The 72089-nt window shown below is 39.2% G+C and overlaps 1 protein-coding gene across 2 annotated transcripts; it reads left to right on the top strand.

Moving 5' to 3' along the window:
- Positions 1-39923: 39923 nt before the first annotated feature.
- PCK1 (phosphoenolpyruvate carboxykinase 1) lies at positions 39924-46400 on the top strand. 2 transcript variants are annotated; one of them, XM_043984547.1, is made up of 10 exons: positions 39924-39995; positions 40157-40427; positions 40854-41035; positions 41816-42019; positions 42115-42302; positions 43444-43606; positions 44061-44285; positions 44374-44505; positions 45105-45200; positions 45343-46400. In XM_043984547.1, the coding sequence occupies exons 2-10, from the start codon at positions 40204-40206 to the stop codon at positions 45795-45797; spliced, it is 1869 nt and encodes a 622-aa protein (XP_043840482.1). In that variant the 5' UTR covers positions 39924-39995; positions 40157-40203; the 3' UTR covers positions 45798-46400. The 2 variants fall into 2 exon arrangements, with proteins under 2 accessions (XP_043840482.1, XP_043840483.1); XM_043984548.1 differs by lacking the exon at positions 41816-42019.
- Positions 46401-72089: the final 25689 nt, after the last annotated feature.

Raw genomic sequence — 72089 nt, 5'->3', positions numbered from 1 at the left:
CAAAATGTGTTTTTTTCACCCTAAACCTAAATGAAAGGAGAGTGTAAAGTGAAGTTCAAAGGTAGAGTAGAGGAAATGAATAAAACCTATACTGTGAGTTTAAGGAAAACATTTTCTCAGAAAAAGTTACCTTAGAGGTCAAGGAAACAAAGCTATGAGTTGTATAAATAGAGAACTTAAGGTTGGCAAGAAGAAGAAGATGAGCCTTACTGTTTTCGATTTTGAAGGAAGCCTCTATTATTTGGAGATTTCTTGTCCCATTTGGATATCTGATACGAATAACTATGGAGAAAATATCCCACTGGAATAAACTTCATCTTTGGCAACTCCTGAGACACCAAGGTTAAAATATTCTAGCCTCAAGGTTAACATGTTTTTCCCCAAATCACCTGGCATCTTGTCCCTAGTACTCAGTCTTCCAAATAAGGAAGGTGGCTAAGCAGCCTCACCTGATAGACTCCTTTTGTTACCTATAATGTAACCTTAAGATTATGTGAAATACTTTATACACATTTATCTCTGTCCTGTATATTGCAATCCACCTGGCAACTTCCCATCAGCTGATGCTAATTAAAAATTTTTTTTTTTAATTTTCTAGTATTGCCTCTTGATTGTCAAATTGGGAAGAATTACTCTTGGAAGGATCTGAAGAACTCTGGTTTGAGGAACTCCCCAACACTACCAATGAACTTTTGTGTCTCATGTCTTCCATCAGAATAGCCAAGCTGAAGCAACTCCATCATCAGGGCAGCAATAAATCTTTCATCCTTCATTGCACAGTAAAGGAGGTCCCTAAGACTGCCACTAACTGAAGGGCTCAGATATTGGCTTGCTCTCTCTCATTACTACTTCTTCCAGTAGTGACTTTGGTAGCACTGACTTTTGGATTGAATAACCTGGGTTCCAGTCCCCACCTGCTATGGACCCATTGTATAATATTGGATAGGTTGGTTTGCATACCTGGGCTTCAGTTTCCCTAGCTACAAAAAAAAAAGTTGAAGTAGATGGTACCTTTTAAGGTTCCATCCTTCTCTGGTGTTTTAAAGAATGCTTCTTCAATCAATCTCCTCAATGTATAACATAATAGTTATGGAAAATTCACAAGACCACCATAGATTAGACAACAGCTTTGTTTTTACATAGCATTTATTTGGGTTCTTGAGTCAGAAAAGGATAGCACTATTTTTTTTTCATCTTTATCTTTGTGGGGAAACTAGGTAGTTCAGTGGCTACAGCACTGGACCTGGAGTCAGGAAGTTTGATTTCTATTATGGCCTCAGATACTAGCTATGTGACCCTGGGCAAGTGACTTAACCTCTGCCTCATTTTTCTTATCTATAAAATGGGAATAATAACAGCACCCATCTCCCAGGGTTATTGTGAGGAAGAAATGAGGTAATATTTGTAAAGCACTTAGCATAGTGCCTGGCACACAGTAAATGCTACATAAATGCTAAGTAATTGTTGTCGTCATCATCATCTTTTTGTCAATTAAGTAGAGGATAGAAGCAATGAACTAGATGGATAATTCATGTTCCCCTAACCATTTTAAATGGAAATAGCCAGACACTTAAAGCAAGCTTGGTTATTCTATTTGAATTGTTTAGATCCTATCGACTTCTTCTCTTGGCATGTATGCACAGAGCATATTTTGCTTTTTGACTATCATGGAAAATGTGAGATTTGGGCATTTGTTTTTAACATCTGCTTACCTCTCTGGTCTATTTTCAATGTTGGACATATTAGTTATGCGGTACTGTTTTGTTTGGTACTCTGAAATGCAGCTGTTGTCTGCATGAGACTTAATAAAATGACTCAAGCATTGGCAGACGGCAATCAATGGTATTGAAATACCTGTTGCCAACCAGCTCTGACTCAATACCTGTAATTCCTTGGAAACTGAGAGACAGAGTTTCAAAGCTCAAATGCCACCTTCTACAGGAGGCCTTTCACAGCCCCTTTAGCTGTCATTGCCTTCCCTTCTAGGGTTCTCTTTTATTTACTCTGCATGTGTGTTGTGTATATCGGTTTATGTACATTACAGAGCCATGTGTCTACAGAGCATAGAGAAGAGGCAAATGGTAAGGCTACCACCCCACCTTCCAGTTAGAATGTGAGCTCCTTGAGGGCAGGGACTATTTTTGCTTTTTCTTTGTATCTCCAGCATTTAGCATAGTATCTGTCACATAGTTTCTTATCATAGACAACCTTATCATTTGCTTTTCCTCAATGCATTGTAGACACATGGCACTGTAATCTGACCTATTGGTATAACCTCAGGTCTCCTGGGTCTGGCCAACCACCCTGTTGTTGACCCTTACAGTTTCCCAGGCTTTCTATCCACCTTGAAGCTGCTTTCTTTTATGTATTATCTTCCCCAATTGCAGTATAACCTTGTTGATTTTGAGATTAGGGACTTCTTTAATTTTTTTCTGTAGATATCCCCAGTACTTAGTACTTGGCGTATAGTAAGCACTTGATAAATGCTTTTTTCATTCATCATTCATTCATTCTTTTATCTACTCATAGAACTTAATAAGCAATCAATAAATGCTTGTAGATTAAGGAGAATCAAACCATATATAGTAAAGATTTGTAATTTTATGTCGGTCTTTTATTGATTTATTTTATATGATAAGCTAATTTTTTGGCATATGTAAGATTCAATTTTTTCATTTAAATTTTTTTTAAATGATTGTTGATTGATTGGTGTATGAATAGCCCAGTTCATCAACATGGATAAATAAGAATAATACTTAGTATCTACTAGTATAGAGACCTCCTACCATCTTAGAGAAAGGAGAGCCTTATTCAGTTGAAGAAAGTGAAAGATTAGAGAAGTTAAATAGTTATGTAATGTAACAAAGGCAATATGTCCTTCTATAAAATGCATTTTGAGGTGGGGGAGAATAGTCTCATGTTATAAACTATTCTTCCTTTTGTCCAGTTAAGATTGATTGCAACAAAATTTTTCTTTAGTTAATAATAATGGATTTCTTGGATTTATATTTGAACAAACACCCACCTTAAAGTCTGTTAATGTTAAGGCATTTAATAAAAACAAATTTTTTAAAAAGTGAAAATTAAAATTCCATCAGCTAAGAGAAGAATGATGGTAGAAAATATATCTAGCTATTTATCAAAATACTTAAGAATCAAAGGGCTATACATGTTCACGATGTGATCCAAATTTCTATTAATGAATATGTCACAGGGGATAAAGGAGTCTGAGGGTATCTGAGCAATCATCTAATCCAAGTACCTTATTTTACAAATGAGGAAGTGACTTGCCCAAGATCACACAGCCAATAAGTGATTTGTTCTACCTTGATTCAAAGTGCAGGGAAAAGAACTTTGGCATACTTTTCCTTTTTATTTTCTTTGTAGATCTTCCTTCATCATTACTTACTGATTACAATTATGAGTCCCCTAAAAAAGATAAAAGCTGTACTGGGAAGTTCTCTCTTAGGGTTGATGCAGATAAGAATGGCATTGTATGATCAGAAGTACAAAGAGGATACAGGCAAATAATGGACAGTTGACTCCAAATATGTTAATAGCTGTCAGAGGGCAGGGACAGGGCCCAATTTGGGCTGATCCCCTGGTAGTTTAGATCCAAAATTAGAAGAGAATGGAGACCATTATAGTCTAACAGTTAACAAAAGGAGTTAGCCATAGCAAGGGAAAGACTTTCAGAATAGGGAAGAGATGAGCATCCAGAAGATAGCCTTAATTAAGTTGAGTGCAGTGCTCATGTGGATTGGTCATCCTGCTAGCCTCCTGGTAAAAGGCCTGAAGGAGGAGCTTGCAGTCCCTTGTGTCCTGGCTATTTGGTACCCCAGTGACCAGAAAGCTAAGTCAGTGTCTTGAACTATAGTCCCTTGGATCAATTACATCTTAAAGAAAGTTTCAATACCTTTTAAGGAAAAGCTTGTCTAACTTTAGTAGGGAGGAAGGGGACATGGGGTTTGGCTCCTACTGTAGTAACTATAGCCTAGTAACAGAAAATGGGGAAGGAAGATGGAAAAGAACTTTGGAAAATTATTTTTAAAAGGAAGGTATATTTAAAAAAACTATTGCTTTGTCATCATCTGATTTATTTGGCAATGGGATGTAAATACTTCATATTTCTTCAATTAGACTATAAACTTGAAAGCAGAGATTGCCTTTTAAAATCTTTGTCTCCTTCACATTATGGAGCAGAGGCACAGTGTAGGGCTGGGCCTGTTGTAAACAGTCTGTAGCTGATAATTAAATGAATATTTTTTTTGTCTCAAGATTTGTGTTTAAATTCTGCCAGGGCACCTATTTATAGGTTGTAAAAGAAATCACAGCATCTCAGGGTTGAAATTGGCTTGAGAAATCACCCAGTCCAACTTGTAGCTGCATAGTAATTTTTTCTTTTAAAAAAATTAAATTTTTATTTAGTATTTTATTTTTTTGCAATTACATGTAAAGACCTTTTTTTAACATTCATTTTTAAAATTTTGAGTTCCAAATTCTCTCCCTCCCTCCCCACCCCCCTCATTGAGAAGGGAAGCAGTTAGATATAGGTTATACATGTGAGGTCATGTAAGACATATTTCCATTAGTCATGTTATAAAAGAAAATATAGCCCCCCCTTAAAAAGACCAACCCAAGGGGGCGGCTAGGTGGTGCAGTGGATAAAGCACCGGCTCTGGATTCAGGAGTATCTGAGTTCAAATCCGGCCTCAGACACTTGACACTTACTAGCTGTGTGACCCTGGGCAAGTCACTTAACCCCCATTGCCCTGCAAAAAAAACAAAAAAACAAAACAAAACAAAAAAAGACCAACCCAAGAAAAATAACTTTTCTTTTCTTTTCTTTCTTTCTTTCTTTCTTTCTTTCTCTTTCTTTCTTTCTCTTTCTTTCTTTCTTTCTTTCTTTCTTTCTTTCTTTCTTTCTTTCTTTCTTTCTTTCTTTCTTTCTTTCTTTCTTTCTTTCTTTCTTTCTTTCTTTCTTTCTTTCTTTCTTTCTTCCTTCCTTCCTTCCTTTCTTTCTTTCTTTCTTTCTTTCTTTCTTTCTTTCTTTCTTTCTTTCTTTCTTTCTTTCTTCTTTCTTTCTTTCTTTCTTTCTTTCTTTTTTATGCAGGGCAATGAGAATCAAGTGACTTACCCAGAGTCACACAGCTAGTAAATGTCAAGTGTCTGAGACCATATTTGAACTCAGGTCCTCCTGAATATAGGACTGGTGCTTTATTCACTGTGCCACCTAGCTGCCCCCAACCCAAGAAAAATAAAGTAAAAAAGAATGCTTTGGTCTGTATTCAGACTCCATCAGTTCTTCCTCTGGGGATGGATAACATTTTTCATCTTAAGTCCTTCAGAGTTATTGGATCATTGAATTGCTGAGAATAGCTAAGTAATTCACTTATGATCATTTTATGATATTGCTATTACTGTGCACAATGTTCTTCTGGTTCTACTCATTTCACTTTGTATCAGTTCATGTGAGTCTAGGTTTTTTGAGAGCATCCTGCCAATCTAATAGGTATGAGTTAGTACCTCAGAATTGTTTTAGTTTGCGTTTCTCCAATTAGTAGTGACTTAGAGCATTTTTAAAATTTGGCTTTAGATACCTTTGATTACTTCATCTGAAAACTTTTTATAAATTTTGATGATTTACCAGTTGGGGTATAGCTCTGTAAAGAATTAATTGTTATTTGAGGCTTTTATTACCCCATCTTTTGGCTAGAATTTTTTTTTTAATCAACCCCAACATTTTATTTAATTTAAAGTTTTAAAAGGCAGTGATTAAGCACATTATCTATATATGTATAAAAAGGAAACCAAACTCCTTTTGACTTGATCTAGTAGGTCCCTCATCCTATGACATGATTCATTTTTCTACCCTTCGGTCCTAAAATCCTGACACACTCTAAAAATAAAAATGAACATCCCTAATAAAATCAGCAGTAACCAACAACTGTGTGGTCTTACTCGTTTTTTTTTTTAATATATAAAGTTACCATTAACAACCTGATTATGTACGGTAATGAATGGTAGAATTTTTTTTAAAAAAACCTCGGCACACGGCACTGGCCTCTGGGGCTCCGCAAACGGCATGGTGCTCCACCCACTGGTTATAGGCATCACCATGGCACTGACACCCCATGTCATCACCACTCGCCGATGCCTACATGAGCCTGGCAAAATTATAATGATTGGAAACCTAGTGAGGGCAGTCATGTGACTGTCAGAGTGGCCAGCCAATTGGTTGGGGGCTGCTGGGGTTTGCTGGGAAGGGGGAGGAGAATTTGCCATTCTAGCTGGAAGCTGGAAGGCAACAGGAGTGCTACTGTGTATTCTCAGCTGATTCCTGGGTGGTGGTATTTTTTCAGGTTGTATAATTTCCCTTTCCCCATTTTATTTCCTTTCCCTTGATCCTACTGATCCTATTTGTGTGTTTTTAAATTCGTTCTTGTTAAAATAAATCCTGCTCTGTTGTGAGGGAGGCTGCCAGTTTCCTTCCTTGCCCCAATATTGCGGCAAGCTGCTTAGCTAACACTCCCCGATTAAAAATTGGTCCCCACAGCTCTTATTTTTTTAAAAAATTTGACCCAGTTTTCTATATATTTGAGAAATGAGGCCTTTATCAGAGAAAATTCAAAAAATTTTCAGTTGTGGTTGCTAACTATATTTCCCTCCACCCTATTTCCCTGCTGTTGATTCTATTTTCTCTCTCCTTTCACCCTATTCCTCCTCAAAACTGTTTTTCTTCTAACTACTACCTCTTCCAATGTGCTCTCCTTTCTATTACTACCACTCCTTTTTTATCCCCTTCCTTTCCAACTTTCCTGTAGGTAAGATAGATTTCTGTACCCAGTTGAGCATTTATGTTATTCCCCCTTTGAGGAAATTCTGATGAGAGTTCAAGCATTCCCCACCACCTCCCCCATCTTTCCCTCCACTATAAAAGCTTTTTATTGCCTTTTTATTTATTAACTTATTTATTTTCTTGCAGAGTGATGAGGGTTAAATGACTTGCCCAGGGTCACACAGCTACTAAATGTCAAGTATCTGAGGCCAGATTTGAACTCAGGTCCTCCTGAATCCAGCACCAGTGCTTTATTCACTGTACCACTTCCCCCTTCCTTGATATTCTTGAAAGACAATATCTATGCTCTTTTTTTGATCATGGTTTTCAAGTAAAATGATCTCCACTGGATCTATTTTCCAGGTTAGTTCTTTTTTCAATGAGATATTTCATATTGTATTCTATTTGTTCATTCTTTTGGCCTTATTGTTTCCAGATGTCTCATTAAATCGTTAGTTTCTACTTGCTCACTTATAATTTTTAAGGAATTGGTTCCTGCAGTGAGCTTTTGTACCTTTTTTCCATTTGGCCAATTCTACTTTTCAAGGACTTATTTTCTTCAGTGAATTTTTGTGCCTCTTTTTCCATTTGGCCAATTCTGCTTTTTAAGGAGCTCTTCTCTTCAGTAAACTTTTGTATATCTTTTTCCCTTTGGCTAAATATGCTTTTCATAAAGTCATTCTTTTCCTCATTCCATTTTTGTACTTTCCCCCACCATTCGACTTATTCTGTTCTTCAAGGTGTTATTTTCTTCAGTAATTTTAAAAATTATTTTCTTGCATCACTCTCATTTCTGTTCTCAATTGTATCTCCACCTGTCTTACTTGGTTTTTGAAACCCTTTTTGAGTTCTTTCATGACCTGGGATCAATTCATATTTTTCTTCAAGGGATTGGATGTAGAATTTTTTACTTTGTTGTCTTCTTCTGAGTGTATGTTTTGATCTTCCTTGTCACCATAGTAACTTTCTGTAGTCAGAATTTTTCCTCTTGTTTGTTCATTTTCCTAGCCTAATTCTTGACTTGTAACTCTTTGCTAAAGTGGGGCTCTGCTTCCAGGGTGGAGGGATGCACTGTCCCAAGCTTCAGGGGGTTTGTGTAGCTTTTTTCAGAAATAATTCTAGGGCCATGTAAGTTTTTAGTTCTTCCAAGGTGGTATGATCTAAGGAGAGGTGTGTTTATTACTCTCCTGACCTGTGCTGTGGTCTGGGAGAGACCAAAAGTACTTTTTTCTGCCCTGGAACTAAAATGGAGGTCCCTGCTCCCATTGTGACTGCAAGATCTGGTGTGCTAGTGCTCTTCCTCCCTCTGGGACTGCCACCCAGGACTGTGATCTGGATCTAAGTATGGGCAAAGCAATAGAGTCCTGTGCCTAGTGCCAGCAAAGAGACCCCTGTAATCTCCTTCTGACCAGTTGTTTAGCCCCCTTACTGTTTGTTAGCTGAGAGCTCTGGAAACAGCCCCTGTAGCTGCTCATTCAGTCTCTCCTAAGGCCTGCTTCTGGTTTGCTGGAACTGAGTCTGCACTGGCATGGCCTGAACTGAACTATGCTTCACTCTGACCTTGGTGGTGACAGACCTTTCCTGCCAACCTTCTAAGTTATGTTTGGCTGGAAAATTGTTTCAGCCATTCCTTTTGAGAGTTCTGCTGCTCCAGAATTTGTGCTGTGACATAATTTAAAATTATTCAGAGGGATTTTGTGGAGAGCTTGGGTGAGTCCCTGTCTTTTCTTTTCTTTTTTCTTTTTTTTTTCAGGCCCTGTCTTTTCTATGCCATCTTGGCTCTACCCTCATAGTAATTCTACAATGTTCTTCTCAAGTAGTCATTCTGCCTTTACTTAATCAGTATTGTTTGTCCTTCATTCTAGAAGAAGACCAATGACATCAGGAAAGATGTCATGACATGCAAGCAAATTGAATTTAAGTGAGGGAGGGCTGTGCAAAGTCACCGGCCTTACTCTGTTTTCCAAAGACATTTGGGTCCAATGGCAAGATATGGATCAGGATGACTGGAGATAGCCCCAGATGTAGTGGGAGAGCTTGGCCTTTTTTTTTTCACCTCAACTTAAAGACCAAAATGAAGGCAAATCCACTACTTTTCAGGGCAACCCATTGCATTTTGGGGTAGCTCTAAAACTTGTCAATTTCAACCGAAGATCTCCCTCCCCTACAATTTTAATCTATTGTCCCTGGTTCTTCCTTCCTAGTCCAAACAGAATCAGTCAAATCCCTTTTTTTCACAAGATAAACCATCAAATTTCTAAGGTCAGCTATCATAACATTTCCCCAAATATTCTCTTTTTTATGCTGAGGACCCTCAATTCTTTCAATTCGACCTAATAAAGCATGGACTTAGGGTCATAGATTTAGATCTAGAAAGAATTTCAGAGGCCCTTTATTCTTAACCTCTTCATTTTGCAGATGAGGAAACTGAGGCCCAGAGAGGTTGAGATTTGTTCGAGATCACAAAACTAGTAAATTGTAGAATCAAGATTTGAACCCAGGTCCTCCAACTTCACTTCAGTCCTCTCACCAAAAAAAATGATTATCAGAACATTCACTTGTAATAGATGTACTCATGTAGGTGGGAACTAGGTTACATGTGTCTAGGATCAAGCCCATGATTGCACCTGTCTTGACTGAATAGGACTGATTGTTCAAATCCAATACATTGTACAGAAATGCATTATTTAAACCCACCAACAATGCTCAGCAGGAAAATAAAGGCTTCTGAACACCATGAGTGCCTCAGGAAAAGTATGTTGGCCACAAATCACTAAAAGCAACAGAGTCTGTGTCAGTTCAGGACAGGGTAGACCCAGATTTTCACAGAAAGGCTTGCATCACACAGATCATTTTGGTAAAGGCCAGTGGGGTATCTTGCACAATGACTGTTTGATTATCTGTAGGCAGGACCATACGTCCTTGTCTTTCACAGAATTCAAATTTATTTAAAATCAAAGTGCTACAGATGCTTAAAAAATACTCACGAGTGTGTGAACACAGAGACTCTTAAAGTTGAAAGGAACTTAGAGGTCATCTAGACTTTTCTGGGAATACTTCCAACTTTTAATTCTATGCTAAAATATCATCTCATGAAAAAAGAAATTCTTTCCATCTATGTTTGATTTATTGTCTAGATAGCCTTTTATAAAAGGAAACATAGATAGGGATAGGGCCCAGGCTTGGTATAGAGAACTACCAGAAAAGAAAAACCCCTTTCCTCATGTAGGGCAGTGCCACCTATAACTTAAAGTCTTTAAATTTTTTTGAAAAGGGATCAATTTGTTTTTCCATTTATTTATAATCTGTCCCTCCTCCTGCATCCACCAATTGAACAATACCAACACTTACAAAACCCTGAAAAATAAAACTTTTATCATAAACATGCATAGTCCAGCAAAAAAAAAATCCCATAATGGCCATAACAAGAAATATATGTTAGAGAATCTTTTTTAAATGCCCAAATGAAATCTTTTTTTCCCTTTACTGTTCATTTTAGTAGTTAGCTTTTTTGTTTCTTTTTAAATTCAGAGATGATGTTACTCCCAATTTTAGGAGACTGGATTATTAGTTGACTGACACTTTTTTCCCACTTACTGGCTCTGTAGAAATAGAACCCAAATACGTTTCGCAATGGAAGATTTTGGTTTCATATACTTGACCAAAGAGGAAAGGTTTGGAAATCCTCAAGCTCCAGTTCCTATCCTCTTTCAGTGCTGAGCTATTTTGGGTGCCTTCCAATGCGGCCCTTCTCTGCTCTGATAGGCATTCTGGATCACTTATTCAACATGACCAACCTCATGGCATGCTTTGTTTCCCTTTTGCCACTTTTGCAATAACTATTGATGGGAGTTTTTTTTGTGAGGAATGCAAACTGAAAATGTGTATTGGCTTTACCAGGTCTAGGAAGCATTATTAGTATGGATTAGAAAAGAGAATTTTGTTCTGAGCCTCCACATTACAGTGGCAACCGAAGTGATTTGCATAGTTACCAGGAGAGAGCAGGGGAAGGTTAATGTTCAGTTACTATGCAATTATCATTATTTCCAATAGAGTTAACAGTACCACATAGTGGATACATTTTCTCACCGCAAAATAATCATGTTAAATTGTTTTTGTGGTAACTATGCAATTAGCTTCTTTTCCCCATGTTTGTCTGATGCTAGCCATTCTTTTATTGAGCATAGAACAGCATTTAGTGTTAGCTATTTAGTTATAGATTTCTTCTGATTTTCCCATTTGCTGCAGACACACAGGAAAATGCAGTTTTTTACTTGGTCTTGGGCTATTTGGAATGGAAGAATTTTATCAGGGTCTTAATTAATCAATTAGCAAGCATTTATTAAGCTCCTCTTATGTGTCAAGCACTGTGCTACAGACCGAAGATACAAGTGCAAAGCAAAGCTCTTTTCTCAGGGATCACATTCTATCCCCTCATTTTATAGTGAGTAAACTGATGTCAAAAGAGTTGAACTCCATACCCTGGCATTTAAAGTTTCCTACAATTAGGCTTCCATTTATCTTCCCAGCCTTATTTCACAATACTCCGTCATGAATTCTGTTGTATCACCTAAGGTATCCCCTTCTCACACATGGTCCCCCCAAAATCTATTCCTGGCTCCAATTATTTTGTGGGTCTGCATCGACTCAATTATAATGGGTGAGCCCTACTAGTGTTTACTTTTATTTTTATCAACTAGAGGACATAAAAGTTCAAAGCAAAAGTATTTTCCTCTTCATAGACCCTAGGCACCCTTCTCCATAAATACATATTCTAGCTGTGAGAAAAGGAGACGCTCAAAGAGGTCACTTGTGGAGATGTACATGGGGAACGTGTGTGAGTAGAATTTCTTAATGGAAGGACATACAACCAGAAAACATGATTGGCCTGGACGCCTCTTTGATGCCAAAGTGGGAGTTGATATTTCCTTCTGATCCCATTGCCCTGCTTCTTTTAGGCTTGGTCTGCCTGCTCTCTCCTGGGCTCACTTCCTATTGGCATTGCTCTTGTCTGGGCTTACTACAACCTGGACACTGTATTGCTGCTGCTCTCTGCTAGGAATGGTATGCAATTCTCCATTGACCTTCAGTTGAGAACCTCAACTGAAGTACTACCTCTTCCCCATAAGAAGAGGAATGTGTCTTACCATTTTTTTTTTTCAGCTTAGAGCCTTTTAGAAAGGTGGGGCCTTCACACACCCAGTGGCTGATTAGGGATAAGTGGCTTTTTCCAAATGAGGAGAGATTGTTGTCAGCTCCTAGTCTCAGTCCTAGAGGCTACGCTTTCTTAGAGCAAGCAAGCAAGTTAAATAGAACCTGCAGGTATTAGGGTGTCTTCTTCTTCTCCTTCTCCCTTCTCCCTTCTCCCTTCTCCCTTAATTCTAATTCTAATTATTCTTCTTTTTTTTTTTGGTGAGGCAGTTGGGGTAAAGTGACTTGCCCAGGGTCACACAGCTAGTAAGTGTCAAGTGTCTGAGGCCAAATTTGAACTCAGGTCCCCCTGAATCCAGGGTTGGTACTCTATGCACTGTACCGCGTAGCTGCCCCTAGGTTGTCTTCTGAACTCTTAACAAGCCTTTGTTTTATTTAGGATTAATACCCTTTAATTCCTGGACAATTCCTAATAATTATCTTGCAGTCTACTAAAACAAAGAACCTGGTGTCATATCTCAGCTCTTCTACCTGCATGCACATGGGTAAGTCATTTAACTTCTCTGGATCTCAGTTGTTATGTCTGGGCAGTTGTGGGCAGTTTAATCTCTTGTGGTGCCACAATTCCACAATAGTTTATTGGATTGAGGTCTCAATATATTGTTGCTTCAAGTTTTATGTATGTTTCCCACGGAGGACCATTTGGTTCTTAGCTATTTCATAGGCTCCATCTAGAGGTGATGAAATACCAGTTTGTTGTTTGTTGTTGTTCACTCATTTCAGTTGTGTCTAACTCTTCATGACCCCATTTGGGGTTTTCTTGGCAAAAATACTGGAGTGGTTTGCCATTTCCTTCTCCACCTCATTTTATAGATGAGGAACTAAGGCAAAGAGTGATAAGTGACTGCCCACAATTACACAGCTATTAAGTGTCTGAGGCCAGATTTGAATTTAGGAAATTGAGTCTTCCAGATTTCAGGCCCAGCACTTTATCCACTGCACCAACTAGGTGTCCCAAAATATCAGTTACATTTGATAATTCCAATGGCATATACTTAGTGGTGGTTATTTGTCTGTTCCAGAAATATTTATGTAACCATCTTAACCTTTTTTTGAGTGATCTAAAATATGTGACTTACCTATACCCTTTTTTGAGGAAGAATTAATCTATACTTTGGATGATGTGCCCTGTATTTCATTAATATAGTATGGATTGTATTTAGATGTTTTCTAAATATGTTCTCTTCCATTTTATTATTCCAAAAGTATACATTAAGACTGGTGATTTAATTGCTCTAAAAATAATCTTCTCATTGACTTCAGGATGCCTGTAAACCTTTTGACATATGTAGACATAGATTTCTCTTTGATAACTTTATACTTGATGTGTCTTGTCTAGAGAAAACCAAGGTATTTTAAAACATCACCTTCATCTATTTGGTTCTATGTAACCTGGGTTCAAGCTCATGTGGTGAATAAAATTGTAACAAAGACAGTTTCTCCAGGGCAAGATATCATTTAAATAATAGCAATGTGTAAACTGTTAGTAAAATAGATCACCCTGGCACCTCAGCAAAAGCCAGAGATCTGAGCATGATTGATTTATTGGTTAGGCTAGTAGTAACCAAGAAACTGGGTCTATGGCTTCTCTTTCTCTCCATGACCAAAGACCCCAAGTGAGGGCTGATAGGATCTTTTAAACCTAGATATATCTCCCTTCTGATTGGCCTAATTTGGCAAAATTTGGATCTTCCCTGGCAAAGGCAAGACAATCCCAATTATAGATATTTTAATAAAGAGGTGGATTAAGAGTTTTCTTTCCTTCCCTATTACTTCATTGAGAGGGAGGGAGAAGGAAGGGGAAGGCAGAACTAATCTTCAGGTGATAGGATTAGTCTGCAGCAAGGAAAGTGGGCTGAGCTTCAGATGTGACTGATTATACTCTTCTCTGACCCTTAAAATGATAGCTGCTTTATGAGACCCAGCTGACCCTAACAATCTTGGCTAGAAAAACAAAAACCATCTCAATCAGAGTTCCCCCCCTCCAAGTTGTCCTCCCTCTTGGAGACCAAGTCACCCCTAACTTTTTTTTTTGAGGGGCAATGAGAGTTAAGTGACTTGTCCAGGGTCACACAGCTAGTAAATGTCAAGTGTCTGAGGCTGAATTTGAACTCAGGTCCTCCTGAATCCAGGGCCAGTGCTTTATTCACTGTACCACCTACCCCTAACTTTGAGGAGGAAAAGCAAGGACAAGAGACTTGTCCCCTGAAGAGGGCCCAGCCCAACCTGCTTAAGGAGCAGATACCTTGGGGACTGGGAGTGATCACATTTCTGCATCATATCTTTCAGAAATTGCCTGGTGAGCTAGACTGAAAAAGGTAGGGTCTGACCAAATAGGGAAAAGGACAGATTTCATTTTAAGATGATATAGCTTGGGGCAGCTAGGTGGTATAGTGGATAAAGCACTGGCCTTGGATTCAGGAGGACCTGAGTTCAAATTCAGTCTCAGACACTTGACACTACCTGTGTGACCCTGGGCAAGTCACTTAACCCTTATTGCCCAACAAAACAAAACAAAAAAACAAAAGATGATACAGCTTAATATTAATTTTCCCAATCCCTTTGATTCACTGAAAGACACAGTCTCCTCAATGAATCACTGATATGACAATTATAAAATGGCATCCAATATATCCACTTTTCAGGATTCATTCACCAGGATACAAAAAGATCTGAAGGTATTCAATACTTCATGAAGAATTTTTAACTGGGGGCAGCTAGGTGACACAGTAGATAAAGCACTAGCCCTGGATTCAAAAGGACCTGAGTTAAAATCTGGCCTCAGGCACTTGACACCTCCTAGCTGTGTGACCCTGGGCAAGTCACTTAACCCTCATTGCCCTGCCTCCCCCCCCCCAAAAAAAAAGAGTTTTTAACCATTAGACTTAAATGTTTTACCATTATGGGACTAATGTGAGGGGAAGAGGGAAAGAGAGAGATAGACAGGAATCATTGCAGGCAGTGCCCTTCAGGTAAGTAGGCCTTTAAAAAAATCTACATGGGGAGGAAAGGGAAAGGTAAACATTCAATCTCTTTCTTAGTAACCCATTCCTACTGTCCATGTCATCAGTTTATCCTATCCTAGGGTTTAAAAGTCTAATGCAGCTGTCTAGTTTCTGAAGACATCTCCTTATATAGTCAGTCATCTGATCTTCTGGAAACTTCTATTAGTCATTCTGGAAAGGGCCTATTCACAGCTTCTCCTAGTAGATCTGCTTTTCTGGTTCAGGTCACTTGTAGATCCCCGGATGTTAAAATCTTTTGCAAAACAGATCTCAATACAATTTATTACAGCCACTTTAATTTGCCAACAAAGCCACTTGCTTTGCCAACAAACTAGGTCAAGTAGTGAAAACTAGCTCAAACCTTATGGCTCTAATCCAATTAACAATAGAGTTATATGAAGAATATAAATTAGGAACCTCTAGACCAGAGTTTTTTGTGTTTTTCCATACCCCTTTTGGCTCCTATCCTTAGCTAAGCCAGATACTTGATTTAGACATTGTCAGTAATAAGCTGAAGGGAGAATAAGAATCTATGATGATGTGACCTATAGACTTGTAACCTAAGGTTAAGAGAGATTTTTTAAATCAGCATTAACTTCACAATCATTTAGCTTTTTTAGACCAACATTCATTTATTTCATTCTTCACCTTAGATTCAAGTCCCTCAAAGAGCAAAACTTCACTTTTATTACCCATAACTGTCCTGTGGTATCAGTTAGCAAATTGTTATGTTGATATATTTGGGAAATCCAAACAACTGAGAAATCAGAACCCAACTAATGCTCTCAAAACTGCCTGATTTGTGCAGAGGATGAAAATTGCATATATAAAATTCTGAACCTAATCTTTAGAACTTCTTATTAAAAATATGCTCAAGGCCCTTGTATCTGATTAGAATCATTTACATTTGACATATATAATTATCTGATTTTGTTGCTTTCTCAAAAAGAGTTCCACTCCAATTATTTAGAACTCTAATTAATTCCAATTCCTCCCTTAGGAGGAGTAGAGAATGATAATGATCTAGTGCTAACATGAAAACATAGGTAACAACACTCTTTGTAGGTAGATGACCCCCTAATTCACAAAGCAATATACTTCAAAGATTCTAACCATACTCCAGACCTGGGGATGGGATATGTATATATACTAAGTAACTTAAATTCTAAATTGTATTAAATAAATTGTCTAGAGTAAAAAATGTACAGTTATTAACTATGTTCAAATGAAATAGATATTATACCCACATAAACTACTGTTCTCAAATCCTCTCTAAACATGAGGACATATTTAAGGTAACTCATTTGATGAGGACATATTTAAAGTAACATTCATTTCAGAGAATACTCTATATGGTTTATTTTAAAGAACTACTCTTACCCATGAATATATAACTGTTAGGAAGATGACAAACTCAAGTACTTTTTAACTTAATTGCTTACATACTTGCATGTTATTATAGTAATTTAGATGTATTCTAGCATTAGTCTATTAGACTACTGACCACCTGTCATGAGTGTTGAAATTTATTATAAAAGGAAAAGAGGGACATAGGGGAAATGTTCTCCCTAGCTTGATGTCAATTCCCAGCAAAAGTCATATAGGCAGCCAATTGTGTTGACAGAAAATCACAGACAGACTCAGAATTAGCCATGTGGAAAATTTTTTTGTTCAAGAGGAAAATTAAGCCAGGAGATTCCTATCCATTGCTCATTTATTTCAGTCATGTTATACTCTTTGTAATTCCATTTGGGGTTTTCTTGGCTAGGATACTGGAGTGGTTTGCCATTTCCTTCTCCAGCTCATTTTACAGATGAGGAAACTGAGGCAAACAGGATGAGATGTTGCTCAGGGGTCAGTTCCTTAAGGGGACCTATAGGGGAACTCTGTCTCAGGTATTATTGCTGGATATTTGTTTGCTTGCAAGCTGAAAAAGGTTGGGAGGGGGCCAGTACAGCAAGAATGTAGGGGGAGAAAATGCTGACACATTTTAATCAGGGCCTTGGTGACTGGGCACATAACAAAAGAGAAGAGGAAAACAAAACAAAACAAAAAAACTAGGACTGTATAGTCAGCCCTCCTCTGGAATCTTGGGACAGCTATCTCATCTGGGTGTTGGCTGCTTCTGGGTCTGTCCTAAAGGAACCTTGAGGTCCCTGGAGAACTTTGTCATTCACTCAGGAGCAGGGGCTTTCTCCAGATGATCCAGGAGTACACATCCAAAGTTTGGCACCTGTGGGAGTAGTCAGAAGGACCTGGTAGGGGCCCTTAGAAACAATGATTGATTGCACGTGGAGATGGTCCAGCTTCCTAGCCACACAGGGCTCGGTTTAAACAATTTGATAAAGTTTTTCATAAATTAAATTAATGTCAGATTATAGATCAAAACTACTTAGAGGGCTCATGATGATGAGAAAGGAGATTTACATGTCACCAAGGTAACCAAGAAAACTTAAACATGTCTTGCTTGAAATAAGAGACCAAAGCAATAAAATAATTATCACCAATACTAACTAATATCAAGTCTCCTTGTATGCTAATAACCCATTCTTAATATCCATTTAACCAGCACATTTTGAGTCCCAGATGTCTCGTACTTATCTGGTCCTTAGATATCTTTTGTTGGACAATAGGCTTTACTCTCTGGATGGCTCTGAAAGGGGCTCTGCTTCTCTGAATCTATAGCTAGAGGTTCCTAGATAATTCTCCTGGTAACAAGACTTAGTACAATTTGGTACAAACACTTGAATTTGGTTCTCCAATCTTGAAACTTCAGAGAATTTCAGCTTATATCTCCAATTTTCTTTTTCTGTCCTTACCTAAATCCTGTACCTGATATAAAAAATCTTTTAAAAAAAATTTATGAGGGTTCAATTGTAAAACTCTCCTGCCTTTTAATATTATCAGACATATTTTAAAATGGAAAAATAATTTCTTTGTCTTTACCATTATCAATATAATTTATGTGTATAATTCAATTAATCCTTAATTTAGAAATCCTTCATCCAATTTTGAGAATTTATTACTAAAACATATTCAAAGCCTGGATTCAAAGCCATGACAGATCCATCTGGAAGCAAACCATATACATCTGTATATGATTCCTAGAAAAAAGTCTAATCCTGTTGGTTTTCTCAAAATTTACTATTCCATTTTATTTAGAAAACTTTTATATTACATCTCTGTCTTATTACTCACCTAATCATTTTCCCCCTTAGGAGGTTATAATCCCTATATTATAATTTGACCACAAATACAGATTACTTGCCCAATCATTTCCCCACTAGGAGAATATCTTGCCTATATTATAATTTGACCATAAATACAGATTAAAATTGTAAAATGTTTAATATAAAATTAAAAAGGTTTTGCACAAACAAAACTAATGCGACCAAGATTACAAGGGAAGCAGAAAACTGGGAAAGAATTTCTGAAACATATCTCTAATTTCTCAAATATATAGAGAACTGAGTCAATTTTATAAAAATACAAGTCATTCCCCAATTGATAAATGACCAAAGGATATGAATAGGGAGTTTTCAGACAAAGAAATCAAAGCTATCTATAATCATATGAAAAATGCAAATTAAAACAACTCTGAGGTATCACTTCATACTTATCACAGTGGCAAGTATAACAACAGAAAATATTAGATGTTGGAGGGAATGTAGGAAAGCTGAGATGCTAATCCACTGTTGCTGGAATTCTGAAAAGATCCAACCATTCTGCAGAGCAATTTGGAACTATGCCCAAAGGGCTATAGAACTGTGCATACCCTTTGATCCAGAAATACCACAGCTAGGCTTACATCCTAAAGACATCCCCCTGTGATGTTTAAAATCTTAATTGTGGTCACCAAAATTTAAAAGGCTTCAGTACCAGTCTTTGGGCAGTAAACATTTATTAGAGCATACAGATATTTACAAAGAGTTCAGAAGGTTATGAAAAAGAAGTCCTACCTAGCCTAGAGTTCCAGCCTGGTTGGGTTCTTCCTGAAGTCCTCCTCCACGAGCCTGCTTTAATCAGGAACACCCTTTTCCAGCCTGTTTTAATCAGCAGTCCTCTCCAAGCTGTTTGTGGAAGCTTTTTTATACATCTGGAACAGAGGCGGTCCTTACACCCTGCTTCAAGGTGATTGGTTGGCGTCATCCAAATCCATTGTCTTTGAAGGTGTTCTCAAGTTGAGTTCATAGTCTAGTTTCTGAGAATTATACCTTCTTAAGGGATAGCCAGGTGTGATCACAATTCAATTAACTTGATACAATCCAATTAACTTGAAGTAGGCTTAATCAGCAGTCAATCACTCTCACTTGATTCAATCAGTCTTGATTAATCTCCAGGTGGGTCTTTGAGTATCTGCTAAATCCCATTATTTCATCATTCCCCCCTTTGTTCCTAGATGAAACAGTAAAAAAAATAATTAAGTCTTTGTAAGTCTTTTCTCAGTTCTCTTGTCTTCTTGGAGTGGTAAGATGTCATCAGGAGGAAGCTGGATTCTGGTCTGGAAAGCTGGATTCTTCTTCTTTAACTAAATTGCTGGATTTTTTACTAAACCTTAGCATAGCTTTGTCAATGATCAAATTTAGTACATTCCATTACATTCCCTCCTTTATATAATAGAGGGTTGAGGTAGTTATGCAATCTATAAAACTTCTTACCACCATGTGTCTGGATCAAAGCCAAATTTAGTAACGTGTTTATGTCACCTGAAAATGTTATGGAAAGGTTATCATACCACATCTCATGGTTTTGAGACATCCAGTAATTGTGCTAGGCCACAGGTGGATGGATTCTGACCATGCCATCAGACTTAGTGAAAGAAAAAGAAAACTTTTAGAAGGGAGAGAGGAAGAAACTGGACTGTGTCCAGCAATTGTGGTCTATATAGTTGCCATCATAAGCAAACCATAGACTTACATGTACCTGTCTCTCCTCCTGTTGTACATATATTCTCTACAGGGCCTATATCAAACTCATTGTAAGAGCAGTTAGTCTCTGAGATGATAAGTTTCCATAATTCATAAATCTCATATTAATTTCACCAAAGACAGTATGATGGTAAAAATGCATGTTATGCTGCATAACTGATGATGTACTTGTAATATATACAATAATTCCAAACCATACCCACAATGTACATAGTCACAATGGCATGTAAATGATATATGAATGTAAATGACTGATAATATTAGACATTATTACATAATCTTCTTTTAGCAAGTAAACACATTATCTTATACATGAATTCTCTATCTAGTACATGTTGACAGTAATAGATACTTAAAGTGATAAACAATTCATCAAAAAGAAATAAGACTCAATATTCAATATGTCCATTGATAAATCAAGCAATAGGTTTTAAACATAATACCATAAACAGACTCATTAAACTCATGGTTCAAAAAACAAACAAACAAAAAAAGCAGTTTACCTGCAGAAGGAAAAGCTTGTTAAGGTTAAAGTATTTAAGCAGTCAGAATTTGGGGTATGCCACATTGTTTTATCTATGTTCCATTCCTCCCCAAGACACCGTCATTCCTGCGTCCTCCTCTGAGGGGGACCTTGGTTACCATTATTCTGGTACTGCCTTTCTGTATTCCTCTGATAGGGTCTATTACTGGTATTCTGATACTCTCCCTCTGTATTCCTCTGAAAAGATCTATTTCTATTTTGATTTCGCCTGTAATTAGAATTTCTTCTTCAAGTCCTACATTTCCTCAATGTATGCCCTTCCTTACGACAGTAACAACACACCTTAGTGTCCTTGTTCCGGTGTTCACATGGCTGACTAGGAATCGCCGGTGCCAGAATGCTCTGTTTAGGGTGATCTGGACCTTCCTCACGTGAGTCAAAGACATAATTTGCAAGTTCCTTAATCCTATCTACTGTGAGATTTCTCCAGTCTGGACATTGTTTCAGAAAGTATCTGCGTATTTCTGGCAGTGAATTATAAACAAATGTGTTGAGAACGATATAGGAATCTCTTAAATCTACTGGATCCAATCTGGTGTACTGTCTAGTGGCCTCACAAAGTCTATCATAAAATCTGTTTGGTCTTTCATTAGCCTCCTGAGGTAGGCTTAAAAATTTCTGCCAGTTTTCCGGTTTTCTAGAGCAAGATTCCATTCCCTTCAGAAGTGTTTCTCTAGTATCTTTTAATCTTTGGAAATCCCTATCATTATTATAATTCCACTCTGGATCCTTTAGAGGCCATTCCACATCGGCCTTACCTTTCGCAACAAGGGCATTTCCTGCTGAGATAATATCTGTAATCTCAGTTGGGGACAGTAAAGTTTCCAAAAGGCAAGTAACATCAGCCCAAGTGGGTTGATATATATTAAATATGGTCCTTAACTGTGAAATTACAGTGTTTGGATTTTTCTCAAAACTAGGGATGATTGATTTCCATGCGCTCAAGTCACTTGGTTTAAAGGGGCTATATTTTCTGTCTTGAATTGGTGCTCCTTTTTTGGTATGTTCTATAGTTTCCTGCAGGGGGAGCAGTTTCTGCTGATCTGATTCTAAACTTGGATCATCTCTAGTAGAAACAGCCATCTTGAGGACTCTCTCCATATGTGACAATTTCCCCCATATTATAACAATGATAATAACAAAAATAAAATCCTTAGTCGTATGAACTATGGATGTGGTATTAAAAGGTATTTCAATTGCAGGCATAAAATTTCTACTTATATTAAACGTATTTTCCCAAAGATTCTCACTTATACTATTATACAAAAAACTTTTTGCTGCCTGAATGAGGAAAAAACCAATAATGTTATAAAGGACCATTGAGTAAACTATTCCTCTAAGTCGGGACGTTATGCTGTCCCAATACATTCCAATGAGAAAAATCAAAGGGATAGTAGAATATTCGAGCATCTTGCCCTTTAAACTGGGTTGGCTTTTCTGTTTAAAGCCAGACTTTTAGAGGCTTAAAGCAAGGGAGATTAGGCAAATGAGACAAAGTCAGTGGGGGTATTTAAGAGAAAGTCCACTAAATTAGGTGGCTCATGGCCAAACTAGGGAGGGTGGGAGGGTCCTTTAGGTCCCTTTGTGGTCGCCAAACTGTGATGTTTAAAATCTTAATTGTGGTCACCAAAATTTAAAAGGCTTCAGTACCAGTCTTTGGGCAGTAAACATTTATTAGAGCATACAGATATTTACAAAGAGTTCAGAAGGTTATGAAAAAGAAGTCCTACCTAGCCTAGAGTTCCAGCCTGGTTGGGTTCTTCCTGAAGTCCTCCTCCACGAGCCTGCTTTAATCAGGAACACCCTTTTCCAGCCTGTTTTAATCAGCAGTCCTCTCCAAGCTGTTTGTGGAAGCTTTTTTATACATCTGGAACAGAGGCGGTCCTTACACCCTGCTTCAAGGTGATTGGTTGGCATCATCCAAATCCATTGTCTTTGAAGGTGTTCTCAAGTTGAGTTCATAGTCTAGTTTCTGAGAATTATACCTTCTTAAGGGATAGCCAGGTGTGATCACAATCCAATTAACTTGATACAATCCAATTAACTTGAAGTAGGCTTAATCAGCAGTCAATCACTCTCACTTGATTCAATCAGTCTTGATTAATCTCCAGGTGGGTCTTTGAGTATCTGCTAAATCCCATTATTTCATCACACCCCAAAAGAGAAAAAGATCTATTTGTACAAAAATGTTTATAGCAGTTCTTTTGGTGGTGGCAAAGAATTGGAAATTAAAGGAATACCCATGAATTGGGGAATGGCTAAACAAGGTGGTATATGATAATAGAATATTATTCTGCTATAAGAGATGACAAGCAGGATGATTTCAGAAAGGCCTGGAAATACTTGTATGAACTGATATATAGTGAAGTGAGAAGAACCAAGAGAACATTGTGCACAGTGACAGCAATATTGTTTGACAAAGAACTGTGAAAGATTTAACTATTCTCAACAATACAATGATCCAAGACAATCCGAAAGGACTATTGATGAAATATACTATTCACCTCCGAAGAAAGAACTGATATTGATGGACCACAGACTGCAGCATGATGTTTTTTCACTCTCTTTCATTTTTTCTTGTATTCAAGTTTTTTTTAATACAAAATGACTAATATGGTAATGTTCTACATAATCGTACATGTATAACCAATATCAGATTGCTTTGCCACCCCAGGGAGAGGGAAGGGGACAGAGGGAAGGAGGGATAAAAATTGGAACCCAGAACTATAAGTAAAAATTTTAAAATGTTTATACTTGCATCTCATAACAGCAACTCAGAGATGTTTCAGTATGAATGCATTACTTAATAGATTTAATATTTTACTTACAAAACTTCTTGGTTCTAGAAATTTGCTATAAAAGGAAAAAAGAGGGTCATAGTTATACCAATGTCATATATCACAAAGGGGGAAAAATTCCCTTAACTCTGATTGCAGGCATGAGTCATATCTAACAGCCAATCATGCATTCACAGGATGTTAAAATCAAGGCTCAGGATTAACCAGGTGGGAACTTTTCTTTTCAGAAAGGAAATAGTACAATGGGGAAATAGAGTAATGATGATCCTACCATGGGCCAGGCCAAAGTCATCCCCAAAACTTTTCCCAGGCACAGGCATCTACCTTTAGCAGTACCTAGACTGCAGCACATGCCATACACCTTTAGAAGTTCTTAGACTACAGCACTTACCATTTTCTACTATTGACTTTATGACAATACAAAGTTCAAAATAATGGTAAGTTACAGTCCCAGGAATTTTTACCTTAAATAGCAAAATTTCACTAACCACAACTTAGACTTGAATATCTTTCCTGATAAAATTGCTTGCTGTCCTTGGGAGGGGGTAGTGAAGGGAGGGTGGGAGAAAAATCTTTACATGTAGTTGGGGAAAAAAAATAATAAAAATAAATAAATAAATAATGAGAAAATAATATCTTTCCTGATGTCTCCCTGAGAGTTGACATTTCATTTATCCTTTACTTATAAATTAAAACTACCCATATTCTGGGGCTTTCAGACATACAGCATCATTAACATGTTGAAGCTACATCTTTAAACCATCTTATACACTTTCATAATAGCCAATATTTTCAAATGAAAATTCACTATTATATATTAAATATTTAATACTTTTCAAATATCTATTTTTATCACATCCTTTTAAAAGCCCAATTCATGTGTAACAACATACAGATTAAAAATTGTTTTGTCTAACAGCAATTCTGTTACAATGATCTCTCAAATTTCATAAGGTAATTTAGAAATACAGTAATAATACAAACAATATCATACATACAAAACTTCAGATGATATCAATTGCATTTTCAAATTATCCCATATGAAAAATATTGATTTTACTACCTCTAGCATTTTAAAACCACTTTAAAAGTTATCAGGCATGGAACAATTACATTCAATTAAAGAAATAATAAGATAGTGCTTAGCATATTCTGATCACTGTGTTAAGCCTCTTAAAATCATATCATTTTAGAGGGCGGCTAGGTGGCACAGTGGATAAAGTACCAGCTCTGGATTCAGGAGGACCTGAGTTCAAATCTGGCCTCAGATACTTGACACTTACTAGCTGTGTGACCCTGGGCAAGTCATTTATCCCCTATTGCCCTGCAAAAAACAAAACAAAACAAAACAAAAAAATCATATCATTTTGATTTCACAACTTTGGGAGGTGGATACCATTATTATTTCCCCTTTACAGATCAGGAAACTGGGGCAAAGTAAAATAATATAACCTGCCTAAGAATACACAGCAAACAAATTTCTGCAACCAGAACATAATTCAAGTTTCCCTACATTTTTCCAGCATTTTTTTCCAACAACTATAATTTGGGATACTGATCTGAGATGAGCTGGGTTAATAGAATAAGAGGGAGAGGGTCTCTGACAAGAGATCTTTGGTTTAAACAATCTTTTCTTCTCATGGTCAGAAATGCCAAGGAAGGGTTAATAAGCCGTGGTTATACAGTGCAAGGCTTTACCATTTTTTCTTTTTTTCTTCACTCTTGACTTACTTCTTCTTCTTCTTTTTTTTGTGAAGCAATTGGGGTTAAGTGACTTACCCAGGGTCACACAGCTAGTAAGTGTTAGTGTGTGAGGCTGGATTTGAATTCAGGTCCTCCTGAATCCAGGGCTGATGCTCTATCCACTGCACCACTTAGCTGCCCCTTGACTTCTAAAGTAAGCTGCTTTCCTTCATTGACCTAGAACAATGGAGCTATCAATCTTCAGGGAAAGTGTCATCTACCTTTAATTTTTATAAAATTTAATCCTTATGTTTCCTTAAAACAAATTCTACAGAGTGGTACCCCAAAACTTATTAAGATATTTCAGAAGAACCTATCATAAAAATAATTAAGATTCTCACCCTTCTCTTTCATTGTCTTCTGGAACTTGCTCCAATTCTCTGAACATACTTCAAAATCGTCCATACCCTTAAGCAAAGATTGCCTGGCCTGCTATAATCTATTGTGATCATCTGGATCAATGCAGTCCCAATCTGAGTCTTGTAAAGGCCAATTTGAGAGACTCTCAGGGCCAGAGAACTCCCTCTCCACTGTAGCCAACCTGTTTGTTGCTTGTTTCTCTCCTGAGGAGAGGAGAGTCACAATTAAAACAGTTACATCTTGCAAGTAGAATTATACCTCTTAAATATGGCTTGAAAGTAATCTATAACTGCTCCAGGAGCTTCATCAAATTTAGAAATGTTACTTCTTCAAGTGCAGAGGTCTGAGGGACTAAAAAGCTGGTGTTGCCTAATAGAAACTACATTGCCTCTTTCAATCATGATTAATGGCTTTTTGAAGAGGAAAAATGCCACCAGATGATTTAGATTCATTTAAAGAATCAGTTAATGTAGTCCATAAATACCAATAGTCTCATTGTTTTGGATATTTATCTGCTAAGACTAATCTTATATCTTTTAGTTTATGATAATCAAGATTTCCAAACTGAGACCGCAATGATTCACCAGCTTTATTTTTCCCTGTTGTAGATTAGACATTACAAAAGCTAACTGATTACTTTTTTGTCATCCATGGCTCAGTTGAGAGCTCTCCCTTATGCCATGTTATAAAGAATTTTTCTAAGGGAGTTCTTTTTGGCACAATGTTTTTGCTACTTTGGCCTTCCATTATATATTTTTAAACATTCTTAAATGTTGCACCTCTCTCTCTCTCTCTCTCTCTCTCTCTCTCTCTCTCTCTCTCTCTCTCTCTCTCACACACACACACACACACACACACACACACACACACACACACACACACACACACACACCCAAGGTCTTTCCACCAATTATTAGCTTGAGGTCTCAGTAGCAGCCTCTGGATTTTACTTCTCTTTTTGGGGTAAAGTACCTCTTCTGCTTGGAGAAGTTAAAAAGATTTTGGTTCAGTTTCCAACTCAGCTTGTTGAATAGCCAATAGAAATAGTCTCCAAAAATGCCCTTCTCTAGAGTTTCAATTATTTTTCAGGAGTCCCTCCCAAAGAGCATAGTGGTTTAGCTGAATAGTCTAGTCAGAAACCTGGTGCTTGGGTTAAAAATCTAATTGGCGTTCAGGAGTCCCTGCCAGGAATTCCTTCCAGACTGTTTAAGATGTCAAAAAAATGGATGCAAGTTTTTTTTTTAATCACCAGAGCTAGTGGTCAGTTAATGACTAAGGAAAAGTCTGTGGGTTATTTTGGTGCTTTTTCCCATGAATGAAACCTCCTGGAAGCCACAGAACTCCTTCATTGACCCTTACTTTCTATGACTGATAGTTATAGTGCCATACCCACCCAGGGTAGGTGCAGCTGCCAATAGGTTTGGTCTCATTTACTGTTAGTACAATGGGTCACTCTGGCACCTCAGTAAAAGCCAGAGACCTGAGCATGATCGATTTATTGGTTAGGCTAGTAGTAACCAAGAAACTGGGTCTATGGGCTTCTCTTTCTCTCCATGACCAAAAACCCCAAGTGAGACTGACAGGGTCTTTTAAACCTAGGCATATCTCCCTTTTGACTGGCCTGATGGCACATCATTTGGACTTCCCTGGCAAAGGTAAGACAATCCCAATTGTAGCTATTTTCATGAGGGTGGATTAAGAGTTTTCAGTTCCTCCCTTCAGTTCCTTCATGGGGGGGGGGGGAGGAAGGAAGGAAGGAAAGGCAGAACTAATCTTCAGGTGATAGGAGTAGTCTGCAGCTGAGGAAAGTGGTCTGGGCTTCAAATGTGGCTGATTATACCCTTCTCTGAAAGTTAAGGAATAAGACCCAGCTAGGTGGCACAGTGGATAGAGTTACTGGCCCTGGAGTCAAGAGGACCTAAGCTCATCTCAGACACTTACTTAGCTGTGTGATCCTGGATAAGTCACTTAACTCCAATCTGGGGCCATCTCCAGGTGTCTTGATATAGAACTTACCGGAGCCAGATGGCTGTGGAGGAGAGAGTGAGGTTGTTGACCTTGCACAGCCCTCCCTCAAGTCATGACATGGTCCTCTTCAAGAATGAAGGACAAACAACAATGGGACCCAGCTGCCAATAGCAATCTTGGCTAGAAAAACAAAAACCATCTCAATTTGAGTCCTATCCAGTTGTCCTCCCTTTTGGAGACCAAGTCACCCCTAACTTTGAGGAGGAAAAGCAAGGACAAGAGACTTGTCCCCTGAAGAGGGCCCAGCCCAACCTGCTTAAGGAGCAGATACCTTAGGGACTGGGAGTGATCACATTTCTGCATCATACCTTTCAGAAACTGCCTGGTGAGCTAGACTGAAAAAGGTAGGGTCTGACCAAATAGGGAAGAGGATAGATTTCAGATTAATGTGATACAGCATGATATTAATTTTCCTTGCTCAAAACTTTCATTCTCTATTTTTCCTTAGCATAACTGAACAGTTTTAAAATTTTTGAGTCCAAGTGACATTTTATATCATTGGAGAAAGTTATTGTTATTTCTAAAATGAAAAGAAACATGTGAAGCTAGCTATTTTTATAGGGCTAGCAATCAGAAAAAATGCTGGAATCTGGAGTCCAGGGATCTAGGTTCAAATCCTGACTATGAGAAAGTCACTTCCCTTCTTGCATCACAATAGCATTATGTCATCTGTAAAAGGAGGGAGTTGGACTGGATCAGGGCTTCTTAAACTTTTTCCACTCATGACCCCTTTTTGCCTGAGAAATTTTTACTCAACCCCAGGTATATAGGGGTGTATACACACACACACACACACACACATATTGGTCATTGCACATTTATAAACCTTTTACTGTTGCCAAATTTTTCATGACCCCCACATTCAGTTAAGTGACCCCACATGGAGTCACAACCCACAGTTTAAGAAGTTTTGGATTAGATGACCTCTGAGATCCATTTCAACTTTGACTCTATGATCCCATAATGTGTTCATGTGCAATATTATGGCCCTGGAAAGGCTTTTAATACTTGACTGTTTAATATTCCTTATGCAAATCTAATGCAATGAAATTGGATTTTACAAATATGTAATGAAGAGAAAAGTCTGACTCAGGATCTAGCTTCAAAAATATTTTTAAGATAAATTCTCCTGGAGAAAGATTGTCAATTCCTGAAACTCTGACATATATAAATTCACCTTGTACTTAGTAGGTGCTCAGTGTTTGTTGAATTGAAATGCATCTTAGCTAAGCAAAACATAAAAGTCACTTTTGACAGGACAAAATTGCTGCGCGGTCCTGGCTGTGACACTAACCAGCTATGTGAACCTTTTTAAGTAAGTGCTTTCCTTCTCTGGGTTATCATTATCTCTATAAAATGAGAGAGCTAGACTAGATGCTCACTTATGTCCTTCCAGCTGTAACATTCTCCAGTAGGAAAATCAGTTAACTCTTTAGAAATATTTGCCAACCTAGAGAGACATTGAGATTGTCTGGTAAATGCAGAAAATGTAAATATTGGTTCCTAACAAAATCAATAAAGGTTGAATGACCAGGTAGTCCTAAGGTGATGATTTTCACAGGACATTTTAGTAGAACTCTGAACAGTGTTTTTCTGCTGGTGGAAACCTCCAAAGGAATGTTAATCAATTAATCCATCAAGTGACATCTCTTGCTAATAAAGCCAGCAGTTGATTTACGCAAGTAAATTGTTTGGCTTGAAGATTTGAGATGTGGACAGTTTCTTTCTTATCAGATTTTGGAATTCTCATGAGTCTGGAAAATCACAGATCCCCTCTCCCCCTTTTTAAAAAAATTTAAATCCAAGCAACATTGGAATTCTGCTCATGAATTTAGATTCCCAAACCAAAAGTCATTTGCTCAATATACATATGTTCTACTCAACCCCTCACAATTTGGCTTCCCAACTTCACCCTTTTAGGGAAACTACTCTCTCCAGTTACCCAGGATTTCAACTTCTAACTGTCCTTATTTTCCTTGACTTTTCTACAACTTTTGACACTTTCCATCACCCCCTCCTTTTGGCCACTATCTCCTCTGTCTTCTGTGACACTACCTTCTATTTTCTTCCTTCTTTCTGTCTAATTCTTTTTCTTTGGCTGAATCATGATTCATCTCCTGTTCAGTAAGTGTGAGTGTCCCCACTGTGACATTTAAAATCTAATGTGTGGTTGCCTTATTCCTGTCCCAAGTGTGGGGAAAACTAGCTGAGGTTTACTTATAAATTAGAAGCTTTAGCACCAATTTGGGGAATTAAGCATTTATTAGGAAAAAGAGAACACCTGGGTCATAAGGTCAAGAAAAAGCCTATCTAGCCTAGTGTTCCAGCTTCACCTCAATTTCCTCAATTTCTCCACCACCAGTCTGTTTGAAAGATGAACTGAACAAGGAAGCTTCCCCTGAGTTGGGAGGAGAGGCTGTCCTTCTATTCTGCTTCAAGCTAATTGGCTAGCATCACTCAAGTCCATTGGTTCACTGGACTTGAGGGTGGTCTCATGTTGAGGTCAGAGTCCACAGCTTCTGAGAACATACCCTCTTGAGGGCCAGGCAGGTGTGGTTTTAATTGAATTAACTTTAAGTGAGTTAATCAGCAAAGTCAGTCAATCCAATCAATCCAAATCAATCCCCTCGAGCTGGGGCCTTTGGGCATTGGCAAAGCCCATTATTTTCTCACAGACCCCCCTGTGCATCATTAATAAACATAGTTTCCTTAAATGAAGCAATAACATTACAGATACTTATGACTAACCATGTAAAGGGAATGAAAAGAGAGAAAAGAAACTGAGCAACACATTGACAAAAACTAAAGGGGGCAGTACCCTTTAGTAGGTGGATATTACAAATAGTGTATGCAAAAGGAGAAGGAAAACAGGAAATTGTCCATCACTCAATTGCAAACCCTGGGACTCAAACTCCATAAGGTATCAGGAGATGGAAATTGTCTTTTCAGAGCCCTCGGAGACCACTTAGAAGGTCATTCCAAAAACCATCTCAAACACAGACAAGAAACTGCTAATTATATGCTCAGTTATAAAGAAGACTTGGGGTCTTTTATAGAAACATACATTCCCTTTGAAGAATATGTTGCTGATTTGAAAAAAGCAGGTACGTGGGCTGACAACGAGGCAATTGTAGCCTTTGCCAAACATAACCAACTGAATGTAATCATTTACCAGTTGAATAAACTTCTATGGCAAATTTGTGGCACAGACAAAGCTGACACTAAAGAACTCCATATTTTCTACCATAATGGTCATTATGACAGCATTAGAAGAATCAATGATGATTCAGAAACCCCTGCCACTTTGGAATGCAGAGAATTGGGGAACCAGTTTTAAAAATGTGGTATACCCCAAATTCTAGCATTATAAGCTCTTACCTTAAACAAGCTTTTCCTCCTACAGGTGAAGAACTTCTCAACCAAAAGCACATGGCTCTGTCTTCTAGAAAGGGTTATTGAACCTTATTTCTTGATTTATAAAACAATTAATGAACATATTGAGCCTTGCTGATGTTTTATTTCCTTTTGATAATGTTTGTCATTTCAAGTATCTGTTGTCATTGTACTAGATAGAGAATTCATGGACAAGATGATGTGGTTTACCTGCTTAATGAAGATTCTATAATAATGTTTAATAATATCAGCCATTTACATTCATTTATCATTTGTATGTCATTGTGACTATGTATACTCTGGGTATGGTTTGGGATTATATATATATATTTCAAGTATATCCTAAGTTATGCAGTGTACCACTCATTTTTACCATCATATTATCTTTGGTGAAATTAATACGAGATTTATGATTTATGGAAACTTACCATTTCAGAGACTAATTGCTCTTACAATGAGCTTGATGGAGATGGTTCAACTCCATGATGCAGGCCCTGGAAAGAATATATATACAACAGGAGGAGAGACAAGTACATGTAAGATTCCATAGTTTGCTTATGAGAGTGGCTGTGTAGAGCACAATTGCTGGACATAGTCCAGTTTCTTCCTCTCTCACTCCAAAAATGGTCTGGTGTCATGTTAGCCCTAACACATGCACCTGGTTTAACTTAACTTAGCTTTTTCACTAAATCGGGTGGCATGATCAGAATCCATCCACCTGAGGCCTAGCACAATTATTAGATGTCTATGCACCATGAGATGTGGTATGGTAACCTTTCCATAACATTTTCAGGTGTCATCATGGACACATAAGTAAATTTGGCCTTGATCCAGACATATAGTGGTAAAAAGTGTTAGTAATGTCATAACTGTCTCAATTTTGTATTGCGTATAGATATGAGTATCCTCCAAAGGGGGGACTCCAATATTGCTGTATATACCAAGTTTAAATTTGTTTTGTATATTTTAAAGAACTTTCATAATTTAATTTGAACATTTTGGACAATGCTATGCTAAAGATTAATGAAAATCCAGCAGTTCTAGAGACAGCCAGAATCCAGAGACAGCCAGAATCCAGACCAGAGTTCCCTGATGACATCTCAATCCTCCTTTGAAGACAAGATTTTAAAGACTTTAAATAGACATTTTTGTTTTTTGTTTTTCCTTCTGTTACTATATACATCATCTGTAATATGTATTTTCCCTTTCCTATATTGTTATTAGTATATTGTTTGTCAGCATTGGTTATGATATTGTTATTTTAAAATTTATTTATTGTTTATTGTTCCATCCAGGAAACACACCATGTTTCTTGACGAAACAAAGAGGGAAATGTAAAGAATTAGTTGTTATTTGAGGTTTTTATGAACCTATCTTTTGGCTAGAATTAAAAAAAAAAAAACCCTTGGCACACACACTGGTCTGGGGCTCCGCAAACCGCACGGTGCTCCACCCACTGGTTGTAGCCATCGCCATGGTGCTGGCACCTCATGTCATCACCACTTGCTGACGCCTACATGGGCCTGGCAAAATTATAATGATCGGAAGTCCAGTGAGGGCAGTCATGTGACTGTCAGAGTGGCCAGCCAATTGACTGGGGGCTGTGTGTGGTCAACCTGGGGTCTGCTGGGAAGAAGAGAGGTTTTTCACCATTCTAGCTTGAAGCTGGAAGGCCATAGGACGCTGCTGTGTGTTCTCAGCTGATTCCTGGGTGGTGGTGGTGTTCAGATTGTATAATTTCCCTTTCCCCATTTTATTTCCTTTCCCTTAATCCTACTGATCCTGTTTGTGTTTTTTTTAAGTTCATTCTTGTTAAATAAACCCTGCTCAGTTTTGAGGGAGGCTGCTGGTTTCCTTCCTTGCCCTAATATTGCAGCGAGTCGCCTAGCTAACACTCCCCAATTAAAAATTGGTCCCTACATATGGAACACAGACTGAAGCATGCTATTTTTCACTTTCTTTCATTTTTTCCCCTTTTATTCAAGTTTTCTTATACAAAATGACTTATATGGCAATAGTTTTTGTTGTTGTTGTTGTTGTTTTTGGTGAGGCAATTGGGGTTAAGTGACTTGCCTAGGGTCATACAGCCAGTGCTCTATCCACTGAGCCACCTAGCTGCCCCATATGGCAATGTTTTACATCATCGTACATATATAACCTATATCTGATGTTTTACTGCCTCAGGGAAGGGAAGGGGAAGGTGGGATAGAACTTGGAATTCAAGTTTATTACCAAACACTTCCCTCTTTCTATTACTTTTTTTTACTTCCCTATTACTATTAAGGGTACCACTGTTTTCCCAGTCATCCAGGTTGGCAGCTTTTATATTCATACTTGACTCCTCACTCTCACTCACTTTATATATCCAATCTGTTACCAAATTTTGTCAGTTCTACCTTTACAACATTTCCCCTATACATCCCCTTCTCTTTACTCACATAGCCACATCCCTAATACAGGCCTATATCACTTGCCTGAACTAACCTTTTAACTAGTTTCTCTGCCTCAAGTCTTTTCCCATTATAATCTATTCTTCACTTAGTTTCCAAGGAGATTTTTCTTCTACTTTTAAAATAATATTTTATTTCTTCCCTAATTATATGGAAAGGCAATTTTTAACATTCATTTGCTAAAATTTTGAGTTCCGGGGGCAGCTAGGTGGTGTAGTGGATAAAGTTCACCTTTCCATAGGTATAACAAAACATTCTATAAGTTATCCTCCTATAAGAAAACTGGTTGCCTTAAAATTCTTTTCTTCAAAACAGACTTAAGGTGTTTCTGATTTAGTTTTAAAGTACATAACTAATTAGTCAAATGACAAAGCCAAATGCTTATACACTGTAGTTGTTTATAATATAAGAAGGACAAGAATTTTTAGGTTAAATAGTTTAAACCTTATACCTGCATTTCACTATAGTAACCCATTTGCAATACTAACCAGGAGGATGAAGATCCAATATTGTGTTCATGCTGATCACATGACATGATTTTAGGAACTCGCCATAAGAGGGAAAAAGCTTTCAGGGAATAATGCTTCCCTAAACTTCATGTCCACTTCAGGCATACATTGTATAGATAGTCAATTGCAGTGGGCCAGGTGTAAAATCAGACAGGTGGCATAGTTTTCATTCCATGTATCATACTGGGGAAATTGAGTCAAAAGAATCCTACCTCAGCCTTTTGCCAAAAGTCATTCTTCCAGCCTTTCCCATGAAAATTCCATCACCTGCAATTCATGTTTGAAGAAACCCCTTAAAGTTGCTAACACCATGGCTCATTGTCTCAGTAGAATTCCTTGATGATCATGCCTGGAGTTCCACTCAGAATAATAACAGTTAATATTCCCATAATATCTTTAAATAGCAAGTTCCTGCAAGTGAATTCACTTTTCAAGGATCACATACCCTAGATAGCAAGCATGAACTATATTTGCACTTATTGTTAAGCAGATGCTTTTCATCCCTAAGTTAGTATTACACAAATGAATTTTGCTTTAAGATTCTTAATAACAAACAAAAGAGCTTGGATAAGTGTAAATGATCCCAATGCATACTGAGAACAGATTATAAAATGTTTCACGTAACAGTATATAGTTTCAATTATTAATTATGTAAGCATAAACATAGGATACTGGGCTCAGAATACCTTAAAACAAAAGGGAGCATCTTTATGGTGACTCAACTAGTCTGCATGCAGTTCCACACATGTTCTAATTCCAGATTAAATAACAAACATAGGTAAACTCAGATTTCCCATTTTAACAGAATTTAAAAAAAAAAACTTGAAATAAAACCAGTTAATTACAACCAGGTGTTCTCAATTCAGTTGCATGTGCTTTTGCTCTATACTTTATACAGAAAACCATTTCTATAACATTTGCACTATGCAAAGACCTTATAATCACGTGGTCCCTGAAACTGTGGGGAGTAGATTCTATCATTGTGCATTATGAGACAGTAAATGGAATATTTTGATTTCTAAGACCTAATAATTTTAGCACTTTAAAAGAAAAAGACTATTATCCATAAATTCATATAGGACATTTGATAACATGGTGACAATTTCCCAGGTATATTTAATCTTGTTCCCTCCTCTTCTCTAAGGAGCTAGGATTTCCACCCTTACCTTAGACTTTGAAACTTATCAGATAATGAGTAGGAGTTGTGGAGTTGTGGCTGCTTTTTTTCCTTTTTCTTCTGTTGCAGCAGCTTTTTTTTCCCCCCTTGTCAAGGCTTTTGTGGCCCGCAGGTCTTAAAGCTGACAGGGTATGGTCTATTTTACCAGAGTTAAATAATTAAATCAAAGCCAAAGGCTGTGGGTTTTTTGTTTGTTTTGCAGGACAATAAGGGTTAACCCATGTCCTCATTTCCCATCTTTGGGTATACCACAACTATAGTTGCTCTGCCCCAATTAAAGACCTTATTTTTCTCCTATATTGATTATTTCCTTAATTTACAGGTTAACACTAAGCTCTCCTTCCCTTGAGGGGAATTCTTTGACTTCCCTCTCAGTAACCTACCCTAGAGCCAAATTAAAAAAAAAAATTAATTCTAATTGGACTGTGTGCAAGTGTCATCGTCGTCGTTGTCTTCTTCTTCTTCTTCTTCTTCTTCTTCTGACATTGGGCATTAAGTGACTTACCCAGGGTCACACAGCTTGTAAGTGTCAAGTGTCTGAGGCCAGATTTGAACTCAGGTACTCCTGAATCCAGGGCCGGTGCTTTATCCACTGTGCCACCTAGCTGCCCCCAAGTGTGAAATTCTTTATTGAAGAATATCTAAGGACTCCCACCAACTTTTCCCTGTGACATATTTCTGGTGCCCAACATGGGACATGAGATATTCCTCTTTCCTCTCACCACTAAACCCTGAGGTGAGAACTCCTTTTTGTTTATTCTCTTTCTCCCACCCGACTTTTTTCCTTGGCAGCAGCTGATAAGGGGAAGAGGTGGGATCAGCTTTTAGGTGGGCTAAATTTGACCTTACAAACTGGAAAAGCGACTGGCCTTGGTTCTGCAAGTAGTAGAAAAAGCTCTCATGGCCTTAAATCAGCTGAACTCCTACCACACCCTGAGTGGACTCTAGTAAGGTAGATCTCACAGTTGTTAGTTTGTATGTTATATGTGTTTTATCTGCATTATGTGTTTATCAAGCACCATACTTGTGTGTCTGGACAGAAAATATTTTTGCTTGTAAATGATCAAGTTAATTCCAAGATTCCTCTGACTTCCCAAGCTTGGCAAGGCTGGGGAAAGGACAGACTCTGACTGGAGGATGTCTTTACATTGTGAACTACTCAGAATTTGAATGTGGCACTGGAATGTAACTTCTCTGCTAGGCACTTATAGCCTTAGATGAATTTTGTAGAAGCTGGGGTTTTTTTTTTGAGTAATTAATGTTGATGAAGGCTCTTTTAATCTCTAAATGAATCCTTCCAATCCTACAAGGTTAATTACTTCAAGACCATGAGAAGGATGAATATATGGATTTTTAATTTCCAAAATGGTTATGGGGGCTAGAATCAAAATGGAGTATGCCACATGTCCTAAAGCCCCTTGATATAGTGGGAAAATGGGGTACGGGTTGGGGTTGGGGTTCTTGGGAATTCCTCTTTAAAGAATTACACCCTCTTGCACACAAAACGTAGTTAGAATAAGGTGATAGTTTATTTAGGAGCAAGGGAAGGGAAGGGTGGGGGGAGGGAAACCATGAAAGAAATCCTTAGACTTTTCATGGGGAGATTTGGCATAAAGCACATGGCTCAGAGGTACCAAATCTCCTCGAACAGGAGACAGGAAGGTACTTTTATAGATGACTGATGGGTGTGGACCATCTGCCCGTGAAAAGTTCCTTTAGTGAGAAAGGACCATCCCCCACTGGTGGTAGCTGGGGGAATTGGGTGAACAGTGGAGGACCATCCCCCACTGGTAGTGACTAAAGGAATTGGGTGAGGGGTGGCTATGGATCCCTCTTCAGGACACAAAGGCCGAAGCCACACCCAAATTTATCTCCCCAGGATAAGGGAGACCGGAATGAAGGGTAGGAATCCCAAGCTAGCTCAGTCCGATTTGGTTCCTCTAGGCGTTATCTGTCCTCTGGTTTAGTTTCTCAAGGAGAAGATTCCTCGGTGTGCCCCAGAGAAATTCTGGGGTGCTCTGCGCCCCATGACACCCTCTCTTTCCATGTGACAGTTTCTGCTATAGGAATCAGCCCCTTCTCTTTCCATGTGGGGGTTTCTGCTATGGGGGAGGGGGGCTCTCTGATAGCAACTAGTATGGTTGAAATCTGTTACATACTGCCACTCTTAAAATCTTTTGTAGTGGAATAGTTGAAAGTCAGGAATTATTTGTAATGTATATAAGTTGCAAAGAAAAAAAAGATTTTTTAAAAAGTAACTGATATAGTGGGAAAATGGGGTACGGGTTGGGGTTGGGGTTCTTGGGAATTCCTCTTTAAAGAATTACACCCTCTTGCACACAAAACGTAGTTAGAACAAGGTGATAGTTTATTTAGGAGCAAGGGAAGGGAAGGGTGGGGGGAGGGAAACCATGAAAGAAATCCTTAGACTTTTCATGGGGAGATTTGGCATAAAGCACATGGCTCAGAGGTACCAAATCTCCTCGAACAGGAGACCGGAAGGTACTTTTATAGATGACTGATGGGGGTGGACCATCTGCCTGTGGAAAGTTCCTTTAGTGAGAGAGGACCATCCCCCACTGGTGGTAGCTGGGGAATTGGGTGAGCAGTGGAGGACCATCCCCCACTGGTAGTGACTAGAGGAATTGGGTGAGGGGTGGCTACGGATCCCTCTTCAGAACACAAAGGCCGAAGCCACACCCAAACTTATCTCCCCAGGATAAGGGAGACCGGAATGAAGGGTAGGAATCCCAAGCTAGCTCAGTCTGATTTGGTTCCTCTAGGCCTTATCTGTCCTCTGGTTTAGTTTCTCAAGGAGAAGATTCCTCGGTGTGCCCCAGAGAAATTCTGGGGTGCTCTGCGCCCCATGACATAACCATTGAACCATACTGTCTTAAGAACAGCTTTTGGGTGGCACAGTGCATAAAGCACCAGCTCTGGATTCAGGAGGACCTGAATTCAAATCCAGCCTCAGACACTTGACACTTACTAGCTGTGTGACCGTGGGCAAGTCACTTAACCCCAATTGTCTCACCAAAAAAAAAAAAAGTATTACACACTTGCACACAGTCCAATTAGAATTAAAAATGTGGGGTTTTTTTTGTTTTTTGGTCTTTTTAATTTGGCTCTAGGGTAGGTTACTGAGAAGGAAGTCAAAGACTTCCCTTCAAGGGAAGGAGAGCTTAGTGTTAACCTGTAAATTAAGGAAACAGTCAATATAGGAGAAAATAAGGTCTTTAATTGGGGCAGAGCAACTATAGTTGTGGTATACCCAAAGATGGGAAATGAGGACATGGGTTTTTATGGGGTAACAGAACAAAACGGAACCAAAAGACTACTCCTGAGTGGTACAGAAAATACTTAACTACTTAATGTAAATGAACCTTTAACAAAAGAAACTATAGGACTGCCCGAGTTAAGTATAGATGCTACTTAACTCTAAATAGAAACCACTTAATGTAGGTGGACCCTTTTACATAATAACATCAAGTCCTGGGAGTAAGGTGGGGATTCATTGGGAGGGGATAGTTTTCTTTGGGAGATCCATAAGTCATTCAAGAGTCTGGAATTGATAAAGATTGGTTAGCCTCAGGCAATTCATTGGCCTGGGAAGGGAGAGTAGGTGGCGATCAGTCAGTTCTGAGTAAATTTGTTATCATTAGAAGAATTTTCCTCTCAAAAGAGAAGGAAGGCAAAAGTTTTTTAGAGGTTAGATGGGATGTCCACTTGAAAGTAGAAAGTGCCTTTTGGGGGTGGGGTGGGGAAAGCCTGGATGCTTGTCATATCGCTGAGAGTTGAGGGGGATTTTTTTGAAATGATGGTCCTGACATTTGGGGTTATCTCTGTCTCCCAGTTCCAGTCAGGTAGTAGCCATGCTTAATTGACTTTCCTGCTATTGAATTTTAATTCCCCTTACTTCATAGGTATGTCCATTCTCATATCTAGTTGGTCCGTCTAAACTTTAATTGCCCCTTGATCCCTCAATATGTCTGTCCTATTATCTGGTTATCTTTGGTTTTGCTTCTCACAGGAAAAACTTCTGACTTATCCTAAGCCCCATGTCATTTCCCTCCAAAACTAGTATCTGGTGTAGTAACAATTAATTTTAAGAAAACACAGTTTTTGCTTAATTAAAAAACACACTTGCAAGTTTGCAAAGCACCTTACATTTATTAAAGTAAGTAGGTGGCAGAGCCAGGATCCACAGCTTCACGTATGCAGGAGCTTTCTACCACAGCAGGACACCTTCCAGGTAGATCTTTATCAAAAAGTCAACATTTAATTACCCTAAATCCTTGTGCTTTCAGCCAGAGCCAATACACTAGACTTTCTCTGGCTTCGGGGATTTGGCCAAGGTGAAGAAATAGCTTTAGGGCAATAGGCTAATCCAGTTTTTACTCAGCTAAGAGCCTTGTGCAGCTGTATACAAAGTGTGCCTGTTTATCCTATGCCAATAATCTTAAACAGGCCAGGAATCTTTCCTAACCTACTCAGACTCAGTACCCTAACCCCCATCTGCCTTTCAACAAAGGCCTCTGCGGGGGTTGGGTTTTTGGTTTTCTTTTTTTGTTGTTGTTGTTGTTGGGTTTTTTTTTTCCATCCACAATGAACTAGGTCAAAGTTTAGCAAGTCAACAAATTGTGCAAGGGCTCACTGGGGGCAGTCCAGTGGAGAAAAAACTGCTAGTATTCATTAATCAAGTATCTGTTAAGTAAGTGATAAGGGATAACATCACCTCTCACCCCCTGTCCATTATTGTCGCAAGTTGTTGTTCCCATCTATAATAGTCCTTGGCAGTTGTCCAAAAAATCTTGTTCTGACGTAAGGGCCAAGCCTCCCTCATCCTAGATTAGGGGGTTGGGCCTCTCTCATCCTAGATTAGGGGGCTGGACTCTCCTTCCTAGAGAGTATTTAAGGCAAGAGGGTGTGCTTTCAGAAACAAACTCTCCAGCAGGAAGAAGCTGGAAAAATAACAAAACAAGTCTACATCTCAGAGACCCTCCAAAGAGAAGTAAGTAGAGCTTTTATACATATCTGTATATCATTTTAAAATGTTCCATTTTCTATTTCCAGATGCAATAGCTGTCTCGTGATATGAAATCCAGACAAAATGCTGAAAGCTCCTCTGACGGTGTTAGGCTAACTGAAAGGTCTTTGTTGTCTCACTTTTAGATTGTGCCAGTCATTTCTGCCTGCCCTTCCATTCTTCCGGTCCAGCCATGCCTCCTCAGATGCAGAATAACATGAACCACTCTGCTCAAGTTGTCCAGGGCAGCCTGGATACCTTGCCCCAAGGAGTCCGAGACTTCGTGGAAAGTAATGCCCACCTGTGTCAACCAGACAAAATCCACATCTGCGATGGTTCTGAGGAAGAGAACAAAAACATTCTCGACTGTATGGTGGAACAAGGCATGATCAAGAAACTAAAGAAGTATGATAACTGGTAAGGAAAGAAAACTAAGAATCCTAACCAGAATTTGGGATGCTCATTCTCTTGTTTTGTGTCTGTAGAAAGGAAGCCTTAATGAAGGCTCTTTAATGAACTATTGTATGATTCTGTTGATTTATATACCAATTTTGTGAAACCTCCTAAGCTTTTAGTTAAACTTCTCATTCATTCATTCATTCATTCCACAAATGTTTATTAAGGTGCTACTGACAGAGGTTAAGGGAGGGAGGGTTCTAAGACAGAGACCATTTCTAAACCATTTTCCCACTTACATCAGTTATATTTTTATGAGGCTCATCTGCTTTCTTCAACCTGAGATTTTTATGCATTTCATTGAAAGAAGCCCTGTGTACCTACATTTATTAAAATTTAGTCTCAACTCTCTGCAATAATAACATATACATTCTTCACTTTTGCCAGCTGGTTAGCTCTTACTGATCCCAAAGATGTGGCCAGAATTGAAAGCAAAACTGTCATTATCACCCCAGAGCAAAGAGACACTGTACCAATCCCCAAGACTGGAATTAGCCAACTGGGTCTCTGGATGTCAGAGGAGGACTTTGAGAAAGCCTTCAATGCCAGATTTCCAGGATGCATGAAAGGTAAATAAAGTACTTACAAGTATACTTGTGTATACTTTTCTATGATTATTCTACCGTTATGATTCTTTTTTTTTTAAGTTTTTTTTTCTTTTTTTTTTTTTAGTGTGGCAATTGGGGTTAAGTGACTTGCCCAGGGTCACACTACCGTTATGATTCTAACCACAATGAAGATATTTTTGATTTTCGGTAGAAACATAATATAGTTGCCTCTGATTTCACATGTAAAAATTACTAGTCAAGAGGCATATTTATTATGTTATATTATATTAAGCATACATATTAAATATTAGTAATGGTAATAGTGATAGTTGGCATTTATGTGACACCTTAAGGCATGCAAAATGCCATCATACCTATGTGATCTCCTTTGGTTCTCACAAAAATCCTATTTTCATCCTCATTTTATTGATTAAAAAAATCGAGGCTGAGAAGTTGTGATTTGCCTAGGGTCACATAGCCAGTGTCTTATTCAGGATTAAGACTCAGGTCTTCTTGACTCCAAATCAAGCACTCTGTCCAACCTAACTGCCTGATACATATGTGCCAAACAATAAGACAAAGTGAAGTTTAGTTATAATATTACTATTTAATCTAATTCCAATATATACTTCAGTCTCCTTTTCATAGTTGTTTATTTGGGGAAGATAAGATGTGTCAAGTGGGAAATAATTCACATGTGACTATCTATCAGTCTTTAACGGCCTGGTTGGGGGGGGGGGGGCAGGGATCGAGCCTGAGATTTCCTATATGATTTCTCATCTCCTCTTTCTTGTTCTGTAGGCCGAACGATGTATGTCATTCCTTTTAGCATGGGTCCCATTGGCTCTCCTCTGTCAAAGATTGGCATTGAACTGACAGATTCACCCTATGTAGTGGCCAGCATGAAGATCATGACCCGAATGGGAACGTCAGTTTTAGAAGCACTGGGAAATGGGGAATTTGTAAAATGCCTCCATTCTGTGGGCTGTCCTTTACCTTTAAAAAGTAAGTGAGCTGAGACTTGTTTGGCCTTTAGCCAAATTTTAGGCAAACTCCATTCACAGGATGTGATGCTCATTTGCCTATGTCATGTTTTATAGAACCTTTAGTCAACAACTGGCCCTGCAATCCAGAACAGACCCTCATCGCTCACATTCCTGATCGCCGAGAGATTATTTCCTTTGGAAGTGGTTATGGTGGAAACTCCCTCTTGGGGAAAAAGTGCTTTGCCCTCAGAATAGCAAGCAGGATTGCTAAGGAAGAAGGATGGCTTGCTGAGCATATGCTGGTAAGAGGAAAGCCAAAAAATGAGAAATTAGACCCATTCTGCAATGAGTCTCAAAGGAAAGAAGTAGGATTAATAGGGTGGGAATTGAAGGAGGCAGATTGTAGCATAATTCAGCTCAACCAGCATTTATTAAGTGCTTATTATATGCAAGGGCTCTTAATGATAATCAGAACTCCCTAGAGCTAGAAACAGGCTGGTAATGAGGTAAGAGCTCTTTATCACTGTCTGCTCCAAAGCAGAGCCTAGGTTATTGCTGGTGACCAGTGTTGGAGAGGATTCCTGTTTCAGGTAAGGGTTGAGCTAGATTTAACTTTGAGGTCTCATTCAACTCTAAGATAATATAATTCTACAAAACAATTTTTTTATATTTGCCTAGATTTGAATTAGACTTGTGGGCTTATACATTTAGAGCTGTTTCAAAAAGACTTCAGAGATCATCTACTCCAACTCAGGAAACCGAGACCCAAAGAGCCAAAGTAATTTGCTGAACTATCCCATGGATCATTTAGTGACATTCCTTGGATTTGAACCTAGGTGCTCAAATTCCCCTTCTACAATACCTGAACTCTTGAAAGTGGGGGAAAATGCAAAAGTAGGGCTATGTGAGTCATAGATGGTGCGGACATTTCAGAAAATATGGGGAAGTTCCATTTGATGAGTATGTCAAAGTAATAGTTTAGGCTATTTTAAGGTTTCCAGAGAGGAGTGGAGCTCTAAGGGCACCTAGGTGTCTCAGTGAGTCAGGCCTGCCAGGCCTAGGGTCAGGGAGACTCATTTTCCTGAATTCAAATCTGGCCTGACACTTACTAGCTGTGTGACTCTGGGCAAGTCACTTAACTCTACTTGCCTCAGTTTCCTCATCTGTAGAATGAGCTATAAAAGGAAATGGCAAATCATTCCAGTATCTTTGCCAAGAAAACCCCAAATGGGGTTACGGAGAGTTCGGCATGGCTGAAAAAAAACAACTAAACAATTATAAGGAGAACTCCTGTCAATATTTTTGTCGATTTGACTTTAGCATTTTGAAACACTAATACCTAACAACAAATATTTAGAAGTAGGAACTTCTACCTCCTTTGGCTTTTGAAAGACCTACTGTAGGGGACAAATGGCTGTTCTAAAAGGATTCCTTTTCTAACAGATCCTGGGCATCACAAATCCTGAGGGTAAGAAGAAGTACTTTGCTGCAGCTTTTCCTAGTGCCTGTGGAAAGACCAACTTGGCAATGATGAACCCAACACTCCCAGGTTGGAAAGTTGAATGCGTTGGTGATGATATTGCTTGGATGAAATTTGATGAGCAAGGTAACTATTTTGGTCCTTCCTATTGCTTGTGGGAATCAAGTGAAAATTTGGGGGCTTTTGCTTTCAAAACATTTAAAAATTATTTGCAAATATTTCCATGAGAAATTGTTCTGCTAGAAATAGATTTTTGAGAGCCTTTTCCCTTAATTAAAAATATGGATTAAAATTACGATCCATATGTTGCTGATTTGTTTACATATATAGCCCATCAAAATGTTGTTTGATGGGAAGCTATCTGAGGAGCAAAAGAAAATTTAGTATAGTAATTTACAGAAACAAAACAAACCAAAATTCCAGAAAATGGAATTAGTGTGAAATTGAGGAATACAAAAACGGGCTTTGGATTTGACCAGAAAAGGGAAAAAAAAGTTTGGCTTAAAACTAATTAGAATATATTTTCAATATAAATGCTTGTTTCATATTCACCTCTACTTCAATGTTTTTAAATTTTCAGGCAATTTAAGGGCTATTAATCCAGAAAATGGATTTTTTGGAGTTGCTCCTGGAACTTCTGTGAAAACAAATCCGAATGCTATTAAGACCATTCAGAAGAACACCATCTTTACCAACGTTGCAGAAACAAGCGATGGGGCTATTTACTGGGAAGGCATTGATGAGCCTTTAGGCCCAGGTGTTACACTTACATCATGGAAAAACAAGGAATGGACTCCAGAGGATGGTAAGAACACACAAATAAGACCATGATGTACATGCTAAATTGCTCCTATCGTATGCTTCTAACCAGCATCTCTTCTTGATTTGCCCAGGGGAGCCTTGTGCCCATCCAAATTCCCGATTCTGCACTCCTGCAAACCAGTGCCCCATCATTGACCCTGCCTGGGAGTCTCCAGACGGAGTTCCAATAGAGGGCATCATCTTTGGAGGCCGTAGACCTGTTGGTGAGAATGCCATTGATTAATAATTAAAAGAAGATATGGTTTATTAGGACCTGGATTTTTCTGTTGTGGGCATAGTACCTCCCTCCACTAGTGTGGATTGCAATCTATTTATGTCTTAGATAAATAGTAAAGAACCACTTCAGTTACAGAATTTAAATGATTCATCCAGTTTTCATACTGCTAGTGATTATGAAGAAGGATTTGAACTCAGGTCTTCCTGAATATCAGCCTGTCACTATCCCACACCATGCTCTCTCTGCTGGTATATGGCTTTTAGAGAAATCTGGAAAATGTTCACTGTTTCCATTGGAAATTGCCTACCTTAACTTCTAGGACAACGTTTCACAGAAAAGACAGAATCATTACTGCTTGAGTCACTGAGCAAACAGCTGTAACTAAGCTGGTCTCAGATGACAGTCCCATTGTCAGTCAATAAGCTTGTCATGAAAACGTTTCCAGTCCAGTAGGACCTGCCAGAACTTACGTCCTAGTGATGTTGTTTTGGAGAGCCAAGGGCCACTTCCAGGTCATATTGACATGTTTGAGCAGCACCTGAGTGGAGTCCCAAGCTCTAAAGTACATTTTTTTTCTTGTTGAAGGCATACCTCTGGTCTATGAATCCATGAGCTGGCAGCATGGAGTATTTATTGGGGCTTCAATGCGGTCAGAAGCAACAGCAGCAGCTGAACACAAAGGTATGGGGGGGGGGGAATTAAACCACAGGGGCTGCAGCTTCGGGAACAGTATAATTGGCCCAGGGTCATTTGGCTATTATTTGTCACAGTCAGATCTTGACTCCAAAGCATCACGTGCATTTCATATTACTCTGTTTAATAGGCAAAGTCATCATGCATGATCCGTTTGCTATGAGACCTTTCTTTGGCTACAACTTTGGGAAGTATTTGGCTCATTGGCTCAGTATGGCTCAGCGCCCAGCAGCTAAATTGCCCAAGATCTTCCATGTCAACTGGTTCCGGAAAGATAAGGAAGGCAAATTCCTCTGGCCAGGATTTGGGGAGAACTCCCGTGTCCTGGAATGGATCTTCAATAGGATCAGTGGAGAAGACAATGCTAAGCTCACACCCATTGGTTACATCCCTTCTGAAGATGCCTTCAATCTCAAGGGCCTGACAGATATCAATATGACAGAGCTCTTTGGCATCTCCAAGGAGTTTTGGGAGAAAGAGGTGGAGGACATTGAGAAGTACTTTGAAGTGCAAGTCAATGCTGACTTGCCTTATGAAATTGAAAGGGAAATCAGTGCTCTTAAGCAAAGAATAAGCCAGATATAATCAGGCTAGTTGGAATCGTATGTTTGCTTTTTGGAGTCAGGGGAACTGATGACTAGTTTTCAATTCATAAGATGCCTAGCCAGGTGAATGACCAGGCATTGAGGGCAGGACCATAATGAATGCACTGGTGTAGCAGTAGAATGAATGCACTGATGAGACTGGTAGTAACTCTGAGAAACGTGATTTAATTTTTCAGATAAGATTAATAAGAGATTGGGAGGGAAAAATCTTAGTCATATCTCCATTGTTCTACCTAGTGTATGTTTTGTTGTACTTTAAGAACACTTAGACATTAGCCCTCATTCATCTTAGCATTATCACAGGGGACTATATGAAACTTAAAGAAAAATACTTGAGATGTACATATGTGTGTTTGTGTGTGTCTGTGTATGTACACCTGTATGTATTGTTATTAAGACATATTTAACATCTTTAGAAAAGTCTTGGGAAAGATTACTGGTTAGTCTTTACTAGAATGAAATGCCACTATTAATAATATATCGTATAAATTATTTTTATACACTCTTCTTTACATTTATTGTGATTTCTAATTTTTGACATGACCTGCTCTATAAAATTATTCAATAAACTTTTTGTAGAAAACAATTTACTTGGCTTGAATTTTTATTTTTTTGAATCACACAGCAAAAACTCATCTAGGTCTCTCTGGTGGCTAGCTGTAGAAGAAATTCCTTGCTTAAACATCATTTGAAACATTCCCACTAATGGAATTTTTAAAAGTATATTTATGACAAACTCAGTGGCTAGGGATGGGGTAGGCCAAGTGATGAAGGAAGGAAAACAGACAAAGATAAAAGAGGAAGGAAAGAGATCAACTCAATATTGCCATTGTTACCGGAAAGGGTTTGCCAGTCTATTCCCTGTGACTCTATTCACCATTCTAGTAACTTTCCAAACCAAAATACCCCACCTAGGCCATCACTCCTGTGTTGTTTTTGTTTTGAAAATTAATTACTATTGCTATTTACACAAGTTTTGGGGTAAGCATATTATTAATTTATTAATATACCATAAAGGATTGACCACCAGTCTCCCCAATTTCTCATGGCCTCAGGCATCCTGGTAGAGAAAGCAGGGAGAGAGCTTCAGCATGCCAGTTAGCTGGAATAGGAAAAAAGCCCCAGAAGACCCCTCATGAGGTCTTCCAAGGGTTTTTAACACTCTTTTGATATATTGACCAAAGCTAATTGGTTAGCATCATTCAATTCTATTGGTTGACATGACTTGAAGGTGGTCTACATTAAAATGAACTCTATGGATGACATCTGGGAAAAGAATCAAAAGACCCTCACTCAAGTTGCTTAAGAACTCAACTTCAGCTTTTGTATTTGTATCCTAAATACTTAAAACAATGCTTGGCATACTGTAAGCACTAATTTTTTTTCTTTCATTGATTGGGCCAAGTAGGAAAGGAAGGAATAGAAGTAGAAAGAGGACAAAATTTGAGGCAGTACTGCAGAAAATTATTTGGATTAACTTAATTAACCAAACCACTGGGTAAAATATTTGGGAAATGATATAAGAATTCAAAATGATGGTGTTTTCTTTATGCCTCTTTACTGTAGGACCAGGTTACTAGTGCATACGTGCAAAAGGTATGCCCAGGTATGCCCTAGAAGAGGCCCCTCCTCTCTCAATTTGTCTATGGAACAAGGTATGAAACTCCTTTCTTTAGTTTTCCTTGCCTCACTGAGGAGGTCTTTATTGGAGGACTGATAAAATCTCCTTTATTTCATCAAAGTGTGAATTGCTTGGTTCTGGTCCTGGGTACCTGCACACCAGTTACCTCTAAAACACAACTTTAATGATAATTGACTAATGAATGATTGAGAATTCATACAGCTACTTCTGAGTGAGGTTTTTTGCCCTGGATTTTCTGATGCCTCCATTTATCAATTCATGCATGAATTGGAAGGCTTTCACAGACTCTACAGGGGTCTATCGTCTTTTCTGGAGAGGCAGAACCAGTCCTAGAGTCCAGGACATTTGGATTTGGGTCTCATTTCCAATACTGTCTGGCTGTTTTATGTATCAGGCAAGCCAGTGAATAACACTGAGCTTTGGTTTCCTTGGTTTCATTTGTAAGATGGGAAAATACTAGGAGCAGTGGGAGAATAGCAGACTCAAAGGGCTGTACCCATGTGAGTTACTGCATGTGTATGACTCATCCTGAAATGTCTTTTCTGAAGAAACAAAGGTAGGTGTGCCTCCTCATAAGTGCTCTGGAGCCAAACTTGGTCAATTAGTTGAGTTGAGTGATGTCTTGTGGTATTGTTTTTCTTTTATGTTACTGTGATTATTATACTTTTTAAGAGGATCATAGAACTAGAGCTGGGAGGAACCTTGGAGGTTATCTAGTTCAACCTCCCCCCTCACCCCCTACATACACCACCACCACTACTTTAGAAATGAAGAATGTGAGGCCCAGAGAGGTTCAGTGATCTGCCCAAAGTTGTTTTGGTTTTGGTTATTTTGCTTAATCAATTCATATAAGCTTTTCTGGATCCTTCATATTTGTCATTTCTTATGGTACAATAATAGGGTAGCTAAGTGTCACAGTGGATAAGGTACCAGGCCTGGAATCAGGAAGGTTCATCTTCCTGAGTTCAAATCTAACTTCAGATACTTTAGCTGTCTAACCCTGGGCAAGTCACTTAACCTCATGTGTAAAATGAGCTGGAGAAGGAAATGGCAAATAGCTTTAGTATCTAACCCCAATTAGGGTCACAGAGAGCTAGACATGACTGAAATAATTGAACAACAAATGGTATGATAATATATCTTTATATTACTATACCACAATTTGTTCAGCCATTCGTTCAATTAATGAGCATCCATTTATTTCCTCATCTTTTTGTCACCACAGAAAGCCAATGAACATTTATTTACTGTTTCCTGTTGTGGGGCTTTTTACCCTTGGCACAGTCTCTGCTATCAAGGAATCTATAGGGTTTTTTTGGTGAGAGAAAACATACCACTCATGGGTAATAACTTGAAAATTTATACAAAGTTTGTACCACCTGATTCTTCATTTACTGATCTGTGACTTGTATGGTGTGAGGGGCACAGAGTAAAGGTGGATTAATCAGGGCTGGCTTCTAGGAGGAGGTGAGTTGTGAGCGGAGCTTTCCAAGATGTGGATAAGCTTAGTATAAGGGTAAGCCATTTCCTAGCCATGCTATACCTGGCATAGCCCCTATCCAGCATATATTATTGTGACTTGAGGTAAGTATACGTGATTAGTTTCAATTTGTTGTGTTCTCATATAGCATCTTGCTGTTTTTGCAACTACCCAGTAAGGTGGGCAGGGCAGAGATAAGAAGAAGCAAACCATAAACAAACATTACATGTAATAGAGAAAAATTAGAAGAATAGGCAAGAATGCCTATTATTACCTCTACTATTTAACACAGTGCTAGAAAAGCTTCCTAATGGAATAAGACAATGTGGCAGAACTGGTATGAATATGGTTTCAGAATTGGGGAGGATGGGGAGGAAAGTAGGTATACCCAGGGGTAGGCTGCTATCAGAGCTATGGAGGAGATGGCTGGACAGCCTGAGTCTAGAGTGAAATGTGGCTAAAGCTAAATGACATCCAAGATCCCCTCCAGTTCTAATGATCTGTCTTTCCTTGCCTTTCACTATACCAGCCATCGTTTTGACCCATCAAACAATATTTCTTGAGCACCAAACGTGCAAGTCATGGGCAGCTGATATAAGAGTTACAAAGATGTGTATAATCTGTAAGTATACTAGATATAGTTAGTTAATCCAACTTTTTTTTTTTAACTTTTTTTTTTTTTTAAGTGAGGCAATTGGGGTTAAGTGACTTGCCCAGGGTCACACAGCCAGTAAGTGTTAAGTGTCCGAGGCCGGATTTGAACTCAGGTACTCCTGACTCCAGGGCCGGTGCTCTATCCACCAGCTTTTTTTTTTTAAAGAGAGACCTAGGTGACCTCTACTCTAGCCCTGACACTTTCTGTTCCAATTCTCTTCCAGCTCTAGTGGTTTGAGTCTATGCATCTAAGTTTCTTCTCACAGAACAAAGGAATCCTGAGAAGAAATTGCATACAGTTGAAAAGCTCCCTGTAGCCTGGCTAGTCCCTTTACCAGAGATAGTTGGCATGGAAACTGTTTATAGGGTTTAGATGCTTTCTGTAACATTGCCTTTGTCCTCAGTTTTTTATTTTGGCAACTACTCGTGGGCCTTTTTCCTACTGTCAGGCTCATCAGAATCATTGAGCAAGGAGCAGTGTGCCAAAGGTTAACAACAACAACAAACGATACCACCAGGAATAAATGGGGTTCCCTGGTACTGGCCTATTGCCTTAGCTCAGAGTCCATAGACCTTGGACCGAACTTGAACCCATTAGGCTGAGGCAGCAGTTAATCTGCTGTGGGCTGCTTCTGTTAAGGCTAAAATTCTAGCTAGTCTGTCTAGAATATCAAATGAGTGGTCGCCAATAAATTATAAGCTTTAGCAAGAGTTAGACTTTTAAGCATTTATTAAGGAGAATAAGAATTTGGTAGAGAGAAGAAAAGGCCTACATTCATTTATCTATTAATGGGAGAGCACATTTCTAGCTCCCTTCTCCACCGGAGTCCTCAGGAAAGAGTCCCAATCAGAGCGCCAGGCTCCCCCCTTCATCCCCCCACAAGCATATGTCACTTCCTGATGCCAAAGAAAAGACTCCTGGTCTTGCCCTCAAAGACCTTCACTTCATGGGGAGCTTTTCTACAGTAAGTCTCCAGCAGGTGGCGTCATTCTAATCGTTACACTTCTTTACACTGGCCTTTGCCTAAATCTTTTATTTTATTTTTACTTTTTAAGAAATCATGGGATATGGAGTCAAACTGCTTCTTTTTATGGATAAAGAAACTGAGGCTGAGCATGGCAATAGTTTTCCCATGGGCACAAAGGTAGTAGGTAATGATGAATGACAAGTAGCAAAATATGGTTCTAATACAGGCTATGTTGTTCTAAATCCAGTGGCCTTTTGTTATCATCATGTTCTTAATCATCCATCATCATCATTTTAGTCAGTCAAATGGAAGCTGGTGAACTTGCATACTTTCTATGGGCTTACAGTTCTCTCATGTTGCCCCTCCTCTCCCTGTCTTCTGTGGTATCCTTCCAGGAGAGTTCAGTAGACAGAGCACAGATTAGAGAAACTAAGTTGAGTCTTGGCTCAGAACCTTCCTGACAATTTGACTCTGATAAGTTACTTAACTTCTTGTTCTTGGTGTTGTCATCTGTAAAATGGGAATAATGCTTTCATTACATATCTCACAGGGTTGTTGTAAAGAAAATGCTTTGTAAATCTTAAAGTATTATATAAATTGGTTATCATTGTTCTTACCATGATGCTTCCTTCCTTTCTGTCAGTATTGCATAGACTTTCACAAAACCTCAAAGTAGGAAAGGGCCTTTCAGGTTATCTAGACAAACCTGTACTTGAACAGAAATCCTCTCTAATGCTGACAAGTGATCCTTCTTCCCTCCTTCTATTCCTACCTCCTTTACTCCCTCCATCCCTCTCTCCTTCCTCCCTTCCTCCTCTCTCCTCTCTCGTGGGCATTTTGGAATAGGCTTGTTCTCAGATCAGTTTCTACTAGCAGATCTGCTTTTTTTGGTTCAGGTCACCTGTAGAGATCCCTGGATCTTTTTTGTTAAATTCTTCTGCAAAACCAGCCCTCTTAAATGGCTGATTTGTATAGAGGGTGAACAATGCAATTGCATATATAAAATTCTGAGCATAATTTTTAGAACTTGTTATTAGAAATGGCTCAAAGCCTTTGTATACCATTAGAATAATTTATATTTTACATATATATATTATTGCTTTATTTAAAAAATTTTACTTCAGTTATTTATTTTAGCTGCCTATTCCCCCCTTCCCCCCACTTAGTAGGATGAGATGCTGCTGAGGATCTAATCCTCTACCTGAGCACATAGGTAACAGAATTATTTGTAAGTAGATGACTTCTATGCTTAAATTTAATCTCCACACAATTGAATTTACCTAAGCAATGCTTATTTTACTCTAATTGTAACAAAAGACCTGGGATGGGATGTGTAAATAGACTAATAATTCCAAACTGTATCAAAACATAGTTGTCTATAGCAAAACATTTTCAAATGAAATAGATATTACTGTCACACAGACCACTGTTCTTAAACACTCTCTAAACGTGAGGACATATTTAAAGAATTCTTGCATAGTTTTCTTGCATTTCAGAGCATGCTCTATACACAAGTTTATTTTAAGATCCTAACCTTACATACAACTATATAACTACTAGCTGGCAGATACCAAGCAGAAGTACTCATCTACTTAGTACTTAGATGGGGTTTACGGGGTATTCAGGGAGAAATAGCACCTCTTGTGGGAGGGCTTGCTAGCCCTTTTCAGGGCTGCTCATCCAATCTTGGTGTCTACCTGATTCACTCAACTCTCACCTGTGCCTCCAACAAGCTATGGCATGTACCTGGCTATACCCTGATGGGCTAAAACCTGTTGGTAAGAGGGGTATCTATACCAAGTAGGTCAAGACTTTCACCAGTGGAATGGGTTGATGAGAATAATTTGTTCCAATATCCATGATGGTGACTGAAACAGGCACTGTGGAGCACTTAGAGCTTGGTCAAACATTGAAGGCACTAAAGTCATCTACTACAGTCATCTTGACTTTTTTCCTGACGCTGGACTTTGATGACTCAAGAAGAAAGAGTGAGGGTGATGACTTTGTGCAACTCTGTCTCACTTTAATCTAATTAATAGACAAATCAAGACATCACCTGTGATGTCATTGGTTCTCTTCAAAAATGAAGGGCAAACAACAATAACAACACTTATTTAGGATAAGGAAAGGACTATAACTTCAGGATGAATAACTTAAATCTTACAGAATGGAATCTTATTCTAGTAACTTAGATATATTCCAGGATTAGTCTATTAAAAATTTAATATTGTCTTCATATCGCTCTTGAGCACCTACCATGATTATAGAAATTTGCCATACAAAGAAAAAGAGGGACATAACAATAGTAAGTGGAAAATGCTCCCTCCATCTTGATGTCAATTCTAGGCCAAGAGCCATATAGGCAGCCAATTGTATGGACAGAATGCCATGGCCAGGCTCAGAATTATTCGGGTGGGAAAATTTTCTGTTCAAGGGGAAATATACTGGGAAAACTGAGTCAGGAGAATTCTACCTCAGTCCATGCCAGAAGTTGATCTCCCAACTTTTCCCTGAGACAGAAATCCTCCTATAGCAATTCACAGATAGGGCTGTTGGCATTATGGTTCATTGGCTTAATGTCATTTCTGATAATCATACTTGGAATCAGACTCAGAATAATGTCGATTACAGTCCCATGAGATTTAGCCTTAAACAGCAAGTATCAGTAATCATAACTTTGGGTGGAGTCAGTTATTAATACTCTCATGTCGTTGAGAATAAATATTACAGATTGACCTCTTATTTAAATCCCCAAGACTGGAGTCTGTTGAGACTGGGTTGGCTCAAGATGTAACTTCAATACATACCATTTCAGGTATAACTTCTTATTTTTAATAATCACAAATCATCCCATATACTGTTGCTACAATATAAACTTTGTAAGAATGTTAGTAATATAAGAGGTGACCTCATTTTCTCTTACTACCCTGGAAGAGTAGTAAGACACAGGATGGGTGGAGGAGCTAAAGGGATGGGTCAAAACGCTTGAGGTTACCCTTCCCCTCTGTTCTTAAAATGAAAGGCTTGCTAGAGTCAGTATTGCTAAGTGTCGGTGCCACAGGGCACTTTTTTTTTGGTGGGGCAATGAGGGTTAAGTGTGTGTGTGGCGGGGCAGGGCAGTGAGGGTTAAGTGACTTGCCCAGGGTCACACTGCTAGTACATGTCAAGTGTCTGAGGCTGGATTTGAACTCAGGTCCTCCTGAATCCAGGGCTGGTGCTCTTACCACTTAGCTGCCCCCACACAGGGCACTTTTAAAAGTTCACACAGCAGTTATACTTCAAATCTCCAGATGAGAGATTTTGCTACTAAGTTAAGATGTGGCTCTAACGCAGCTAAATAAAATTAGGTGGAACTTACTTTCTTACTTTCTTAACATGAGCTGATTTGTAAACTTTCCCATTCTAGCTGGGTGTGAAGCTTGTTCTTTCGCCTCAGAATCTTGCAGCTCTCAAATTTAAGCATTATAGAGCTTTATACCATATCACCAGCAGAGCTGAAAGAAACTTATAACTGCACCCAAAACACAAGTTTCACGTATCTTTTTAGATAAAGCAATAAAGAAATTTTTTGGAAACCATTATTATAATCCTAATGAAATAAAATACACTTAATGAAATAGCACCTTTCAGTCAATTCTTTAAGAACCAAGTTTATAACCTAAATGTTATGGGAAAATAGAGTGGGGGTTTGCGATAGGGGTTCTTAGGAATTCCTCTTTAAAGAATTACACCCTCTTGCACACAAATCCAATTAGAACATGTGGTAAAATATGAAAGTTTTTAACAGTCGGCTAGGATAACTGAAAGACGCCAGTTTTTCAAGGACCACCCTTTTGGGGAGGAGATGAACAGTCCGCCTGCTGCGCATGTCAGACTGCCTGCCGGGTACAGTCCGCCTGCTGCGCATGTCAGACTGCCTGCCGGGTACAGTCCGCCTGCTGCGCATGTCAGACTGCCTGCCGGGTTTTTTGACTTCCGGGGTGGAGAGAAGGGGAGTAGCCTTTTTTGCCGGCTTGGCGGGACTCCGGGCGGCGCGGCACAGACGGTCTGACTCACTCCAAAGGTGGCCTAAATCGGTTTGGTGAGTTTTTATAAGGAATATAGACAGCCTAGATTTAAGACGATTTGTACTGTATTTCTGTTTTCCTATCCTTCTAATCAACAACACCTTATATACAATAAAGGCTCTATCTAGAAAACCAGAAGCTTCTTCCATTTACTAGTCTGGGAGATGAATTAAGGGAAGGGTTAAGTAGGGGAGATTTATGATCTAATATCCAATTTTAAATCTCACAGTTTGGCGACCCCGAAGGGACCTTAAGGACCCTCCCACCCTCCCTAGTTTGGCCATAAGCCGGCTAATTCGGTGGATTTTCCAAATACCCCCCCCCCCCCCCCCCCCCCCCCCCCCCCCCCCGCGGACTTTCCCTTTGTCTAATCTCCCTTAAAGACTTTAAGCCTCTAAAAGTCTTGCTTTAAACAGAAAAGCCAGCCCAGTTTAAAGGGCAAGATGCTCGAATATTCTACCATCCCTTTGATTTTTCTCATCGGAATGTATTGGGACAGCATAACATCCCGACTTAGAGGAATAGTTTATTCAATGGTCCTTCATAACATTATTGGTTTTTTCCTCATTCAGGCAGCAAAAAGTTTTTTGTATAATAGTATACGTGAGAATCTTTGGGAAAATACGTTTAATATAAGTAGAAATTTTATGCCTGCAATTGAAATACCTTTTAATACCACATCCATAGTTCATACGACTAAGGATTTTATTTTTTTTGTTGTTTTTTTTTTGTTTTTGTTATTATCATTGTTTTTGTTATTATCATTGTTATGATGTGGGGGAAACTCTCACATATGGAGAGAGACCTCAAAATGGCTGTTTCTACTAGAGATGATCCAAGTTCAGAATCAGATCAGCAGAAACTACTCCCTCTGCAGGAAGCTATAGAACATAGTAAGAAGGGAGTGCCAATTCAAGTCAGAAAATATAGCCCCTTTAGACCAAGTGACTTGAGCGCATGGAAATCAATCATCCCTAGTTTTGAGAAAAATCCAAACACTGTAATTTCACAGTTAAGGACTATATTTAATGCATATCAACCCAGTTGGGCTGATGTTACTTGCCTTTTGGAAACTTTACTGTCCCCAACTGAGATTACAGATATTATCTCAGCAAGAAATGCCCTTGTTGCGAAAGGTAAGGCCGATGTGGAATGGCCTCTAAAGGATCCAGAGTGGAATTATAATGATGATAGGGATTTCCAAAGATTAAAAGATGCTAGAGAAACACTTCTGAAGGGAATGGAATCTTGCTCTAGAAAACCGGAAAACTGGCAGAAATTTTTAAGCCTACCTCAGGAGGCTAATGAAAGACCAAACAGATTTTATGATAGACTTTGTGAGGCCGCTAGACAGTACACCAGATTGGATCCAGTAGATTTAAGAGATTCCTGTATCATTCTCAACACATTTGTTTATAATTCACTGCCAGAAATACGCAGATACTTTCTGAAACAATGTCCAGACTGGAGAAATCTCTCAGTAGATAGAATTAAGGAACTTGCAAATTATGTCTTTGACTCACGTGAGGAAGATCCAGATCACCCTAAACAGAGCATTCTGGCACCAGCGATTCCTAGTCAGCCATGTGGACACCGGAACAAGGACACTAAGGTGTGTTGTTACTGTCGTAAGGAGGGGCATGAATTGAGAGAATGTAGGACTTGGAGAAGAAATTCTAATTCTAATTACAGGCGAAATCAAAATAGAAATAGATCTTTTTGGAGGAATACAGAAAGGCAGTACCAGAATAATGGTAACCAAGACCCCCCTCAGAAGAGGACACAGGAATGATGGTGTCTTGGGGAGGAATGGAACATAGATAATGAAAGCCATATATTCCCAGATCCGGATTTTTTGAATGCACTTGTGCCAGTCCATTCACCTCCCCAGAGTAATGAACCACATGTCACCTTAAAAGTGGGGGAGACTTATTATGATTGTCTGCTAGACACAGGAGCCTCTAAATCAGTATTAGTAAGCAAACCAGATGCTGGGTGTAGACCTGTAGGATTTTTGAATGTAGTGGGAGTCTCAGGAAAGAGCCAGAGAGTGGCAAAATTGAATCCTCGCATGGTATCTATGGGGCCCTTAACAGTGGAACATTCATTTTTACTCATGCCTGATGCCCCTGTAAATTTATTAGGTCGTGATCTCCTTTGCAAGCTTAGAGCAACCATATCTTGTGCTCCAGATGGGGCTGTCTCCTTACAATTGCCAGAGGATACTGTTCATTTATTACCAATTTTACTTACAGAAGCTCAAGGAACAGCAGGGGAGGTATCCAAAATCCCCTCTGACATTCCTGAGTCTTTATGGGCCTCATCCCCTAATGAGGTGGGGCTCCTTAAGTCTGCCATGCCTGTTACCTTTAAAGTTAAGGGGGGACCACCCCCCTCCATTCCACAGTATCCATTGTCTAGGGAAGCAATAGAAGGGATCACCCCTATAATTGAGGCTTTGAAAAGCCAGGGTATTATTATTCCATGTCATCACTCTCCATGCAATACTCCCATTTTGCCAGTTAAAAAACCCAAGCCTGGGCCAGATGGTAAACCTGTTTATCGCTTTGTGCAAGATCTTAGAGCGATTAATAATTATGTTATTCCTAGACATTCCATAGTTCCAAACCCGGCTACGATAATTTCATCAATTCCCTATGAATCTACATGTTTCACAGTGGTAGACCTTTGCTCTGCCTTTTTCTCCATACCAGTACATGAGGACTTCCAATATTTATTTGCTTTTACCTGGAAAAATAGACAGTGGACCTGGACTAGACTCCCACAGGGATTTGTAGACAGTCCCACATTATTTTCCCAAATTTTACAGCAGGATCTGGCCTCTATTACCTTTAAGGGCTCCATACTAGTACAATATGTTGATGACTTACTTTTGGCCTCTCCTAATGCTGAAATTTGTCAGGAAGATAGCCGTCACTTACTGCTGGAGCTGCACAAGAGAGGACACAAGGTTTCCAAGACAAAGGTACAATGGTGTTTGCCCCAGGTAGAATATTTAGGATTTATTTTGGCTGCTGGAACTCGCTCTGTCTCTTCTAAGAGAGTCCAGGCCATTCAACAACTCTCTGCCCCCACTACTAAGAGGCAGTTGAGAGCCATTCTGGGAGCAGCTGGGTACTGTAGACAATGGATACCCTCTTTTGGTGAAATTACTAAACCCCTCATAGCTCTTACAAAAAGTTCTGTTCCAGACAGTTTACAGTTGGATCCCCAGCATCTCTCAGCCATAAAAGAATTAAAACGGGCCTTGTTATCAGCACCTGCCCTAGGACTGCCAGATTATAGTAAGCCTTTCACTCTCTTTGTGCATGAACAAAGGGGGGTGGCTTCTGGAGTCCTGACTCAGTCACTGGGGCCTAACCAACGTCCTATAGCCTACTATTCAATTCAGCTGGACCCTGTAGCGGCTGGAGCGCCACCTTGCCTTAGAGCAGTGGCGGCCACAGCGCTTTTGGTAGAAAAAGCCTCTGATTTGGTCCTAGGTAACCCTCTAACTGTGCAATGCCCTCACGAAGTGGAGGCTCTCTTACTACGTCACAGGACACAAGCCTTTTCAGATCAAAGGCTGGCTAAGTATGAAATAACCCTGTTAGGTAATGAGAATATCACTTTAAAACGCTGCACAGTTCTTAATCCAGCAACACTACTCCCTAACTTACCATTCTCGGGGGAACCGTTGCATGACTGTGCTTCTTTAGTTGATATGGCTGAAAAACCCCGTGACAATCTTTTTGATACACCTTTAGAAAATCCTGATCTTGTCCTCTATACAGATGGTTCCTCATTTATGAGAGAGGGAACCCGTTTTACTGGAGCTGCTGTAGTTTCTGATTATGACACCCTCTGGGCAGCTTCTCTGCCTTCCCATTTTAGTGCACAGGCTGCTGAACTTGTGGCTCTTACACAGGCCTGTAATATAGCTAAAGATAAGAGTGCCACCATTTTTACTGACTCGAAATATGGCTTTGGCATATGCCACTTTATTGGTATGATTTGGCGTCAACGAGGCTTTCTAACATCCTCGGGCAAGGCTATTGCCAATGGGGACCTTATCAAGGACCTCTTAGATGCCCTAAAACTGCCTTCTTCCCTAGCCGTTGTACATTGCCCTGCCCACACAGGGAATAGTGATCCTGTTTCAAAGGGAAATGCACGAGCCGATTCTGCAGCCAAGCTAGCTGCATTAGAAGCTCCTGAACATGTATTTAACCTTTCACCTTCTGAGGATATTCCTTCCAACCTAACCTATGACGATTCTGAAGTAGAAAAGTGGAAAAAGAAATTTAAGGCGAAACAGATCAATGGCATCTGGGTGTCTCCGGAAGGTAAGCCATTTCTTCCCCGGAAATTCTACCACCAGGTATGCCTCTCTGTTCACAGAAAAGGCCATTTTGGTACACAAGGCATTGTAGACTCTATTAAGAGAACCTGGATAGCACCAGGTGTGACTAATACAGCATCTCGAATCTGCTCGAGCTGCTCCACATGTCAGTCTTATAATCAGTATGCTTTTAAGGCCAAAGCTTATGGAGGGCGTCCTCTAGCATATACACCTTTTGAGCACTTACAAATTGATTATATTACTATGCCAAAAGCAGGACATTATAAATTTTGCCTTGTTATAGTTGATCAGCTCACTCGGTGGGTGGAGGCCTTTCCCAGCCCCCGAGCCACAGCTGCCTTTGTTGCCAAAATTCTTCTTAAAGAGATAGTACCTCGTTTTGGCCCACCAGCCCGCATCGATTCTGACAAAGGCACACATTTCACTGATTCGATTTTATCCCAAATCTACTCTTTCTTGGGAGTGACTCCAAAATTCCACACGCCCTACCATCCACAAAGTTCAGGCCAAGTCGAACGTATGAATAAAGAGCTTAAGAGTATGATTGGCAAATTATGTACTGAAACCCATTTGAAATGGCCTGATGTTCTACCATTGGCATTATTCTATCTACGAAGTAGACCAAGAGGAGAACTTCATATATCTCCTTATGAAATGCTTTTTGGTCACCCTCCTATCCAAGCTAAAACTTTTTCCCCAGTTTATACATCACTGGTGGGAGGTGATACTTCTGTTGCTTCCTATATACAGGAATTACAGACCAGGCTACGTGAACTCCATGAGGCAGGAGCTGTGGTCCAGGCAGGACCATTAGACTTTTCATTGCATAACTTCAACCCAGGAGATAAAATATATGTAAAGAATTTTCAGAAAACCAGTGGAACTCAACCTGCCTGGGAAGGACCTTTTCAGGTATTATTGACAACTCCTACTGCCATTAAAATTGGTGAAAAAGACTCATGGATTCATTGCTCTCATATAAAGCCTGCACCATTCATAGGTGAAGAGATTTCAGATAGACCTGAGGTAGACGCTAAAGAGGTAAAAACCCTAAAGATAGCAACTGTTAAAGAGCAAAGAGAGTTCAGAGGAAAAAGGCAGTTCCCATTTAATAATCCCACTGATCAGTTAAATGCTTTGGGACTCAGTCTTCGTAAAGTATCAGGAGACGGAAATTGCCTTTTTAGGGCTTTAGCAGACCAGCTAGAAGGTCACTGTAGAAATCATCTCAGACACAGACAAGAAGCTGCTTCTTATATGATTAACCATAGACAAGAGTTTGAGTCTTTTATAGTAAATGACTCCCCTTTTGAAGAATATGTTGATGAATTAAAGAAATTTGGAAAGTGGGGAGGAAATGATACAATTGTAGCATTTGCTAAGCAGCATCAGCTGAATGTTGTGGTTCATCAATTAAATCAGCCTTTATTGAAAATCAGTGGCACAGACAAAACTGATGCTAGAGAACTCCACATTTTCTACCATAAAGAACATTATGACAGCATTAGAAAGATCAATGACAATTCAGAAACCCCTGCCACTTTGGCATGCAGAGAATTGGGGAACCAGTTAAAACAATGTGGCATACCCCAAACTCTAGCAGCTTAAATACCTTAAAATTTAACAAGCATTTCCTTCCACAGGCAAAAGCACTGAAGCACATGGCCTAGTTTTCTGGCCCACCTCAATTTCTCCCACCCTTTTCCCTACCCTATACCTATTTTTTTTTTTTATCCTTTTTGCTTTTTGTTTTGTTTTGACTTTTGAAAGGCACTGAAAAGACCTGGAATTCACCACACCTTTAAATTCTTTAAGAGCACAAAAGGGTGCTTAGCGAATCTTTTGCCTTTTATTTTTGGTTTTTGGTTTTGCTTTGTTTTTTTTTTTTTTTTACTTTTGTTTCTTTTGCTTTTCTTTAAAAACCCGATTTTGTAAACTAAGTGACTTTTCAAAGGCATTTTAAGTATATGCTATTGAATATTGAATCTTGCTTATTGACGTCTTATTTCTTTTTGATGAATTAATCACCACTTTAAGTATCTGCTACTGTTATACTAGAGAATTCATGTATAAGATGATGTGGTCTAATTGCTAAAAGAAGATTATGTAATAATGTCTAAAAGAAGATTATGTAACAATGTCTAATATAATCAGCTATTTACATTCGTTTATTATTTATATGTCATTATACTCTGGGTATGGTTTGGAATTATTGTATATATCACTAATATATTCTCAGTTATGCAGCATAGCACACATTTTTACCATCATATTGTCTTTGGTGAAATTAATGAGATTTCAGAAATATGGAAACTTATCATTTCAGAGACTAACTTGCTGTGAACTCTGATGCAGGCCCTGGAGAGAATATATGTGCAACAAAAGGAGAGACAGGTATACATAAGTCCATGGTTTGCTTATGATGGTGACTATGTAGAGCACAATTACTAGGCACAGTCCAGTATTCATCCTCTCTCCCTCCTAATTTAACCTAATTTAACTGAACTTACTTATCTTTTTATCTCACTCAGTTGAATTCACCTGTGGCCTAGCACAATCACTGGCTGTCTCGGAACCATGAGATATGGTATGATAACCTTTCCATAACATTTTCAGGTGTCATGAACACATACTAAATTTGACTTTGATCCAGACACATGGTGGTAAAAAGTGTTACTGATTGCAAAATGCTATGCTAAGGTTTAGTAAAAAAAAAAAAAAATACAGCAATTCAAACAGTTAAAGAAGAAATCCAGCTTTCCAGACCAGAGTCCAGAATCCAGACCAGAGTCCAGAATCCAGTTTTCCAGACCAGAATCCAGTTTCCTCCTGATGACATCTTACCACTTCAAGAAGACAAGAGAACTCAGAGACTTTATATGAACTGTTTTGCTTTATTAGCTTTTACTATCTCCTTTCTGTTATAATATACACCATCTGTAACATGTATTCTCTGCAGAGGCCCTCCCTTTGCAAGACTAATGTCAAAGCGTCGGTTCATGAGGACAAAAAAAAAAAAATCGCCCCTCTGGACAAAACTTTCCTCTCTTCCTTTTCTATATTGTTGTTCACATATTATTAGTCAGCAGAAGTTATTATATTCTTTTTACTGTTCCATCAAGGAAACATTCCATTTCTTGAGGAAGCAAAGGGGGGAAATGTGGTAAAATATGAAAGTTTTTAACAGTCGGCTAGGATAACTGAAAGACGCCAGTTTTTCAAGGACCACCCTTTTGGGGAGGAGATGAACAGTCCGCCTGCTGCGCATGTCAGACTGCCTGCCGGGTTTTTTGACTTCCGGGGTGGAGAGAAGGGGAGTAGCCTTTTTTGCCGGCTTGGCGGGACTCCGGGCGGCGCGGCACAGACGGTCTGACTCACTCCAAAGGTGGCCTAAATCGGTTTGGTGAGTTTTTATAAGGAATATAGACAGCCTAGATTTAAGACGATTTGTACTGTATTTCTGTTTTCCTATCCTTCTAATCAACAACACCTTATATACAATAAAGGCTCTATCTAGAAAACCAGAAGCTTCTTCCATTTACTAGTCTGGGAGATGAATTAAGGGAAGGGTTAAGTAGGGGAGATTTATGATCTAATATCCAATTTTAAATCTCACAAACAAAATAATAGTTTATTTAGGGAATAGGGAAAGGAAACAAGAGAGAAATCCTTGGATTTCTTCTCATGGGGAGAAGGAATGGCACAGAGGCGTGGCTCTATGAGTTCCTGGGGGCAGCTAGGTGGCAAAGTGGATAAAGCACCAGCCCTGGATTCAGGACCTGAGTTCAAATCCAGCCTCAGACACTTGACACTTACTAGCTGTGTGACCCTGGACAAGTCGCTTAACCCTCACTGCCCCGCCCCCCCACACACACACACAAAGAAAAGAAAGTTCCCTTATTGGTGGAGGACCATCCTCTACTGGTGGTGGCTGCAGGAAGTTGGGTGAGGGGCAGCTTTGGATCTCTCAAGCCATCTCTCTCCCCTTCATGCCACAAAGGCAACTGCCACACCTAATCTTATCTCCCTGAGAGGTGGGGGAGACTGATTAGGTGTGTCTGTCCTATGGTTTAGTTTTTCAAGGAAAAGGTTCTTTTGATTTACCCCAGAAAACTTCTGGCAAGGCCCATAACACTAACAGTTGTTCATCCTTCATTCTCCAAGAAGACCAATGACTTCTCAAGGGTGATGTCTTGACTTGGGCTTGAATTGAATTTAAGTGAGACAATTGCACAGTCATCAGCCTCACTCTCTCCTCCAGATTCATCAAAGTCCCAAGGCAGAACAAAAGTCAAGATGACTGGGGATGGCCCAGCATGCAGTGGGTGACCTTGACTTCTCTAAATTAAGGTCTTTCCCAGATCTCAGTGAGTCTGAGGCAATGCTCATTCAATGACTAATGGCTAGGTAAGAATTGAGACAAAAGATGGCCCAATTTATCATCACAAAGATATCAATCTGGAAGGAGAAAACCCTCTAGTTTCTGGCCAGAACAGAAAATAATTGCTATTTACACTCATTCTAAACCATTAAAGCCTAAGCAAGAAGACACTGAGCCTTGGACTGGGACTTATTATTGGCTATTCAGTGAAAGCCAGAGTGATTTGTGTTTTAAGGCTTGGTCAAGTAGCTTTATTTGAAACATAATGGACTTTTTTTTAAAGCTTGCTTTTCTAGAGCTATATTTCAAGAAATCAGAAATGAAAACCACACAGGACAAAAAGTAAATTGTCTCAGCTTTTTGAAAAAATTAAATAAAATAAATAAAAATTAAAAGTTTTTTAAAAAAACCAAATCTAGTCCCCAAACTCCAAGATATCTTATAAAATATAAGGGATTAAAAATTATAGTCCTTTGGACAGAGCACCTACATGTCAGGATATGGAAGAAGGAGACAGAGGAGGAGGAAGAGGGGGAGAAGGAAGAGAAGGAGGAGGAGGAAGCCAGCAGCTACCTCACTTTCTTCTCCAGAGTTATGGAGTCCACTGGCAAGGTGACTAACGATAGCCCAGACCTGAATTCTAATCAATCAAGCAATAATCCAAAGGGTTTAGTTGTTATAGGAAAATTAGTGAAAAAGTTACCTGAGTTGAAATGAACCAGACAGTTTAGGAAGTAAAAGTTTAGTAAGTCATTAGTTTTGACTAACAACTTTTTTGTGCTAAAGAATAATTCTGTTTTATAAATAATCTGGGATACTACTGAAATATTGAGACTTTAGGAATTGAGCAGGTAAAAGGAAGTTTAAAAATCATTTTAAAAGAAAGGTTTAAGGATTCATTGAAATAAGCAGGGAAAAGGGAGCAGAGGGAAGAGAATTCAGTTATCCCCCCCCCCCCCGCCCCCAGACACATACACCCTATCTTTTACCCTTAGGACAAGTAAGAAGGTGGGAACAAGGACTTTGGTCAGGCTTTTGGGGGTGATTTGAAAGTAAACACACAAAAATTGAGGCATCATATTGTTACACATGGGTGCTCTGGCCAAAGGAACATAATTTTTGGTCCCTTATATTTTGTAAGATATGTTGGGGTTTGGGCTGGATTTTAAATTATTTTTTATTTTTATTTGTTTTTGGTGATTAAGGTAGCCCCAATTTTGCATAGGAGATCTCTTCCTCACTAGGTTTACAAGGAGATTTAGTTTTAAGAAGGAAGAAGTGTTCTACAGAAAGGGGACCCATAGAATCCATGCTAGGGGATAATTTAGGAAGATGCTGAGGCTTCCCTGAAACCCCCAATAACATTTAAGGATCCAGTAGAGGTACATTTATAATCGGGATTTACTTATGAGTGTTGGGGGGACTTGTGACCTGGATGGGGTGGGGCTAACTCACACAAAGAATTGGAGGCACATCACAAATCTTGTAAAATAAAAAAAAAAATTATTAGGAGAGAGGAATATATGGCTGGGAGACAGAATCACTATGGAGACTGTCCAGCTCAGTAAGAGAAGAGCTGGTCTTTTTGTATGTTAATAAAACAGAGAAGGTGGGGAGTGGGAATTACAAAGGAACTGGGAGGGAAATGCAAAACTGGTAAGGGCAAAACAACTGGGAGGAGATTTTTGCAGACCTTGGTATTGCTTATCAGAGTACCAGGGTCATGCTCAGCAACACCTCATTCCTGAGATGGGAAGCAGAGCTGCTTTTCCCTTGGGAAAGTTTAAAGATTCCTTGGGGATTGGTACCACGACATGAGGACTGATTTTGATGCTCTCGTATTTAGCAAATGGTCATAGTACATACCCTCAAACTTAAGGATCACATGGGGTTCACTGTTTGAGGGAATGGGCCACAATAACTGGGGCTAGGTCACCAGGTTCTAAAAAAACCCAAAAAATTCTTCAAAACTCAGTCCCTCCCCCTTCCCAGCACCTTCGTGCATTATTGCTCCTTTGGGAACCTCTAGACACACTCCCTTTTTGAATTCTAAGGTCCCTATGTGGTATAGTGAATAGTGCCAGGCCTGGAGTCAGGAAGACTCATCTTCCTGAGTTCAAATATGGCCTCAGACACTTACTAGCTGTGCCACCCTGGGCAAGTCACTTTACCTTCTTTGTCTCCATTTCCTCACCTATAAAAAGAGTTGGGAGAAGGAAATAACAAACCACTCTAGTATCTTTGCCAAGAAAACCCCAAATAGGATCATGAAGAATGGGTATGACTGAAACCGGACTGAACAACAACTGAAAGATTCATTCCCTTTTTGACTTCTTAGGTCCCTTTATTTCTTAAAGCAACCCTGAACAATGTAACCTTTCCTCCTCACATTAAAACACTCACATAATGCCCAAGATTTAGATACAGCCTCCTTGCAGTCTAATACAAAGGCCTAAAAGGCCTATATAGTAGCTTCTGAAGCAGTCTGCTCAGGTGTCTCAGGGACAGCCTTCATAGGAGCAACAATTGTCTGGGCCGAAACAGGCTACATTGGGGCAATAACACCTTGCACTTTCTCCTTCTCCTGTCCGTCCATCTCTCATTTTTTCCTTCTCCCTACCTTTGTAGCCAAATGCCCTTAAACTGACTTACAGACATCTCATGTCATCCAGGATATCCTTTGTAGAAATGTCTTCTCATTTCAGACAAAGATTGATTATGGGGTCTAATCTCTCACACAGTTTAGCACTTTTGTATAGTCAATCATAAAAATAATTAGTATTCTCACCCTCCTCCTGCACTGTCACCTGTAACTTCATCAGGTTTGCTGGGGTACCAAGCTGGGTCTTGTAAGGTAAATTGGGAAGACCCTCGGGGTAGAAAAGCACCCCCATCCTCTGTAGCCAACCCATTCATTGCTTGTATGATGTCTTATCTCTCTCTGGAGGAGAAAAGAATTATCATTAAGTCAGTTACATCTTCCCAAGTAGGATTATAACCTTTAAATATGGCTTGAGAGTGATCTATAACTGTTCCTGGGTTCCCATCACCTCTAGAGAAATGTTGCTTCTCCGAGTGGAAGGTCCCAAGGGACTAAAAGGCTTCTATTGTCACATTGTCCCTTTGATCACAGCTAATGGCTTTTTGAAGAGGAGAAATGCCATCAGATGATTTTAAATTCATTTAAAGTATCAGTTAATTCATTCCATCTAAATCCAGTTCCCATTATATATAAAAATTCTAAATGTGACCTAGGAAAATCCTTCACACACACACACACACACACACACACACACACACACACACACACACACGACAATGAATGCTAGGTCTTTCCATCAGCTATTAGCTCAATGCTTCAGGAGCAGCCTCTGGATTTTACTTCTTATCAGGTAAAGTACCTCTCCTGCTTGAAGAAGTTAAAAAGAGATTTATTTTTAAGTTCAATTTCCGACTCAGCTTGTTGAGTGGCCAATAGACATACAGTCTCTGAGAATTCCTTTCTAAGGTTTCAATTGTTTTTCAGGAGTCTCTCATGAGGGGGCCACAGTAGTTTAGCTGAATAGCCTAGTCACGGGCCTGGTGCTTGGTTTATGTATCTCATCAGGGTTCAGGAGTCCCTTCTTACTGTTCAAGATGTCAAAAAAACCCCAAAAAACCCCAATTCATCTGGATGCTAGTTTTTTAGCACCAGAACTGGTGGTCAGTTAATACCTAGGGGAAAACCTGTGGATTACATTGGTGCTTTTGATGGGAAAGAATTTCCTGGGGAGACAAAGGATTGCCCCTTGCTTATTTAGGACTGGCTTCAAAGTGCATACTTGCCCAGGGTAGGTGATCCTGCTAATGAGTTCAGTTCTTTGTCTGGGGACCCAGTTTATAAACTAAGGGGGGGGGCAAGATTAAGGACTAAACCTGAAGACTCTCTTTGTCTCTCTCTGATTACCGCCAGCCCCCCCCCCCCCAGCCCCCAATGAATGAAAGGGTCTTGTCATTCAGTACCACTGATGGAAACTACACCTAGAACAAAGACAAGCATGTTTCTATTACCATAATCCCCAGGCTGACAATGAAGGGGAAAAGTGGCTTGCTTCACACACACACACACACACTTACCCAATAGTAGGACATAAATCAGTTTGCTATATATTCCCTTAGGACCCCAATTAAGAGACCAGATAGTGATATTTCACTAGGCCCCCTTCTCTAAGAAAAAAAAACATACAAACAATAAACACCAATAAAAATGTTTTGGGGGAGACTTGCGACCTGGATCAGGGGGCTAGCTCACCCAAAGAAGTGGAGGCTCATCACAAATCTTGTAAAATAAAAAGAGATTTATTAGGAGAGAGAAATATGGCCAGTGTACAGATCACCTTGGTGACAGTCCCTCTTGGAGTAAGGGAAGACTGGTCTTTTGTATTTTTACCAGAAAAATGGTAGGGAAGGGCATTACAAAGAACTGGGAGGAAAATGTAACAACAGGGAAGGGATTTTGGAATAATGGGGCATCACCAATGGAGCACCCATCCATATCTTGCATACCAGTATACCAGGGTCATGCTCTGCAACACCCATTCCTGAGATGAGAGGCAGAACTGCTGTTCCCTTAGGAGAATTCAAGGATTCCTTGGGATGTTGGAATATTTAGGTTTCTTGGGGTCCCACTGCATTCCCATAACAGCATAATACTATGCAACTCTCTAGCTAGAAATATTAAGAATTTCCCAATTCTCCCAAAATTTTGGAGAATACTGATGGAAACAAACTGGCACCCACTTTTCTAGTAGAAATATAGGAATTTTCTCAGTTTTTCTAGCTTGGAAAATCATCAAAAGCTGCTGAACACTCAAATCAATCCCCTAATTATCTCCCAATTTTATTTGGAGAGATCTTGTTTGAATGAAACAATTCTCTTCAAAGGCAGTCCAGGGAATATACCCAGGTTTTTATTGTCAATTATTTGTGTATACACAAAGTTGCAACTTATATCACAAAAATATCCCCAACAGGGTACTCACTTCCTTGCCTGGAAAAGGTCTGGGGTGTCAGGGGAGAACCAGGTCACAGCAGTAATTCCCTAGAAGAAAACCCCCCTTGTGGGGTGGAAAGCATCCACTGGGGACCAAAGAAGGGAGAGATTCTTCTAAGGGGTCTGCAGGACTTGGTCTTTACCCTGAAATCCCGGATGAGCACCCAACCCCTACCACCTTTCCCATTAGTACAGTATTTGGTATATAGTAGGCCCCTAATAAATATTTGCTGAATGAGGGATAGAAGGAAGTTTATTTGGCTAATGAACTCTTTGGGGCTCTTTGGTTTGAGCATTTGATAATTCTTTTCTGTGATTTTTGAGAGGCAAGATGGTATAACAGAACATTGGATGGGGTGTTATAAAGTCTGGGGTCTGCATTCTATTCCTCATTCTTTCATTCATTGGTCATGTGATTTTGGTCCCCTCACTGAGTCTCAGTTTCTTTATCTGTAAAACGGGGATAATAATACTTGTACTCCCTGAACTTCACAGGGTCATCGTGAGATTCAAATGAAATAATGTGTACAAAGAGCTGTCTGACAATAATGAAGTATTTAGGTAGGAAATATCGCCATTATTGGAAGTGAACGGACACAGACCTTTTCCCTTTGCCTCAGTACATGACAGCCGCCACTTCTGTGTTCATCGGCAACTCCCCAACAAAGAAAGCAATAGCCAGGACTTCCTTCTGGCCTTAAGCAATTAGGATCTTAGTAACAAACCACAAATGCATAAATGTTGTCTGTCTCCAGGCAGAGGCTTGGGAAGAGATCAGAAATGGAAGCAGAAAACAGGTCCCACTTGCTGAAACTTGCAAATTTCTTTTCATTGATATTTTTTTCCTTCCAGTTGGTGTCTACCACCTGCTAGGAGCACAGACCGTGTAGGAGCTGTGTTGCTACAGACACATTTCTATCTTCAGTGCCTTTCTGTAATGGGCTATGCAAATTTATGAGCATTCTCTGGGCTTTCCAAGTCAGAGTAAGCAGCAGAAATCTTCTCTGGGCAAAGTTATTTGTGTGAAGTATGTTGTAAATATTTGTCTAGCCCAAGAAAATAACATAAATGACACAATTAAACTCTTTATAGACTTGGCTTTTTTATGAAATGATGAGGATGATGGGATGGACAACAGCTGTCCTCCAGTTTTTCTGAAGCAAAGACTGTTTCTTTGGAAAGACATCTTCTCTCTTCTGGCATTGTAAATGACTTATTGCATATCTGGGGCTAATGAGAAACGGAAAAAAAATGTTAGCTAAAGACCAGAGCACTATATTCAGAGTCAGAGGACCTTGCTAATTGCAGCCTATGTGAACTTAGCTAAGTTTTTTTTGTTTTCTGGTTCTCAGTTTTTCCATTTGCATAATGTTGGGATCATAGATTTGGAGATGGAAGGAACCCCGAGTCCAACGGGTTCCTTTTAAAGATGTTGGAAACTGAGGTCTAGAGAAGTTAAGGAATGTGTCCAAATTCACATAGAAGACATTAGAAGTAGGATTTGAACCCAAGCCCTCTGACTCCAGAGTCAGTGGTCTTTTCACCATTCCACACTGGATATTAGACCAGAGAACAGTAATATCTCACATTGATATGGTACTTTAAAGGCACCACCCTGGGAGGCAGGTTATATAATTACCATTAACCCCATTTTGTTGGTGGTGATTTTATTTTTGTAGGAAGCATCTGTTCGGCTCCTTGTAGACTTTTCTAGGACACTGAGAGGTTAAGTGCTTGAGGTTACACAGCCAGGCTCTCCAGCCACAAGATGCCTGGGTGCCTTCTTCCATTTCTTAAAGAAGTAAATAGCCTTAGAGGATGGTCACCCATTTGGTAAATGGCATTTGGTTATAGTCTCTGCACAGCAACAGCTGTGCAAATGCCATCAGAAAAATTCCTTTTCCCCACCCCTGTTTGCCAGGATACTCACTCCCTGTCCTACAGTTCATCTTGTGGGATTCTATTCCCTATACTTCTAAAGACTATTGACTCAGAGCAAAAGGACTTAGGTCCAGATCTCACCTCTGCTATCTTCTCCAGTGTGAACAAGGACTCAAACCCAGAGCCTCTGACTCCAGACCTGGGACTCTGTCCCATCACACTAATCTCTAAACATTTTTCTTGTTTTAAAAGCTCTGCTTATCAATAATAATAGTAACACCTGATATATAGTAGGTGAGTAACACATGCTTGCTGAGTGATATCTATATAATGCTTTAAAGGCTTCAAAGTACTCTGAATAACTTTTCTCAGATCCAGGAGGGAGGTGACCCAGGTATTGTTATTATCATCACCACCCTTATTTGAAAAAAAAAAAAAAGAGGCAGCCAAGATTCAGTGAGGTTAAGTGAATTCCTCATGGTCACACAGCTAGTAAATATTGTAGCCTGAGTTTAAACTCATGTCTACTGACTTCAAATCTTGTGTTCTGTTCTAGGTTTGAGTCTGCATCCCATGTGTACATGCATATACTTGTATGTATACATGTGTAACACATATATGTATACATATAGATATACACATGTCATACATGCATCTATCCATCCATCCATGATAATTCATTTTGTCCCACCCAAAGAATAAAGTTCAGGGGGAGGGGAGTGGGAGGCAAGCCTGTTATTCATATCTTTTTTGCCCATATATTACAAGTTCTTAGGTCCCTTTCAGCTCTATATGCTGTGATCCTTTTTCTACTTTACCATTTTGCTTAGTACAGTAGCTAGAGATGGTTCAAGCAAGGACTAGATTCTCATAATGTCACTCTGAAAATCATCTCCCTTCCCCCAAGTAGTCTGGGTACCTCCCTCCTCATTAATAGAACACCCTGCCTTACTGAGGTGAACTTTGAACCAATCATTCCATCTCATCTTCCTGGTTCCCTGAAGGGCAGGGACTTGTGTGCTCTGGAGCTGTGCTGCCTAAAGGAGGCCTGTGAATCATACAGCAGCTATTTGTTATGGAAATGCCCTCCAAGTCATTGGATTCCACAGGGATTGCAATTTATATTGTGAATGAACTCCCATTATCAGAAAGATTCCTGTTGGCTCATGGAAATTAAAAATAACCATAGGGAAGAAAGAGATGTATTTGAAAATTTAGGACCTTAGTCCCAGGGGAGAGGATGTATTTGATTTTTGCAAACTGACAGCAAAGCCCAAAGTCAGCTGAGGGAGACTAGCACATCGCTCCATCAGATTGAGTGATTCTTCCAAGGCGATAACTATATTGCCTCTATATCTAGGGATAAAAGAAAGAGAAATAGAACAAAGACAGATCAGCAGCAAATTGGATAGGACTTATTCTTCATCTTCCATAATAGTATACAACAAAGAATCCCCATTTCTGTCTGTCTGTCTTTAGAATCCTTCCCATTCTCTCCATTCATACTATGGCTCCAGTTCAGTCCCTCACCATTTCTCCTCTGGGCTATTGTAATAATCTACTAATCTACGCCCATTCTCTCCCCCATTTCCCACACTAAATTTCTTGAGAGTAGAGATAATTTCATTCTTTGCATTCAGATTCCACAGCACCTATTATACAGTAGGTGATTAATACATGCTTGTTGATTGGTTAATTACCAAAATAATCCTTTGAAGACACAAAACTTGTGATGCGCTCAGTCAAAAAACCTTTAGGGATCCCATCTTGCCTTTAGGATAAAACAAACTTTTTAGCTCAGCAT

The sequence above is a fragment of the Dromiciops gliroides genome, chromosome 2, assembly GCF_019393635.1.
Source record: "Dromiciops gliroides isolate mDroGli1 chromosome 2, mDroGli1.pri, whole genome shotgun sequence".
NCBI classification, from domain to species: Eukaryota; Metazoa; Chordata; class Mammalia; order Microbiotheria; family Microbiotheriidae; genus Dromiciops; species Dromiciops gliroides.
Note: the sequence above shows the minus strand (reverse complement) of the source record. Positions and strands in the feature narration are given on the sequence as shown.

What these genes read in the sequence shown, in the direction of transcription:
- PCK1 (XM_043984547.1), top strand. Translation starts at nt 40,204, where the DNA reads ATGCCTCCTCAGATGCAGAATAACATGAACCACTCTGCTCAAGTTGTC. An exon ending in GGCTTGCTGAGCATATGCTG is followed by an intron (nt 42,303 to 43,443) that starts GTAAGAGGAAAG and finishes CTTTTCTAACAG; the next exon opens with ATCCTGGGCATCACAAATCC. An exon ending in GATGAAATTTGATGAGCAAG is followed by an intron (nt 43,607 to 44,060) that starts GTAACTATTTTG and finishes TTAAATTTTCAG; the next exon opens with GCAATTTAAGGGCTATTAAT.